Genomic DNA, 72,089 nt, shown 5'->3' on the forward strand with positions numbered 1-72,089 from the left:
GACAGCAAGTGGGAAAATTGAAAGCATATGTTGTGACCTGTGAAGAAGTGGGACTGAATTAACGGTGCCTGCCTCCCGGCTCGGTCTTAACAATATGAACATATGAACAGCAGGAGTAGGCTATTCGGCCCCTTGAGCCTGCTCCACCATTCTATAAGATCATGACTGATCTTTTTAAGACAGAGATTAGGAGATTTTTTTTCTCAGATGGTTGTGAGTCTGTGGAACTCTCTTCCCCAGAAAGCGGCAGAGGTAGACAGATTCTTGACAAACAAGGGAGCCAAAGGGACAAAAACAAGAAATGCTGGAATCACTCAGCAGGTCTGGCAGCATCTGTGGAAAGAGAAGCAGAGTTAACGTTTCGGGTCAGCGACCCTTCTTCGGAACTGACAAATATTAGAAAAGTCACAGATTATAAACAAGTGAGGTGGGGGTGGGGCAAGAGATAACAAAGAAGGTGCAGATTGGACCAGGCCACATAGCTGACCAAAAGGTCACGGAGCAAAGGCAAACAATATGTTAATGGTGTGTTGAAAGACAAAGCATTAGTACAGATTAGGTGTGAATATACTGAATATTGAACAGCAGCAAGTGCAAACCTGAAGAAAAACAACCTGAAAAAAACAGTGGGTAAGCAAACTGAACAAACTAAGATGAAATGAAATAAATGCAAAAAAAGATTGTAAAAAATGTAAAAAGGAATGTAAAAAAAAGGAAGAAAAAATAACTAAAAATGACTAAAAATGAAAGTAAAGTGGGGGGCTGTCATGCTCTGAAATTATTGAACTCAATGTTCAGTCCGGCAGGCTGTAGTGTGCCTAATCGGTAGATGAGATGCTGTTCCTCGAGCTTGCGTTCATGTTCACTGGAACACTGCAGCAATCCCAGGACAGAGATGTGAGCATGAGAGCAGGGGGGAGTGTTGAAATGTTGAAGGGAGCCAAAGGGTATCGGTGAAAGGCAAGAAAGTGGAGTTGAGTTCACAAACAGGAGACCCCCCCCCCCATATTTTTAAACTGTGCTCCCTAGTTTTTGTCTCTCCCACAAGGGGAAACATCCTTTTAACATCCACCCTGTCAAGTCCCCTCAGGATCTTCCATGTTTCAATAAGATCACCCCTCATCCTCCTAAACTCCAATGAAAATAGACTCAACCTGTCCAATCTTTCCTCAAAAGGTAACCCTCTCATCCCTCATCACCTGCAACTCAACTCCAGTTACCTGCCTTTGCTCCCATATCCCTTGCCGTCCTTTCCCAACAAAAATCCATCCATCTCAGTCTGAAAAGCTGCAAATGACCCCCAGAATCTACACCCTTTAGGGGAAGTGAATTCTAGATTTCTGCTACCTGCTATGTGAAAAAGTGCTTCCTGACTTCATTCATGAATGATCGGGCTCGAATTTTAAAATCATGTCCTTGCGTCCTTGATGCCCCCATCAGAAGAAATGGTTTCTCTGCATCTATGCTATCGAATCCCTTGAACATTTTAAACACCCCGATTACATCATCATCGATCATCCAGTCGAGGGATTACAAACCAAACTGATGCAAACTAATCATAATTTCACCCATCCAAGCCCCCTGAATTATTCAGTCACTGAAAGCTTGTTTTCCCCGGCTGGGGCATTTAAAACACAGGTCACAGTCTCAGGATAAGGGGCCGCTCCATTTAGGACTGAAATGAGGGGAAATTTCTTAACTCAGAGGGTTGTGAATCTTTGGAATTCTCGACCCCAGAGAGCTGTTTCATCATGGAATATATTCAAGGCTGAAATCAATAGATTTTTGATCTCTCGGGGAATCAAAGGATATGGGGAGCAGGCGGGAAGATATTGAGTGGCGGAGCAGGTTTGAGGGGCCGAATGGTCTACTCTTGCTCCTATTTCTTAAGCTTAAACCCTGGTATCTTATGATATATCAGATTGATGTATCATATATTTGAACCATTTATGGTATGAACCATACTATGTTAGGTTATGACATATTACCTATATTTGATGGCCTTTGAAGGTTTGACTCATTCACCTGTGTTTCTGGGAGTCACATTACCCCGCCCCTTACATGGGTGGTTATTACATGGATTCTGTTCAAGCAACCAGGAATTGAAACTGAAAATGTCCTGAGCAGGAAGTGAGTTTCGTTCGAGCTGAATGTTGTTAAGGAGAGCTGCAGGTGACGGGAGTGCTCTGTGCTGCCTGCCACAGAGTAGAGAAAGATCTTGATCTCCCTGAGCTGTGCTCACAGTTTCTGCCGGTGCTGTACTAGAACTTACCCAGTGCAGGAAGACAGGAGAGAAAGCTGAGCACCGGCTCTGCAGAATGAAATCGATCTCCAGGACTGCCAAGTCCCTGGATGGACAGAACAGCCGGCTCAAAAGCAGCTCTCTCCGGGAATGCCAGGAACACCACCGGGAACTGAAACTTTACTGTAAAACCCACAAGCAGCCGCTCTGCCTGCTTTGTTCAAAAAGGCACAAGAAACACCAGATGGTCCCAGTTGCAGAAGCTGCTGAAGAATTTAAGGTGAGGGCAGGGCTGGGCTGGGAGGATAAACCTGGACATATCCGGTAAGCTGAGTAGTTTTACTTGCCACATCTTTCCGGCTGCAGGTCGTTGGGAACTTGCTCCTTTGCACCGAGTTTGACATTGATGTTTGTACTGTGTGGATTGTTACATGAGCTCAGCTCAGGTTATCAGGGTTACTCTTGATTCCCAGAGGAGACCCTCACAGACAGCCGGGTGAGAAGACAGAGGCTGGTGAAAGTTGCCGAGTGTTTTCCAGCCTTTTCTGTTTTCCCCTGAGATAGCTGCAAGTCCCCCCCCCCCCCCCCCCATTTCTGAGACATTTGGCTCGTGTAGTACTTATATCCTGCTGATAGAGAGCTTTGCAGCCCATTGGTGAGCCTGAGGGAGGCGGTAGTGAACATGTAAACCAGCTCAGTGTGTGTGCCCTGAATTAACACTCTTGTAGCATTAGCCAGGACTCTTAAAACCCCCTATGTATGAACCAGCATGTACTCAGTGAATTTAGGCCATGCTAATAATATAAAGCTAAAAGCAGGGGAATGGGGTGAATTCAATAGCTCTTTGAACGCGCCAGCACAGGCACAATGAGCCCCATGGCCACCTTTTATGTTGTATCATTCCATCATTGAACTGTATGGCATCAAACTCCAGTTTCCAGGTACAAATGTATTCCTATTAAATCGACCACCTTCTCAAGGGCAATTAGGGATGGGCAATAAATGCTGGCCAAGCCAGCGACGCCCACATCCCATGAATGAATTTTTAAAAAACTGAGGTGACCTCCATAGAGCAGCACCAGGAAATTAAATCTGAATGGTTTGCAGATCCTTTATACAGCAATATGCATTTATATAGCGCAGTTAATATAGTAAGACGTCGTAAGTCGCTTTATCGTTGAAATGGAAATAAAAACTCAGCGAGCACAGGGTGATAGGTGAACGGGATTTGGTGCAAGTTAGGACACGGACAGCAGAGTTTTGGATGGTCTCATGCTTATGAAGGGTAGAATGTGGGAAACTGGCCAGGAGTGTGTTGGAATCACCAAGTCTAAGGTAACAAAAGCATAAATGAGAGTTTCATCATCAAATGAGCTGAGGCAGGGACAGAGTCAGACGATATTATGGAGTTGGAAATAGGAGCAGGAGTAGACCATAAGGCCCATCGCGCCTGCTCCGCCATTCAATATGATCATGGCTGTTCCTGGGTTTCCATTCCACTTTCCTGCCCACTCCCCATATGCCTTGATTCCCTGCGAGACCAAAAATCTATTTAAATATATTCAATAATGGAGCATCCACAACCCTCTGGGGTAGAGCATTCCAAAGATTCACAACCCTTTGAGTGAAGTAATTTCTCCTCATCTCAGTCCTGAATGATTGACCCCCTTATCCTCAGACTGTGACCCCGTGTTCTAGATTCCCTGACCAGTGGGAACAATCTCTCAGCTTCTATCTTATCAAACCCTTTCAGAATCTTGTATGTCTCAATTAGATCACCTCACATTCTTCCAAACTCCAGAGAATATCGGCCCAGTTTACTCAGCCTCTCATCATAGGACAATCCCCTCATCCCAGGGACCAATTCAGTAAATCTTCACTACATTGTCTCCAGTGCAAGTAAATCCTTTCTTAAATGTGGAAACCAAAACTGCTCACAGTATTCCAGGTGCGGTCTCACCACAGCCCTGTACAATTTTAGTAAGACTTCTTTACTCCTGTACTTCAATCCCCTTGCAATAAAGGCCAACATCCCATTTGCCTTCCTAATAGCCTGCTGCACCTGCATGTTAACTTTGTGCGTTCCTTGTACTAGTATCCCCAAGTCTCTCTGAACATCTACACTTAGCAGTTTCACACCTTTTAAAACATTTTCTGCCTTTCTATTTTTACCACCAAAGTGAACAACTTCACACTTCCCTACATTTTACTCCATTTGCCATTTTGTTGTCCACTCACTTAACCTGTCTATATCTCTTTGCAGCCTCTCTTTGTCCTCTCCACAGCTTACCTTTCCACCAAGCTTTGTATCATCTGCAAACTTAGATACATTACTCTCTGTCTCTTCATCCAAGTCATTAATATACAGTGTAAATAGCTGAGGCCCCAGCACTGATCCTTGCAGCACCCCACTATTAACTGTCTGCCAACTTGAAAATGCCCCATTTATGCCACTCTCTGCTTCTCGTCTGTTAACCAGTCCTCTATCCACGCTAAATAAATAAATATCCACAAAATATTCCAGAATATTCCAGGGGCGGCACAGTGGCGCAGTGGTTAGCACCGCAGCTTCACAGCTCCAGGGACCCGGGTTCGATTCTGGGTACTGCCTGTGTGGAGTTTGCAAGTTCTCCCTGTGCCTGTGTGGGTTTCCTCCGGGTGCTCCGGTTTCCTCCCACATGCCAAAGACTTGCAGGTTGATAGGTAAGTTGGCCATTATAAATTGCCCCTAGTATAGGTAGGTGGTAGGGAAATATAGGGACAGGTGGGGATGTGATAGGAATATGGGATTAGTGTAGGATTAGTATAAATGGGTGGTTGATGGTCGGCACAGACTCGGTGGGCCGAAGGGCCTGTTTCAGTGCTGTATCTCTTTAAAAAAAAAACTCACTGATTCCAGAGGATTGGAAAATCGCTGATGTGACGCCCCTGTTCAAGAAGGGAGGGAGACAAAAGGCAGGAAATTATAGGCCAGTCAGCCTAACATCGGTCGTTGGGAAAATGCTAAAGTCCATTATGAAGGAAGAAATAGCTGGACATTTAGGAAAGCTTAACGCAATCAAACAGAGTCAACATGGTTTGTAAAAGGGAAATCGTGTTTGACAAATTTGCTAGAGTTCCTTGATGATACTACAAGCAAAGTTAATAAAGGGGAACTGGTAGATGTAGTGTATTTGGATTTCCAGAAGGCATTCGATAAGGTGCCACATAAAAGATTATTGCACAAGATAACAGCTCCCGGTATTGGGGGTAATGTATTAGCATGGATTGAGGATTGGTTAACACACAGAAGACAGAGAGTTGGGTCTTTTTCAGGTTGGAAAGACGTAACTAGTGGAGTGTCACAAAGATCAGTCCTAGGGCCTCAATTATTTACTATCTATATGAATGACTTGGAGGAGGGTTCAGAGTGTAATATATCCAAATTGGCTGATGATACAAAAATAGGTGGGAGGGCATGTTGTGATGAGGACATAAGGAAGCTTCAAGGGGATATCAATAGGTTGAGTGAGTGGGTAAAAACTTGGCAGATGGAGTTTAATATAGGAAAGTGTGAGGTCATGCACTTTGGTAGAAAGAATCAAAAAGTAGACTTTTATTTAAATGGAGACAGACTCCAAAAAAGGGCAGTACAGAGGGATCTGGGTGTTCTTGTGCATGAAACACAAAAAGTTAGCATGCAGGTGCAGCAAGTAATTAAGAAGGCAAATGAAATTTTGGCCTTTATTGTGAGGGTGTTGGAGTTTAAAAATAGGGAAGTCTTGTTACAACTGTACAGGGTGTTGGTGAGGCCACACCTGGAGTACTGTGCACAATTTTGGTCCCCGTATTTAAGAAAGGATAAACTGGCGTTGGAGGCAGTTCAAAAGAGATTCGCCAGGCTGATTCCTGGGATGAAGTTGACTTATCCAGAACGGCTAAACAGATTAGGCCTTTATTCATTTGAGTTTAGAAGAATGAGGGGTGATCTTATTGAAATGTACAAGATTCTGAGGGGGCTTGACAGGGTAGATGTTGAGAAGATGATTCCACTAGTGGGGGAATCTCAAACTAAGGGACATAGTTACAGAATAAGGGAACAATCATTTAAAACTGAGATGTGAAGAAATTTCTTCTCTCAGAGGGTAATGAATGTCTGGAATTCTCTACCCCGGAGAGTTGTGGAGGCTAGATCACTGAAAGTATTTAAAGAGGAAGTAGATTAAATTTTGAAATATCGTGGAGTTGAGAGCTATGAGGAGCTGGCATGAAAGAGGAGTTGAGGTCTGGGGCAAATCAACCATGATCTTATTGAATAGTAGGGCAGGTTTAAGGGGCCAAATGGCCTACTCCTGCTCCTATTTCTTCTGTTCTTACTTTATGTTCTAATATATTACCCCCAACACCATGATCCCTTATCTTGCCTATTAATATTTTATGTGCCTGTCACTCCAGAATTGGCCTTTATAGCCACTCCAGGCGCTGCTTCACAAACCACTGACCACCTCCAGGCGCGTATCCATTGTCTCTCGAGATAAGGAGGCCCAAAAGAAAGAAAAAGAAAAAAGAATATTTTATGTGGCACTTTATCGAATGCCTTTTGAAAATCCAGGTATACTACATCTACTGGCTCCCCTTTATCTACCCTATTAGTTACATCCTCAAAAAACTCTAATAAATTTAGAGTCAAAGAGGATCTCCCTTTAGTAAAACCATGCTGACTTGTTCTAATCATGCTATGCTTTTCCAAGTTCAATGTTAGGACTTCTTTAATAACAGTTTCTAGCATCTTCTCAACGACTGCTGTCAGGTTAACTGGCCTGTTGTTCCCCGTTTTCTCTCTCTACCTCCTTTCTTGAAAAGTGGCATACCATTTGCCGACTTCCAATCTGATGGGACCATTCCTGAATCTAAGGAATTCTGGAAAATCATAGCCAGCGCATCCACTATCTCTGCAGCTATCTCTTTTAGAACCCTGGGATGTAGGCCATCTGGTCCCGAGGACTTGTCAGATTGTAGTCACTCATGTTTCTCCAATACTTTTTCTCAATTTATATCAATATCCTTAATTTCTTCACTCTTTTTAGCCCCTAGGATACTCCTATTTCTGGTAGGAACTTGTGTCTTCTACTGTGAAGACAGTCACAGTTCAATGCCTCTGCCATTTCCTCATTCCCCATGATGATTTCTCCTGTCTCTGCTTCTAAGGGACCAATGTTGTAGAACTGACCAGGGATCAAGCTATCTTAGATCTCATATTGTGTAATGAAGCAGGGTTAATAAGCAATGTCATAGTAAAATGTCAAATTCCATGGTATTATGATCACTGTTCCCCAGTGACACATTTCAATCACAAACAAGAATCTTAAATGTAAACAAAGCCAATTACGAAGGTATGAGGGGAGAACTGGCTACGGTTAATTGGGTAAATAGACTGGACGGTATGGGGTGAATGAACAGTGTTAGTTTAAAGCCCTGTCCACAGCCCTAGTTATGCGATTGGCCAGGACACTGGTTCCAGCCCAGTTCAAGTGAAGCTCATCTCTTCCCTGAGTATTGTTGCCAGTGCCCCAAGAATTGAAACCCCTTATTCCCACACCACTCTTTGAGCCACGCATTTAGTTTCTAATCTACTTGACCCTGTGCCAATTTGCATGTAGATTAGTTAACAATCCAGAGATGATTAACTTTGATGTTCTGCATTTTAGTTTGGACCCTAACTCCTAAAATTCTCCAAGTAGAACATCATTTCTGTCTTTATCTATGTCATTGGTACCCACATGGACCATGACAACTGGATCCTCCCCCTCCCACTCCAGGTTCCTCTCCAGCCATGAGGAAATGTCCTTAGCCCTGGCACCAGGCAGGCAACACAGCCGTTGGAGCTCCCGGTCACGGCTACAGAGAATAGTATCTATCCCCCTGACTATACTGTCTCCTATCACTACCACATTCCTCTTCAATCCCCCCACTGGAATGGCATCTTTCACCATGGTGCCATGGTCAGTCTGCTCATCCACCTTGCAGTCCTTCTCTTCGCCCACACAGGTAGTAAGGACCTGTTGGACAAGGTCAGGGACTGAGGCACCTCTATCACTACATGCTGATTCCCCCTACCTGCCTCACTCGTACTCACACCCTCCTGTCCCTGACCATTGGCCATCTCCAATGTTCTCCCTACTCTAAGGGGTGTGACTGCCTCCTGGAACAAAGTGTCCAGGTGACTCTCCCCCTCCCTGATGCTCCACAATGCCTGCAACTCAGTCTCCGGCTCGCCAATTCTGAGCTGAAGTCATGCAAGCTGCAGACACTTACTGCAGACATGGTTGTCAGGGATTGCAGTGCATTCTACAGATTCCCACATGCTGCAGTTGCAGCACACCACCAGCCCTGCCATCTCTGTACAATCCTTTTTAGTCAATTAGTAAATAATTCAAGCTGAAGTAATGGAGAGTTGCACTCACCTACCTTGGAGTCAGAGGAAGAAGACACACTAATTGGTGAAAGCTGAAAAAGATAGGAAAAGGAGCTCCTCTTTCCCTCTCTGCACCGAATTCCCACGTGCACCAAATTTTCAAATTCACCCTGGCAAATATTTTTCACTCAGACGACTGTCTCCTTTCACTGTGTCCCCTCACTGCGATCTGTTTGTGTCTCGAATTCCACACTCCCATCTACCCCTGATAACCTTAGATTCTTGTTAGGCAAGGGAATCAATCTACCTCTGCCTTAAAATTATTCATTGACCCACCTCCACCACCTTCTGAGGCTGAGAGTTCCAAAGTCGCACAACCCTCTGAGAGAAAAAAATTTCTCCTCATCTCTGTCCGAAACGGGCAACCCTTAATCTTAAAACAGTGCCCTCTACTTCTGGACTCACCCACAAGAGGAAACATCCTTTCCACATCCACCTTGTCAAGACCGTTCAGGATCTGATATACTTCAATCAAGTCTCCCCTCACTCTTCTAAACTCCAGTGAAAACAAGCCCAGTCAATCCAACCTTTCCTCATACCGCTCATTCCAGGTATCAAATCCAGTGTCTGCGTGGGTTTCCTCTGGGTGCTCCGGTTTCCTCCCACATGCCAAAGACTTGCAGGTTGATAGGTAAATTGGCCATTATAAATTGCCCTTAGTATAGGTAGGTGGTCGGGAAATATAGGGACATGTGAGGATGTGGTAGGAATATGGAATTAGTGTAGGATTAGTATAAATGGGTGGTTGATGGTCGGCACAGACTCGGTGGGCCGAAGGGCCTGTTTCAGTGCTGTATCTCTAAATTAAAAAAATAAACCTCCTTTGAACCGCCTTCAACTCATTCACATCCTTCTTTAAATAAGGAGACCAAAACTGCACACAATATTCAAGATGTGGGCTCACCAATGCCATGTATAACTGAAGCATAACATCCTTACTTTTATTTTAAATTCCTCTTGTAACAAAGGATAGCATTCCATTAGCCTTCTTTATTACTTGCTGTACCTGTATACTAACTTTTTGTGATTTATGCACTAGAACACCTAGAGCCCTCTGCACCTCGGAGTTCTGCAGTCATTCTCCGCTTTTTTATTCTTCCTGCCAACGTGAATAACTTCACATTCTCCCACATTACAGAACCATAGAAAAATTACAGCACAGAAGGGGGCCATTTAGCCTGTCATGTCCGTGCTGGCCGAAAAAACAAGCCGCCCAATCTAATTCCACCTTCAGGACCTGGTCTATAGCCTTGCCAGTTACAACACTTCAGCTGCATGTCCAGGTACCGTTTAAAAGAATTGACGGTTTCTTCCTCCACCACCATTCCTGGCAGTGAATTCCAGACACCCACCACCCTCTGGGTGAAAAGGTTTTTCCTCATGTCCCCTCTAATCCTTCTACCAATCACCTTAAATCTGTGCCCCCTGGTAATTGACTTCTCCGCTAGGGAAACAGGTCCTTCCTGTCTACTCTATCTAGGCCCCTCGTAATTGTGTACACCTCAATTAAGTTACCCCTCAGCCTCCTCTGTTCTAAGAAAAACAACCCGAGCCTAAACAATCTTTCTTTATAGCTGCAACTTTCAAGCCCTGGCAACTTTCTTGTAAATCTCCTCTGCACTCTCTCCAGAGTAATTATGTCCATCTTGTAAAGTAGTGACCAGAACTGTACACAATACTCCAGATGTGGCCTAACCAGTGTTTTATACAGTTCCAGCATTACATCCCTGCTTTTGCATTCTATACCTCGGCCAATAAAGGAAAGCATTCCATATGCCTTCTTCACCACTCTATCTACCTGTCCTGCTACCTTCAGGGACCTCTGGACATACACTCCAAGATCTCTCACTTCTTCTACCCTCTCTCAATATCCTCCCATTTATTGTGTATTCCCTCACTTTATTTGCCCTCCCCAAATGCATTACCTCACACTTCTCTGGATTGAATTCCATTTGCCACTTTCCGCCCACGCAACCAAACCATTGATGTCTTTCCATCCTCTTCACTATCAATTACATGGCCAATTTTTGTGTCATCAGCAAATTTCCCAATCATGCCTCCCACATTTAAGTCCAAATCATTATATCACAAACAGCAAGGGACCCGGCACTGAGCCCTGTGGAACGCCACTGGAAACAGCTTTCCATTCACAAAAACATCCATCGACTACTACGCTTTGTTTCCGTCCCTGAGCCAATTTCGGATCCAACCTGCCACATTCCCTGTATCCCATGGGCTTTAATTTTACTGACCAGTCTGCCATGCGGGACCTTGTCCAATGCCTTACTAAAATCCATGTAGACCACATCCACTGCACTTCCCTCATCAATCCTCCTTGTTACTTCCTCAAAAAACTCAATTAAGTTAGTACGACATGACCTTCCCTTAACAAATCCATGCTGACTATCCCTGATCGATCCCTGTCTTTCTAAGTGGCAATTTATCCTGTCCCTCAGAATTGATGCTAATAATTTACTCTCCTCTGTGGTCAGTCTGACAGGCCTATAGTTATTTGGCCTATCCCTTGCATCCTTTTTAAACAATGGTATAACATTCACAGACCTCCAATCCTCTGGCACCTCCCCATATCCAGTGAGGATTTGAAGATGATCCTCAGCATATCCATTATTTCCTCCCGAGCTTCCTTTAACAATCTGGGATGCAATCCATCCGGCCCTGGCGTTTTATCTACTTTTAAGGATGTCAGACTGTTGTGCCTAACACTTACTCTTAAATAATCCATGGATGCTGATTGGTGAAAGGTATATCAATATTTTATTCACACACTAAATCATCAAAGTACAAGCTCTCACTACTTGTACAGTATACTACCCATCAAGGCACAAGGTGATCAGTCTCGGACTTGCGGCTGCTCTTCTGTTCTCTGAGCCCTTGGCTCAGGGTATCTTCTCGAATGTTCTTCCCTGGGGTTCTCATGCCTTCACCGGTTTCAGTCAGGGGTTAAATCATGTTTCCAAGACCCTCCCCTCTTAATTATTCATCGGGGTCTGGTATAATGAAAAAATGATAATTTCTTATTTAGCTGAATGAGAACCTGGTTCATTTTTTTACAGTTTCCCATTGTCTACTGTGAGTCTAATCGTATCTTGTGTCCATAGCGACTCCTTTATCTGGTACGTGTAAGGACACTGAGTCTGCTAGCATCTTTGCTGTTCCCCTTTCTACCCAATTCCCCTATGTTTCGACACACTGTGAAATTATGTGTAACTAGCCCTTTGTTTCAACTATGTTCTTATATGTTTTTCCTGTATGTGTTTTTAGTGGGTCTACAGTTCCCCCTTTGATCCTGCAGGGCTATGCCCAAGGGATCACACTCTCATGTCTCTTAGGTAGTACATTTGTGCATATACAATTTCATTCGTGTAATGTTACAGAAAGCACAATTTAAACATCGCTATTACATAATCAATCACTCGTGTGAACATAATACAGTTGCAATTTCATTTTTAGAATACATTGATCATTCATTAATTCATTTTAAGTCTCTTCTTTGGCCTCCTTATCTCGAGAGACAATGGGTAAGCACCTGGAGGTGGTCAGTGGTTTGTGAAGCAGCGCCTGGAGTGGCTATAAAGGCCAATTCTAGAGTGACAGGCTCTTCCACAGGTGCTGCAGAGAAATTTGTTTGTCGGGGCTGTTACACAGTTGGCTCTCCCCTTGCGCCTCTGTCTTTTTTCCTGCCAACTACTAAGTCTCTTCGACTCGCCACACTTTAGCCCTGTCTTTATGGCTGCCCGCCAGCTCTGGCGAACGCTGGCAACTGACTCCCACGACTTGTGATCAATGTCACAGGATTTCATGTCGCGTTTGCAGACGTCTTTAAAGTGGAGACATGGACAGCCGGTGGGTCTGATACCAGTGGCGAGCTCACTGTACAATGTGTCTTTGGGGATCCTGCCATCTTCCATGTGGCTCACATGGCCAAGCCATCTCAAGCGCCGCTGACTCAGTAGTGTGTATAAGCTGGGGATGTTGGCCGCCTCGAGGACTTCTGTGTTGGAGATACGGTCCTGCCACCTGATGCCAAGTATTCTCCGGAGGCAGCGAAGATGGAATGAATTGAGACATCGCTCTTGGCTGACATACGTTGTCCAGGCCTCGCTGCCATAGGGCAAGGTACTGAGGACACAGGCCTGATACACTCGGACTTTTGTGTTCCGTGTCAGTGCGCCATTTTCCCACACTCTCTTGGCCAGTCTGGACGTAGCAGTGGAAGCCTTTCCCATGCGCCTGTTGATTTCTGCATCTAGAGACAGGTTACTGGTGATAGTTGAGCCTAGGTAGGTGAACTCTTGAACCACTTCCAGAGCGTGGTCGCCAATATTGATGGATGGAGCATTTCTGATGTCCTGCCCCATGATGTTCGTTTTCTTGAGGCTGTTGGTTAGGCTATACGAATAGGTTATACAATTACCCTCGTGTTACATAATTAATTGTCTATCTTTTTATAGGACATGGTTGAATACTGATTGCCATTCGGATAGCTGTCCAACCTGCATTCATACATCCTCTCACATTGCTTAATTAATTTCTTAAGTTTCCAAATTAAGTATGTCACATATAACACGATGATAACCAAATCCACTATCAGGTCATGGGAGATCATTCTAAACCAGGGGTGTATCTGTACATTTGACCCCCAGTTCCATAAGTCCTCCCACCAAGTAGAATCGTTCATCTCGTCAATTTCATCTTGTAGCTTCTTCAACTGTTGTTCCAGATTGTAGTACACTACACCAATGGCTTTTAGCTGCTGTCTCTCTTTACCCAAGTGTGTGGGCAATGACTGAACAGTATATTTGTATTCCCAGAGATAATTTATCAAGTCCTCCTTAATACTTTCTGTCACAGTTATCGTTTCTGTCTTCATTTATGTATGTTTACCAACTCCATCTTTCCTACTCTGGTTGGTATTTGTGGGTTGAAACAGAACGTACTGTTGCTCACGGGACAAGTCCAGTTATGTCCATACTGGTATTCCTTCGCCGTGGTGGTTAAGCAATATTTCCCCTTTCCCATATAGGCCACATGGGTTATCCCTGACAATGCTTTCCTAGTCTCCATGGTGCAATTTACAGTGGTATTAAAGCCACATTTTTACTCTGCTGTTTTATATATAGGATGAGGACATATGACCACCTGGTTTTCCAGACTACAGTCAGACAATGTTGTTTTCCAATTTGTACAACATAGGGTGATATATCATACCATGGACGGGTTACACCTGGGCAGGACCGCGACTGATATCCGAAGGGGAGTATTTGCTAGAGTGGTTAGGGAGGGTTTAAATTAAAATGGCAGGGGGATGGGAACCTTTGCAAGGAGTCAGAGGAGGGTGGCGGGGGGGTGGTTCAAAGACAAGAACAAAAGGCAGTAAGGGGAATAAGAAAAGTGATAGGCATAGAAATCAAGGGCTAGAATCAAAACAGGGCCACAGTGACAAATAGTGGGAAGGGGACAAGTAATGTTAAACAGACCAACCTTAAGGCTTTGTGCCTTAACGCGTGGAGCATTTGCAATAAAGTGATGAATTAATCGCGCAAATAGATGTAAACAGGTATGATATAGACGGGATTACGGAGACATGGCTGCAGGGTGACCAGGGATGGGAAATGAACATCCAGGGGTTTTCAGTATTTAGGAAGGACAGACAAAAAGCAAAAGGCGGTGGCGTTGCATTGCTGGTAAAAGAGGAAATTAATGCAATAGTGAGGAAGGATATTAGCTCTGCAATGTGGAATCTGTATGGCTAGTGCTGAGAAACACTGAGGGCAAAAAATGTTAGTCAGAGTTGTATATAGATCCCCAAACTGTAATGGTGATGTTGGGAATGGCATTAAACAGGAAATTAGGGACACATGCGATAAAGGAACATCTGTAATTGTGGGTGATTTTAATCTGCATATAGATTGGGCAAATCAAATTAGTCACAATACCGTAGAGGAGGAATTCATGGAGTGTATACGAGATGGTTTTCTGGACCAATACGTTGAGGAACCAACTAGAGAACAAGCCATCCGAGACTGGGTATTGTGTAATGAGAGAGGAATAACTGGCAATCTAGTTGTGCGAGAACCCTTGGGGATGAGCGACCATAATACGATAGAATTCTTCATCAAGATGGAGAGTGACGTAGTTGATTCTGAGACTAGGGTCCTAAATCTTAATAAAGGAAACTATGAAGGTTTGAGGCATGAGTTGGCTATGATGGATTGGGAAATGTTACTTAAAGGGATGACGGTGGATAGGCAATGGCAAACATTCAAAGAGCGCTTGGATGAATTACAACAATTGTTCATTCCTGTGTGGCGCAAAAGTGAACCGGGCAAGGTAGCCAAACCATGGCTTACAAGGGAAATTAGAGATAGCATTAGACCCAAGGAAGAGGCATACAAATTCGCCAGAAAAAACAACAGACCTGAGGATTGGGAGCAGTTTAGAATTCATCAACGGAGGCCCAAGGGATTGATTAAGAAGGGGGAAATAGAGTATGAGAGTAAGCTTGCAGGGAACATAAAAACTGACTGTAAAAGTTTCTATAGGTATGTGAAGAGAAAAATATTGGTGAAGACAAATGTAGGTCCCTTACAGTCAGAAACAGGGGAATTTATTGTGGGGAACAAAGAAATGGCTGACCAACTAAATGCATACTTTGGTTCTGTCTTCACAAAGGAGGACACAAATATCATACAAGAAATGTTGGGGAACACAGGGCTTAGTGAGAGAGAGGAACTGAAGGAAATCAGTATTAGTAGAGAAATGGTGTTGGGAAATTGATGGGACTGAAGGCCGATAAATCCCTAGGACCTGATAATCTACATCCCAGAGTACTTAAGGAACTGGCCCTCGAAATAGTGGATGCATTGGTGGTCATCTTCCAAGATTCTATAAGCCTCTGGAACAGTTCCATCAGATTGGAGGGTAGCTAATGTAACCCCACTATTTAAAAAGGGAGGTAGAGAGAAAACAGGGAATTATAGACCAGTCAGCCTGATGTCAGTAGTGGGGGAAATTCTAGAGTCCATTATAAAAGATTTTAAAGCAGACTACTTGGAGAACAGTGGTAGAATCGGACAGAGTCAGCATGGATTTACGAAAGGGAAATCATGCTTGACAAATTTACTAGAATTCTTCGAGGAATAAACTAGTACAGTTGATGAGGGGGAGCCAGTGGATGTGGTTTATTTGGACTTTCAGAAGGCTTTCGACAAAGTCCCACATAAGAGATTAGCATGTAAAATTAAAGTACATGGGATTGGGGGTACTGTTTTGCGATGAATAGAAAATTGATTGGCAGACAGGAAACCAAGAGTAGGAATAAACGGGTCTTTTTCCAAATGGTAGGCAGTGACTAGTGGGGTACCGCAGGGATCGGTGCTAGGACTCATCATATATATTAATGATTTAGATGAGGGAACTAAATGTAATATCTCCAAATTTGCAGATGACACAAAACTGGGTGGGAGGGTGAGTTGTGAGGAGGATGCAGAGAGGCTTCAGGGTGATTTGGACAAGTTAAGTGAGTGGGTAAATGCATGGCAGATGCAGTATAATTGGATAAATGTGAGGTTATCCACTTTGGTAGCAAAAACAGGAAGGCAAATTATTATCTGAACGGCTATAAAATGAGAGAGGGGTATATGCAACAAGACCTGGGTGTTCTCGTACAACAGTCGCTGAAGGTAAGCCTGCAGGTGCAACAGGCGGTAAAAAGGGCAAATGGTATGTTGGTCTTCATAGCGAGAGGATGTCTTGCAGCAATTATAGAGGGCCTTGGTGAGGCCACACCTGGAATATTGTGTGCAGTTTTGGTCTCCTTATCTGAGGAAGGATGTTCTTGCTATAGAGGGAGTGCAGCGAAGTTTTACCAGACTGATTCCTGGGATGGCGGGACTGACGTCTGAGGAGAGATTGAGTCGGTTATGAATATAATGGGCGGCATAGTGGCGCAGTGGTTAGCACCGTAGCCTCACAGCTCCAGGGACCTGGGCTCAATTCTGGGTACTGCCTGTGCGGAGTTTGCAAGTTCTCCCTGTGACCGCGTGGGTTTTCGCCGGGTGCTCCAGTTTCCTCCCACCACCAAAGACTTGCAGGTGATAGGTAAATTGGCCATGGCAAATTGCCCCTAGTGTAGGTAGGTGGTAGGGAATATGGGATTACTGTAGGGTTAGTATAAAATGGGTGGTTCTTGGTCGGCACAGACTCGGTGGGCCGAAGGGCCTGTTTCAGTGCTGTATCTCTAAATAAATAAATAAAATAAAATAAATAAATATATTCGCTGGTGTTCAGAAGAGTGAGGGGGGGATCTCAGAGAAACCTATAAAATTCTAACAGGATTTGACAGGGTAGATGCAGGAAGGATGTTCCTGAAGGTGGGGGAATCCAGAACCACGGGTCATAGTCTAAGGATACAGGGTAAACCTTTCAGGACTGAGATGAGGAGAAATTACTTCACCCAAAGAGTGGTGAGCCTATGGAATTCGCTACCACGGAAAGCAGTTGAGGCCAAAACATTGTACATTTTCAAGAAGGAGTTAGACATAGCTCTTGAAGCGAAAGGGATCAAAGGATATGGGGGAAAAGCGAGAACAGGTTACTGAGTTGGATGATCAGCCATGATCATGATGAATGGCAGAGCAGGCTCGAAGGGCCGAATGGCCTACTCCTGCTCCTATTTTCTATGTTTCTGTGTATTTTATGTAATCTTTTTCCCTTATCACCCCTATATTTTCTACTTCATATAATTACATCCCTAACTTATCTCTCAGACTTACAGGTATTCCCAATACTACTCCAATACTCATAGATCTTGTATTTACACACTCCTGACCTTTCCAAACCTTGACAAGTTTTCTGAGTTGGCACCTGGTAATTTTATCATTAGTGTGACTAGCTAAGTACTCCAACTGGGTGTCATTTATCCAAACTGGCACCTGTCCCGCATCAATTTGCCTCAAATTTTCTCTCATTTGTTCTAACATCCATGAACTGTATTCATTACTTTCATTATTTGAAATGTCATGGACCTTCTTTACCATTTCTATTATATCATTAATAGTATGAGCATGACCTTCCAGTACTCTCACCAGTCCTGTCACTGTTTTCGTCAGATCCTGTCCTACTTTAGCTACACCACTCTGTGCCTTTTGTTCCTTTTTCAAAATATCCCTTACTAGCTGGCTGAGAGTGCTAACCTTCTGATTCACATTTTCCAAATCTATAGTTGGACAATTGAAGTTCCCGTATTAAAGACTGTGGCTGCATCATTCACTAAACTACGTTTACGTTTCTTTCCCTTTATTACTCCCTCATCACCATATTCTTGTCTCAGCAATTGTTGTAGTAGTACCTTGTACAACTCTTGGGTCTTCTCAGGGCACCAGTCAAGTAGCTGGATAGCTGAGACATTCAATATCACCAAGTACCAACTCATTCTGTATATTATCATATACAATTTTATTAGTTTTTGTTATCGCAAGTCCATTTTCTGGTCCTGCAGGGAGATAAGGTAGGGCAAGGGAGATCAGTCACTTGTGGCTGTTGGGTTGTAACCCTACTCGTTGGTACTTCGGATGTGGGGGTAACCGTAGGGGTTGGTGCTTCATGCCCGTTTAATCTCATGACCTGGAATAGGAACGGTCCTTTTATTTTTCCCAACACAATAGAGTCAGCAGCCCCTATCATTGTGTGGTTTCAAACATATTGATCAGTTTCTACAGTCTTTATCATCGCACTGCCATACAGGGAACTCGGGGCCCCCTAGTGGGTCCATTAAGGTGGTCCTTTTTGGGCATTTGGCACATACCCACAGTCCGATAGTAACATTTACAAGAAAGACCCACCGCAAATCGGTCCTGCGTCTGGGGCTTCCATCTTCCTGTACGTATAATCCACACCCTGTCTGCCTATTCCAGTCGTCTCCTGTAGAGGAACTGTCAACAAAAATTTTGATTGCCTTTGATTGCTGGCTGCTTCCCTTGTTCACCTCCCAATGATTTTGACACAAAAGGTCCCTTGAGGGCCTTTGCTGTGCTCACGGGATTTGTCCTGGTAGATTAAATTGTCCGCCAGGCACATAGTAGTTCTTTTTTAGGAGATCATATAAAGGGGCTGCCTTTAAGGCAAATCCATCAATATGGTTCCTGCAATACCCAACGAGGCCCCAAAATGATCTCAGAGCCTGAATATCTTGCGGTAGGGGGAGTCTGAGGATTGTCTGTACTCGCATCTGCTCTATCTCATGCTTTCCGTGTGTTATCACTATTCCCAAATAGGAAACCTTTTCCTTCATTATCTGTGCCTTTTTAGGGTTAACTTTCACTCCGACCTTCCAGAGGAGTCGAAGGAGCTCCTCCTTACTCTGTGCCAACCGCTCATGGAATATCGATGGACTATTATGAAATCCCTGGGGGAGACACGTCCTGGTGTACTGCTGTCTGTGGAACGTAAAAGCAAATTTATATTGGCACTCTTGTGCCAGCGGTATGGACCAGAACCCATTGCTAATGTCCAACACAGTAAACCACTTAGGCTGCTTGTGTTGTTTTGTTTTTTTTGTTTTCTAAAACTTTCCTCTTAAATGTCAGATAAATTTCCCTTTGAGTGCTTTAATAACCACTCATATCAATTACATTTTGTTTACTGATTCCCATTTCTTATGCCCAGGCTTGGTGGTATTGCATTTTTTTTTACATTAAAGACAGAAGTGCTTGCAACTATCTCTCCTTCTCAAGCATTTTGTCCCATTGATAAAGACGCTGTGGCACGTGTTGTCTGCAGTTAAGTTCTTAAATTCTTCAAGCTGCTGGATCTCTTGCTGTGGCCTCAGTTCTCATGTGACCTTGGAACCTACTGCCACCTGCTTAAAAAACACACAAAGAATCCACTGTGGCTCTGCCCCTGAGCCCAATGGGTTAATTTGTCCAATTATATCTGTCAATTTAAAATTTAATAATGTCCTATATATATAAATTTTACTCTCAGCAATGCAAAAATTGTGTGGTGGATTGAATGGAAAAACAATAGCTGCAGCAGAGTTAATTTCTTTGTTTGTCTCCAAGGGGGCGGAGCAAAGCCTTCTCAGCTGCGTCACTTTACGTAACCTTTTTTTTCTGATCGAAAAGAACTACACTCTATTTTAAACTGTTTTTGTTATCCTTAGGGGTTGAAAACAACAAAATTATTAGTAACATTATCAACTTCAAAGGAAAGCATCTCCATCAGGAAAGGCAGCATTTTAGGTTAAACTCCAATTGTTTCCAAACTTTAGCATCTTTTGTGAGAGGTTTCTAATCCAAGGATTTTTTTTTTATACAACAAAGATGATTCCAAATTCCAATTCATGGCAATAAACATTTAAAAATCGAAAAACAATGTTATATGAGCGAGCCTAATGTCCGGAGTTAAAGACTCCCCCAAAACTTGACATATTAAACTTGAAAGTTCATTGTGGTCACAAATGAAATTTACAGTTTTTTCAACTTATCAGGTCAGTTAACCTTAATAGTATAAACTTAACTCAGACTTATTAACTACACAGAACAGAACAGCACATGCTTTTTTTAAAGATAGTTAAGTTTCTTGTTCTTCCTTCAGATGCCTTTTCAAATGACTGTAATAAAACCAAAAACTAAAGAAAAAGTTATTTAACATTCTTAAAACAAAAGATTTAACACCAGCTTGTTAAACAAACTTTAAACAGACAGAATCTTCCCCATATCTCCTTTGTTTATCCTTCTCTCCCTTAAACCAATATTCAATCCCTGACATTTGCTACTTAAAACAGTCAGTGAACCATGTCTTTAATTTAAACTGCAAAAAAAAAGCAGATTTTAAACTGGAACTGCAATTAAAACAGTGTTCTGAGCTTCAAATTGGATTTCTGCCAGACATCTTCAGAAGCTTATCTCTGAGAAAACTGTTCATTGCCTTTCCACAGTTGCAAAACCAACTTTTTAAATAAAAATAAAGCTTTAACTTAAAATATAATTCAATTTTATACCCCACATCTGTGTGCACAATCTTAAATTGAACTAAACACTCAACAATCACTTTTCACACTCATTCAATTCCAAACAACTTAGAAAATTGATTCCTGTAATGGGTTATGAATTCAAAGTACCCAAATCTGTATCAAATTCCCTGGCCCGATGCCAAGGAACATACACAGGTTCAACTAGTTCACAACCCAAACATAACTCAAGATTCCCACAAAATATACACGTGTAAAATGAAATCGAACAGTTAACAGACTCATGCTTTCATCATTAAGCCCAGACAACAAAGAGTTAGCGACTGTCAGTTCTACAGAACACAAGCTGCACATCCCAAGGACATTCATTTCATTTGTGGAAGCTCCCAAAATTCACACATTCAAATCAAAAAACACAGTTAACTTGTTTTTACTCACTTGAAATTTCACTATAACAAAGTCTTTTTATGTCACTCTGCTATAAACTTAGTCATGAAACCCTCTGCCCCCCCCCACAGTTATTAATGGGCCATAGGTAAGGCCAGGGTGGGGGCTGAAGGCTCGATTGGGGGTTCGGGGGTGATCATCCCAAGGACTGTAACCATCACCATGGTACTTACTGGGCCTATCCGCCAAGTCGGCCCGATTAAAGTCGTCATTGTCATCATCCTCCCTATCCGCAAACGCGCATATTATACCCCTTTGCTCCAAGAGTTGAGACTGTAGTTTACGTATCTCCTGCTGACATTGTGTATGATCTGCCGACTAGTACACCCGCTCCTTCTGTGAGCGGTGCAGAACCGTCAATGCGGTCTGTCAGTCAGAGCATTTCTGTTCCGCTCTTGTGAGCTGTTCCTTCTCCTTGTCCACTTCCCTCTCAGCCTTATTACAACTGTACTCAGCCTTTTCAGCCTGAGACTGGAATTGACTTAAATGCACCACCTGTGCTGCACTAACTGTTTTTGCCTTCAGGGCCCTATCACGCCACTCATTCTTTTCTTTTTCTAACTTCTGCAACTCCTGCTTCAGTCTTTCATTCTCCCTTTCCTTTTCATCTAATTCCCTCATACAAGACGCTATAGCAGTGGCTTTCACTAACTGAGGTGCCTGTTTAGCTTGGTGAGTAAGTGCATCCTCCCAATACTGTACCCCAACGGACCCCGTGTACTGTTTAACTGCAAACTCTATCCACAAGGGCCACTTGCCCTTCAAATATTTCCGGAGTTCCAACTCCCACTCTGGCCTGGCCAGGGCCACAATTACTCAACCGTTGTCCTGTTTTGTCTACTCAATTATTCAACCGTTCACCAATCTGATCCTTCAAAACCCATAACTTTGTTTTTTCAATTAGTTCGAACTCGGTGAGACTATTCAAAATAACTTGAAATAGCACTACAACCGAGTCCCTGTTCGGGCACCAATTATGTTGTGCCCAATCTGCACTTACTCTTAAATAATCCACGGAAGCTGATTGGTGAAAGGTATATCAATATTTTATTCACACACTAAATCATCAAAGTACAAGCTCTCACTACTTGTACAGTATACTACCCATCAAGGCACAAGGTGATCAGTCTCGGACTTGCGGCTGCTCTTCTGTCCTCTGAACCCTTGCCTCAGGGTATCTTCTCGAATGTTCTTCCCTGGGGTTCTCATGCCTTCCCCAGTTTCAGTCAGGGGTTAAATCATGTTTCCAAGACCCTCCCCACTTACTTATTCAGAGGTGTCTGGTATAATGACAAAATGATAATTCCTTATTTGGCTCAGTGAGAACCTGGTTCATTTCTTTACCGTTTCCCATTGTCTACTGTGAGTCTAATCGTATCTTGTGTTCCTAGCGACTCCTTTATCTGGTACGTGCAAGGACACTGAGTCTGCCAGCATCTTTGCTGTTCCCCTTTCTACCCAATCCCCCTATGTTTTGACACACTGTAATTATGTGTAACTAGCCCTTTGTTTCAACTAAGTTCAACTATGTTTTTACTGTATGTGTTTTTACTGGGTATACAAGACCCTCTAGTACTACCTCTCTCATTATGCTAATCATATTACATTCTATCTGCCAGGTTTTTGCCCCCTCACTCAACCTATCTATATCGGTCTGCAAGCTCCTTATGTCCTCGTTACAACATACTTTCCTACCTATCTTTGTGTCATCTGCAAATTTAGCTACCATGCCATCGCTCCCATGGTCTAAGTCATTGATATAAATTGTAAAAAGTTGAGGCCCCAGCACAGACCCCTGTGGGACTCCACTCGTCACATCCTGCCAATCAGAAAAGGACCCATTTATACATACTCTCTGTTTTCTGCCAGCCAGCCAATCTCCTATCCATGCTAATATGTTACCTCCTACACCATGAACTCCTACTTTGCGCAATAACCTTTTACGCGGCACCTTATCAAATGCCTTCTGGAAATCCAAGGTCCAAGTGTTACTGATTAAAGTCCTGCTCGAGTCTGCAATTGAAACCCGACCCGAGCCTGACAGAACCACATCCGACCCGACCACCAGAATGAAGTTAATTATGTTAAAGAGGCTGTGCTCTACCTTGGATGGAATCGCTCTCTGCAGACTAGTGCGGAGTCCGGATGCATGTTTCCCGCCTTGACGTCCTGGCTATCACTGTGTCCGACCCGGCCTGACCCAACCCAAGCCTGAATGCCAGACCTGGAAGAGCGACCCGACCCGACCCGAACCCGACACATGTCGTTGGGTCGGGTCGGGGTCGGGTCGGGGTCAGGGTCGCGTCGGGTAGCCATGCTCTATTACTGTTGGTGTGGATATGTGGTTGGAAGCTAATTTCAGGGTCAACTGTGACACCAAGGTTGTGAACAGCCTGGTTCAACTTAGATAGTTCGCAGGGAGAGGGATGGAGTTGATGGCTAGGGTTTCTGTCGGGGACTGAAGATGATGACTTCGCAATATTCCCAATCTTCTTCCCAATATTTCACTGGATGAGATGATACTAGATGTCGGACAAGCAATCTAATAATTTAGAGACAGTAGAGGGATTGAGAGAGGTAGAGCTGGGTGTCATCAGTGTGCATGTGAAAACTGATGCTTTGTTTTCGTATGTTGTTGCTGAGGGGCAGCATGTAGTTGAGAAGTAAGAGTGGCCAAGGATAGATCCTTTGGGGACACCAGAGGTAATGGTGTGGGAGTGGGCAGAGAAGCCATAGCAGGTGATTCGCTGGCTAAAATTAGATAGCTAAGAATGGAACCAGGTGAGTGGTTCATCCATCTAGCTAGATGACAGTGTGAAGCATTGGAGGAGGACGGTGTGGTCAATTAGTGTCAAAGGCTGCAGACAGGCTGAGAAGGAAAAGGCGGGATAGTTTACAATTGTCACAGTGACATTGCATGTCATTTGCAACTTTGATAAATGGTAGGAGCGGAAACCTGACTGGAGGAACTCAAAGATGGAGTTCTGGGAAAGGGAGGCATGAATTTGGGAGGAGAAAACACATCCAAGGACTTTGGAGAGAAAAAGGAGGTTGGAGATGGGGCAGTGCTTTGCAAGAAAAGAAGAGTCTAGGCTTGGGGTTTTGGAGAAAAGGAGTGACGTTGGCAGATTTGAAAGAGAGGGGAGCAATATCAGTTAACATGAGAGCTAGGAAGAGAAGTTGGGTGGTCAGCAGTTTCATAAGAATAGGGTCGAGGGAGCAGGAGGTGGATCTCATGGATTAGGTGAACTCGGAGAGGGCATGAGGGGAGATAGGAGAGAAACTGGGAAACTGCAAGAAGTTGAGAAGAAATTCTTTCGCGGAGAAAGCAGAGAAAAGATTTTCTCTGATCACTGTGTATTGGTGACATCCTTGAGTACAATTGGGCCCACTTTAATGGGACCAGTAGGGATTGACACTGGGAACTCCAGGGTTACTGGACCTACGTTTCCCATTTTAGGACGGTACCACTAATAACACAATCTGGCCCAAGGCCCAATCAAACTGAAAGAAAAGTAATGTAAAACTAAATCACTATTCCGTTATTGTGGTCAATTATACAGTTACTGTTCTGCAGATTTCCTCGTATCTCTTCGTATTAGATTTCCCAAGTGGGTCATTTGTAGCAAGAGTCATTTTCTAAAAGAGATAGAGACCAAAAACTAAGTTGTCGTTATGCTGACAAGATGAGTAACACATAGCAAACAGACCAAATCTGTTCCAGAGAATGTGGTGACTATTATAATGGCTGCTTTTGATCCTATACAATATCCAACATACTCAGCTCCTGACCTCATTACAGCCTGGGTTCAAACATGGACAAAAGAGCTGAACTCCAGAGGTGAGGAGAGATTGACTGCCCTTGACATCAAGGCAGCATTTGACCAAATATGGCAGAAAGGAGCCCGAGCAAAACTGGAGTCAATGGGAATCAGGGGAAAAACTCTCCGCTGGTTGGAGTCATACCCAGCGCAAAGGAAGATGGTTGTGGTTGTTGGAGGTCAATCATCTCAGCTCCAGGACATCACTGCAGGAGTTCCTCAGGGTAGTGTCCTAGGCCCAACCATCTTCAGCTGCTTCATTAATGACCTTCCTTCAATCATAAGGTCAGAAGTGGGGATGTTTGCTGATGATTGCACAATGTTCAGCACCATTTGCAACTCCTCAGATACTGAAGCAGCCCGTGTAGAAATGCAGCAAGACTTGGACAATATCCAGGCTCGGGCTGATAAGTGGCAAGGAAAATGCGCGCCACACAAGTGCCATATAAATATACGAATGAGGAGCCACTCGGCCCTTCAAGCCTGCTCCGCCATTCAATAAGCTCATGGCTGAACTGATTACTCCCCATTTCCACCTACCCCCGATAACTTTTCACCGCCTTGCTTAATGATCAATAATTAATGAACACATTCTCTGTAGGAACTGCTGAAAACTTTACTGAAACCCTTCCAGAACAAGAAGGAGGAATGCAGAACCTCAAAAAGGAACTACGAAAGAACGTTAACCCGCATTCAGGTACGTTTTAATATTATTTATTGAATATTCTTTACATATCAGGCTTTAAATTCTTGTTAAAATATCTAGCCCCCTTTAACAAAGCCAAACCTTAGCAAAAACAAACTGAGCCTGAGCTACTTATGTCAAAGGGTCATAAATATGAAATAGTCACTAATATATTCAGTAGGGAATTCAGAAGAAATTTCTTTTCTCAGAGAGTGATGAGAATGTGGAAACCACTCACACTGGGAGAAGTTGAAGTGAATAGTACTGATAAGCATGAGGGAGAAAGGAATAGAAAGTTATGTTGACAAAGTGACATAAAATAGAGTGGGAGGACTGTCGTGTGGAGTATAAGTACTGGCATGGAGCTGTTGGGCTTCACAGGAAGCAGCTGCTTAAGACTGCCTGAGACTCTACCCAGGCTAAACATTTACCATTGCTCAGTAGGTAACACCCACCTCACAGTCAGAAGGTCATGGGAACAATTCCCACTCCACAGACCTGAGCACAAAATCTAGTTCCCAGTGAGGGAGTCCCCAGTGAGGGAGTTCTGCACTGTCAGAGGTGCTGTCTTTCAGATGAGAAGTTAATTTGAGGTCTTACCTGTCTGCTCTGGTGCTTGTAAAAGATCCCATGGCATTATTTCGAAGCAGAGCAGGAGAGTTATCCCCGGTGTCCAAGAAATACTTATCCTTCAATCAGCATCAGAAAAACAGATCATCCGGGTCATTATCACAATGCTGTTTGTGGGAGCTTGCTGTGCACAAATTGGCAGTCGTGTTTCTTATATCATAACATTAACTGCACTTTAAAAATACTTTATACTTTTGGGATGTCCTGAAGCCATGAAAGGTCTAGTATAAATGCAAGCTCTTTAACTGAAGTGCAGATAGGTTTGAAAGAGTGCCCAGTAAGCCTCAGAGAGTCCCTCCCTTACTGAGAACTTGTAACGTCTGGTTTAAGGCTCCACCTGTTGCAATATCAAAGACAATGGCTCGAGACTGGTCCCTTTATTGGAGTCTCTCTGCACGAATCTCTGGCCGGAGACCATTCCCTGATTCCAGATGGTTTTGCAGCTTTAAGGTCAGAAACTGCTTGCCAGTGATGCTGAAGATGCAGTCTGAGTGCGCTTTTATATTTCATTCCAATAATTTATTCTACATTTAGGAAAACATTATCCTCAGACATACTTACTTCATGAACTGGGACTTGAAACTCGGGTAAAAATTCTCTGAGAACATTACAAATTATTAATCTTGTCATTTGAATCTTGCCCCTCCCACAGGTACGAACGAACAAGGCGGAGCAGAAAGTTAAGGAAAAATTTGAGGAACTTCACCAGTTTCTCCGCAAGGAAGAGAAAATTGCTTTGCAAAAACTGAAACAAGAAACGAAGAGAAAGAGTCAGGTGATGAAGGGAAAAATCGAGAAGATAACTGAAGAAATGGCATCACTTTCAGCCACCATTCAGGAGATTCAGCAACAACTGAGTGAAGAGGATGATATCCTATTTCTCCGGGTAGGTACTTACCCAATTAGTGGTTTCCTTTCCTGCTTTTTCCCATTCTCATTAAGTATCCCTTGAATTAGTAAAAACAACAGAACCTGCATGTGTCAACTGTGGCTCAGTCAACAGCACTCATGTCTCTGGATCAGAAGATCACAGATTTAAGTCCCACTCCAGAAACCTGAGCACGTAATCCAGGTTCATACTCCAGTAAAGTACTCAAGGAGTGCTGCACTGTTAAAGGTGCTACCTTTCAGGTGAGACATCAAAGCAAGCCCCACTCAGGTGGATGTAAGAGATCCCTCGGCCCTATTTGAGGAAGTGCTAGCAGGGCAAACTAGGCATGTGACAGTGTGCACATCAGGACTGGCTGCTCTGTGGTTGTGCCACCCCACAGTTGACTAAGCAGCTGATGTCCCCTCTTTTGGCTTAGACGTGATGAATGGTCACCAGGCTGAGATTACCAGAGGGTTCCTGACTGTCTGTGGAACTGTGTCCCAGTGAGGAATCAATGACTTTGGGAGGAAAGAAGTGAAAATTAGTAAGGAAAGATCTGTTACTATTTCCATGGAAATAAGGAACACACACTGTCCATCTTAAACAGATTATTTTACAGGGAATATCTGAAAGTATAAAGAAATGCCAATAGATTTTTTTACATTTGGATATTTTATACTGGATTGTTAGCCATTGAGCTGCATTACAAAATAACACCATCCTTTTTCAGTAGTATTGAATCACAATAAATGCACACTCAGGATCAAGGAGTGGTTTTGCTGTCCAAAATCAGAAAATACTGCTTTTGTCTGAAATTTACTCGAGAGCAATTGCATTTTGTTTGGTGCTGAAAGTTCTGAAAAACAAGGAGAGTAATTACTGTGTTTTCCTTCTTTCAGAAATTTCCAGAAATGGAGAAGAGTTACAGGTTAAACTCCAGGTCAGTCTTTTTTCTTTTGTAATTTGTTCATAATTCCAGCAAAAACTGGTATCATCTGCCACTGATCTCTTCTTACAGAGCTAAAAGGACCTTCCCAGCTGCAGTGAGGGCTTGTCCTATTGTAAATGTAGAGAAATGCATTGGATCTCTCCAGTACACAGTCTGGAAGAAGATGTTGACGGTGATTAACACGGGTGAGTGACACGGGTTCTGTGTTTTATTCCTGGCATCATCCGTTGGACTGATCTCTCCAGGAACAGAAGACAATATTCCAATTGTGCAATTCACCAATTCTCTTCCAAAAGTATAATTGTGTCTCTTTAACTAGGTTCCCTGGAAGAATCTATCAGCCTCAAATATGTTCTGATGTGGAATGCAGTTCAGGTGGTGAAAGCAGATTCAGTAGTAGCTTTCAAAAGGGAATTAGATATATACTTGAGAAGGAAAAGGTGTAGGGCTATGGTGAAGAGCGGGCGAGTGGGACTAATTGATAGCTTTCAGAGAGCCAGCACAGGCACAATGGGTCAAATGGCCTCCTTCTGTTCTGTATCATTGTATGATTCTAAAACACTTGTTGGCCACAACAAATAGAACCATAGTATAAAAGAAAAATACTGCGGATGCTGGAAATATGAAATAAAAACAAGAAATGCTGGAAATACTCAGCCGGTCTGGCAGCATCTGTGGAGAGAGAAGCAGAGTTAACGTTTCGGGTCAGTGACCCTTCTTCGGTCCCGAAACGTTAACTCTGCTTCTCTCTCCACAGATGCTGCCAGACCTGCTGAGTATTTCCAGCATTTCTTGTTTTTATTATAAATGGAACCATGGAACAGTTTCAGCTCAGAAGGAGGCCGTTCATCCCATCATGTCCCTGCTAGCTCTCTGCAAGAGCAACTCAACTCGTCCCACTCCCCTGCCTTTTCCCACAGGCCCTGCAATTTTTTTCTCTTCAGATAATTATCCAACTCTCCAACTGAATCATCAAACAAAGCCATGTGGATGGAGCTCAGAAATAAAAAAAGGGTCAGCCAAACTACTGGGAGTGTGCTATAGATCACCAAATAGTGAGAGGGAGATAGAAGAACAAATATGTAGGCAAATTTCTGAGCACAAAAACTATAGGGCAATAATAGTTGGGGATTTCAACTACCCCTATATCAAGTGGGATACAAACAGTGTGAAGGGCACAGAGGGGACAAATTCTTGAACTGTGTTCAAGAGAACTTTTTTAACCAGCACGTAACAAGCCCAATGAGAGGGGGCACAATTCTAGATTTAGTCTTCGGTCATGAATCTGGGCAAGTGGATGAAGTAACAGTGGGAGACCATTTTGGAGTTAGTGACCATAATACAGTTAGTTTTAGCATAATCGTGGAAAACGACAAAGATAAAACAGGAGTAAAGGCTCTAAATTGGGGGAAGACAAATTTTACGAAACTGAGAGGCGATCTGGCAAATGTGGACTGGTTACAGCTACTTGAAGGAAAATCAGTGGCAAAGCTGTGGGAGGCATGTCCCCACAAAGATAAAGGGTGGTACTGCCAAATCTAGAGCCCCCTGGTTATCTAGAAGCCTACAGGGTAAGTTAAAGCAGAAAAAGAAAACTTATGACGATCACACAAATCTTAATACTTTAGAAAGCCTGGAGGAATATAGAAAGTGCAGGAGTAAAGTAAAAAAGGAAATTAGAAAAGCAAAGAGAGGGCATGAAAAATTATTGGCGGGTAAAATCAAGGAAAACGCGAAGATGTTTTACCAGTACATTAACAGCAAGAGGATAACTAAGGAAAGGGTAGGGCCTATCAGAGACGTACAAGGGTTCTTAGGAGAGGGTTGATGCAGACATTGTAGTTAAAGAGGAAGAGTGTGAAATATTAGCTACGATAAACATAATGAGAGAGAAAGTACTAGAGGGTCTGGCATCCTTGAGAGTGGATAAATGGCCAGGGCCAGATGGATTGCATCCCAGATTGTTAAAGGAAACCAGGGAGGAAATAGCAGAGGTTCATCTTCAAATCTTCACTAGATACAGGAGGTACCTGACGATTGGAGGTCTGCGAATGTTGTACCATTGTTTAAAAAGGGTGCGAGGGATAGGCCAAATAATTATAGGCCTGTCTGACCTCAGTGATGGGTAAATTGTTAGAATCAATTCTGAGGGACAGGATAAACCGCCACTGAGAAATCAGGGATAGTCAGTATGGATTTGTTAAGGGAAGGTCATGTCTTACTAACTTAATTGAGCTTTTTGAGGAAGTAACGAGGAGATTGATGATAATAGTGCAGTGGATGTGGTCTACATGGATTTCAGTAAGGCATTTGACAGGAACAAGCATGGCAGACTGGTCAGTAAAATGAAAGCCCATGGGATACGGGGGAATGTGGCAGGATGAATCCAGAATTGGCTCAGGGACAGGAAACAAGGGGTAGTAGTCGATGGATGTTTTTGCGAATGGAAAGGCGTTCCACAGAGCTCAGTGCTGGATCCCTTTTTGTTTGTGATGTATTTTAATGATTTGGACTTAAATTTGCTGATGACACAAAAATAGATGTCGTTGAGAGTGAAGAGGATTGCTGTTGACTCCAGAAAGACATCAATGGTTTGGTTGAATAGGCGGAAAAGTGGCAAATGGAATTCAATCCAGAGAAGTGTGAGGTAATGCATTTGGGGAGGGAAAATAAAGCGAGGGAATACACATTAAATAGGAGGATATTGAGAAGAAGAAGAAGTGAGAGACCTTGGAGTGCATGTCCACAGGTCTATAGAATACAAAAGCAGGGATGTAATGCTGGAACTGTATAAAACGCTGGTTAGGTCACAGCTGGAGTATTGCGTACAGTTCTGGTCACCGCATTGCAGGAAGGACATAATTACTCTGGAGAAAGTACAGAGGAGATTTACAAGAATGTTACCGGGGCTCAAAAGTTGCAGCTATGAGGAAAGATTGGGTAGGCTCGGGTTGTTTTCCCTAGAACAGAGGAGGTTGAGGGGTGACTTAATTGAGGTGTACAAGATTATGAGAGGCCTAGATAGAGCAGACAGGAAGGACCTGTTTCCCTTAGCGGAGAGGTCAATTACCGGGGGCACAGATTTAAGGTGATTAGTACAAGAATTAGAAGGGACATGAGGAAAAACCTTTTCACCCAGAGGGTGGTGGGTGTCTGGAATTCACTGCCAGGAATGCTGGTGGAGGCAGAAACCCTTAATTCTTTTAAAAGGTACCTGGACATGCACCTGAAATTCTGTAACCGGCAAGGCTATGGATCAGGTGCTGGAAGGTGGGATTAGATAGCGGCTAGTTTGTTCGGCCGGCATGGATATGACGGGCTGAATGGCCTCCTTCTTTGCCGTCATTTTTCTATGGTTCTATGGCTCTTTTGAAGGCCACAATTGAATCTGCCTCCACCACAATCTCAGGCAGTGCATTCCCGGTCCAAACCCCTCGCTGCATAAAAAGGTTTTTTTCATCTCACCATTGCTTCTTTAGCCAACCACCCTAAATCTGTATCCTCTGCTTCTTGACCATTCTGCCAATGGAAATAGTTTCTCCCTTTCTACGCTGTCCAGACCCCTCATGATTTTGAACACCTCCGTCAAATCTCCTCTTAATCTTCTTTCCCATGGAGAACAGTCCCAGCTTTACCAAACTATCCACGTCACTGAAGTTCCTCATCCCTGGAACCATTCTCGTGAATCTTTTCTGCACCCACTCTAAAATCTTCACATCCTTCCTGAAGTGTGGTGCCCAGAACTGGACGCAATACTCCAACTGAGGCCAAACCAGTGTTTTATAAAGGTTCATCATAACTTCCTTGCTTTTGTACTCTATTCCCCAAATTATAAAGCCCAGGATCGCCTATACTTTATTAACCGCTTTCTCAGCCTTTCCCGCCACCTTCAATAATTTGTGCGCATATACCCCTCGGTTCCTCAGCTCCTGCAACCCCCTTTCATAATTGTATCCTTTATTTTACATTGCTTCTCCTCATTCTTCCAACCAAAATGAATCACTTCACAATTGTCTGCATTAAATTTCATTCGCCCATTCCACCACTCTATGTCCTTTTTAAAGTTTATCATTATCCTCCTCACTATTCACAATATTTACAAGTTTTTGTCATCTGCAAATTTTGAAATTGTGCCCTGCACACCCAGACCTAGGTCATTAATATGGATCGAGAGAATTAGTGGCCCTAATACTGACTCCTGGGGAGCCCCACTATGTACCTTCCTCCAGTCTGAAAAAGAACTGTTTGCAACTACTCTTTGTTTTCTGCCACTCAGCCAACTTCATATCCATCCGCTATTGTCCCTTTTATTCCATTGGCTTTAACTTTGCTGATAAGCCTGTTATGTGGCACTTTATCAAATGTCTTGTGGAAGTCCATTTACGGCACATCAACGACTCTCTCTGTCACCTCATCAAAACACTGAATAGGAGCATAGGAGCAGGAGTAGGCCATTCAGCCCATTGAGCCTGCTCTGCCATTCAGTACAATCATGGCTGATCATCCACTTCAATGCCTTTTTCCCACACTATCCCCATATTCCTTTGTGTCCTTGGTATTTAGAAATATGTCAATCACTAGTTTAAACATACTCGATGACTGAGCTTCCACAGCCCTCTGCGGTAGAGAATTCCAAAGATTCACAACCCTCAGAGTCAAGAAATCTTTCCTCATCTCGGTCCTAAGTGGCTTCCCCCTTATTTTGAAATTGCATCCCCTGATTCTAGACTCTCTATCCAGGGGAAACATCTTAGCTGCATCTACCCTGTCTATCCCTTTAAATATTTTGAAGGTTTCAATGAAATCACCTTTCATTCTTTGAATACAAGCCCAGTTTCCCCAATCTCTCATCATGGGCTAGTCCCACCATCCCGGGAACAGGTCTGGTGAACCTTCGTTGTTCTCATTCTATGGCAATAATGTCTTTCCGAAGGTAAGGGGACCAAAACTGCACACAGTACTCCAGGTGCGGCCTAACCAAGGTTCTATACAATTGAAGTGAGACTTCACTACTCCTGTACTCAAATCCTCTTGCAATAAAGACTAATATACCATTAGCCTTACTAATTGCTTGCTGCAGCTGCATGCTAGCTTTCAGTGACTTATTGACGAGATCACCTGGGTCCCTTTGTACATCTACACTTTCTAATTTCGTACCATTTAAGAAATACTCTGCACATCTATTCCTCCTACCAAAATGGATAACCTCACATTTTTCTACATTATATTCCATCTGCCACATTCTTGCCCACTCACTAAGTCTGTCCAAATCCCCTTGAAGCTGCTTTGGATCTTGCTCACAATACACATTCTCACCTAGTTTTGTGTCATCTGTGAACTTGGAAATATTACATTTGGTCCCCACATCCAAATCATTGATATATATTGTGAACAACTGGGGCCCAAGTACTGATCCTTGCGGCACCCCACTAGTCACAGCCTGCCAACTCGAGAATGACCCGTTTATTCCCACTCTGTTTTCTGCCTGTTAACCAATCCTTAATCCATGCCAGTATATTCCCTCCTATGAAGTTAGTCAAACATGATTTGCCCTTAGTTAATCCACCTTTATTCAAGAAACTGTTAATTTTGTCCTGAATTATCGGGCTGAATTTTACAGATCCCCAGACATCGGGGGTCATAGTGGGAGGGGCCGGAAAATGCCTCCGGGAGGGGACAGCCATGCACCCAGACACCGAGAGGGACTGGCGTGATATTGCCAGTGGTCGTGAGGCCTCGTAGTGACCGCACCCCCGCCCCCCCACCGCTCAGTGATGGGACCCCCGTTTAACATGTTTAAATAAATTTAAACTAATGAATTAACAATACTTACATTCCCGCTGTCTGTCCTAGTCCGATCTTCCTGCTACTGGCCAGCACCCCCGCGCTTTTGGAACTCGTCTGAGGAACCGAGGCAGAACACTGGTGGGGAGGGGGCAGGGGGTAAGGTTCTTAGTGCGGGGGGCTGGGGAACGGGGGGGTAGTGGGGTTAAAATAATAAGGGTTGTGGTTTAAAGTTTATGTACTTTGGGTGGGGTGGGGGGGGGGGGGGGGGAAGGTGAGGTGGACAAGGTAAGTGTTTTGAAGGGGGGAGAGGACAAGTAATTGATTTGATGACAGCCGCCATTGTTTTTGCCCACCGCCGATTTTGGTGGCTGGAGTATAAATTTCAGTCCATTGTTTCTAAAAGCTTTCCAACCACTGAGGTTAAATTGATCGGCCTGCAGTTGCTGAGCTTATCTTTATACCCTTTTTTTGAACAAGGGTGCAACATTTGCAATTCTCCAGTCCCCTGGCACCAGCCCTGTATCTAAGGAGGTTTGAAGATTATGGCCAGTACCTCCGCAATTTCCATTCTAGCAGCTTAAAACTGGGCAGCATTAGGCGCTGTGGACCATCAGCAGCAGCAGAATTGTATTCCACTACAATCTGTAACCTCATGGCCCGGCATATCCCTCACTCTACCATTACCATCAAGCCGGGACAAACCCTCGTTCAAAGAGCGTTAAGGGAGCATGCCAGGAGCAGCACCTGGCATACCTAAAAATGAAGTGGCCAACCTGGTGAAGCTACAACACAGGACTACATGCATGCTAAACAGCATGCAACAGAGAGAGTAAAGTGATCCCACAACCAATGGATAAGATCAAAGCACTGCGGTTCTGCCACATCCAGTCATTAATGGCTCCACAAACACTCTCATCCTCATTGATGGGGGAGCCTAGCATGTCAATGCAACAGACAAGGCTGAAACATTTGCAACCATCTTCAGTCAGAGGTTCCGAGTGGATTATCTATCTCTGCTTCCTCATGAGATTCCCATCATCATAGATGCCAGTCTTCAGCCAATTCAATTCACTCCACATGATATCAAGAAATGGCTGAAGGCATTGGGTACAGCAAAGGCTATGGGCCTTGAAAACATCCCAGCTGTGGTACTGAAGACATGCTTTAAAACTAGCCGACCCTAGCCAAGCTTTTCTAGTACAGCTAAAATACTTGCATATATCCGACAATGTGGAAAATTGCCCAGGTATGTCCTGTTCACAAAAAGCAGGACAAATTCAATCCAGCCAATTACCGCCTACTGTCGACCAACAGAAAAGTGATAGAAGTGCCAACAAGAGGCACATACACAGCAAGAACCTGCTCACTGATGCTCAGTTTGGGTTCTGCCAGGGCCACTCGGCTCATGACCTCTTTACAGCCTTGGTCCAAACATGGACTAAAGATCTGAATTCAAGGGGTGAGGTGAGAGTGACCACTCTTGACATCAAAGCAGCATTTGACCAAGTGTGGCATCAGAGAGCCCTAGCAAAATTGAAGTCAATGTGAATCTGGGGAAAACTCTCCACTGGTTGAAGTTGTACCGAGCACAAGGGAAGATTGTTGTGCTTGTTGGAGGCCAATCATATTAGTTCCTCAGGGCCTCAGGCCCTATCTTCAACTGCTTCATCAATGACCTTTCCTCCATCATAAGGTCAGAAATGGGGATGTTTGCTGATGATTGTACAACATTCAGTACCATTTGCAATTCCTCAGATACTGAAGCAGTCTGTGTCCACATGCAGGAAGATCTGAACAACATTCAGGCTTGGGCTGATAAGTGGCAAGTAACATTCGCACCACACAAGTGTCACGTAATGACCATCTCCAACATGAATGTATCTAGCCATCTCCCCTTGGCATTCAATGGCATTACTATCGCTGAAGCCCCCACCAACAACATCCTGATCAACCATTGATCAGAAACTTAACTAGACCATCCATATAAATACTGGTCAGAGGCTGGGAATTTTGCGGCAAGTAGCTCACTCCTGAGTCCTCAAAGCCTGTCCATCACCTACAAGGCACAAGTCAGGAGTGTGATGGAATACTCTCCACTTGCCTGGATGGGTGCAGCTCCGACAACACTCAAGAAGCTTGACGCCATCCAGGAAAAAGTAATCCACTTGATAGGCACCCCATCAACCAACTGAAACATCCACTCCCTCCACCACTGACGCACAGTGGCAGCAGTGTGTACCATCTACAATTGCACTGCAGCAACTTGCCAAGCCTCCTTCAACAGCACCTTCCAAACTTTCGACCTTTACCACCTGGAAGGACAAGGGCAGCAGATGCATGGGAACACCACCACCTGCAAGTTCCCATCACAAGTCACACACCATCCTGACTTGGAATTATATTGCCGCTCCTTCACTGTCACAGGGTCAAAATCCTAAAACTCCCTTCCGAACAACACTGTGAGTTACCTACACCACATGGACTGCAATGGTTCACAAATGCGCTCACCATCATCCTCTCAAGGGTAATTAGAGATGGGCAACAAATATTGGCCCTGCCAGTGCTGCTCACATCCCTTGAATGAATAAAAAAAAGACAGAAGGGGAATCACAGGCTAATCACAGAAGGTCAGTGAAATCCAGTGAAGGTGATGATAACATTGCCTTGTTTCTGTCCATAATCCCATCATTAATATTAATACTATTTTTAACAATAGGTGAGCCAAGTGTTCATGTTGCCACTGTAAGTGTTGATGAATTATTTACAGACATTCTGTTTAAATCTATTTCCCAGCTCCAGTGACCTTGGACCCTTGTACAGCTCACCCTTATCTGCTGCTGTCTGAGGAGCTCACCAGCGTGAGTCACACCATGAAAAGGCAACAGCCGCTCTTGGACTTCCCAGAAAGATTCAATCCTTGTCTTTGTGTCCTGGGGCGGGAGGGATTCACATCCGGGAAACACTACTGGGAGGTGGTGGTGGGGGAGAAGACTGAGTGGGACGTGGGTCTGGCCAGAGAGTCTATCAACAGGAAAGAGGTCATTGACCTGAATCCAAATAATGGATGCTGGCTAATAGCACTGAGAAATGGAAATCAGTACAGAGCTGCTACCGAGAACTGGAAATACTTAGATCTCAGGGAGAAGCCAAGAAAGATTCGAATCTGCCTGGATTATGAGGAAGGGAAGGTGTCCTTTTATAATTCAGATAACATGTCCCATATCTTCACTTTCACTGATAGATTTCATGAGAAGCTTTATCCTTACTTCAGTCCAGGTCACAATGATGGGGGCAAAAATGCTGAACCACTGAAAATCTGTTCTCGGAAAGTCACAATTCAAGAGGACTAGAATTTTTTTAATCAAAAGGGAAATACTGCAGATGCTGGAAGTCTGAAATAAAAGTAGTTAATGCTGGAAATATTCAGCAGGTCAGGCAGCATCTGTGGAGAGAGAGAGAGAAACAGAATTAACATTTGACACATTACAGCCATTAAAGTTGTTTGACAACTTTAGACTTTTAACCCCTGCTCTTATTTTCTCTTGGACAGCAGATGCCTGTAATGGATGATGACTACACCAGAGCCACCAGGAGTTGTGGCGGGGAAGGGAGAAGGTGGGTTGGTGCTTGGGCTGGCGATCCCTATTGCTACACAGCCGGTGGGAGCATCCATACACCTGGGCTCCATCTACCTTTCTCTGCCATATTCGCAGGGAACCTACTCTTTGCCAGATTTTCCATGCTTCTCTCCCACTCTACTATCCTGCCATAACCGTGTACACTCCTCTGGACCCATTCTTTGCTTCTATAGTTGGCCCATTCTCACCTCATTTTGCCATGCCCCATCTGTTTTGTATCATTTAATCTCTCCTGCCTCCTCCTCTGTTACATCTCTGACATTTTCCAGTTCTGATGAAAGGTCATCAGCCTGAAACATGAACTGTTTCTGTCTCCACAGATGCTCCCTGATCCTGTTTAGCCTTTCCAGTATTTGATTTTATTTCAGGATTTTTTTGATCTGTGTGTTGACTGTAGTGTGCACTTTTTAGACAATGAATAGAAATGAACTGGATGAAGGGACAGCTCTGGGCACTGTTTGGTAATTTTAATGCTGATTCCATTCCCCCTCCTCTAAATAACCAATTTGCGGCAAAGTTCCAATGTCTTTCTGCAAATATCCCAGCAAAGCTCAACACCATCCAGAACAAGGAGCCCGCTTGATAGGCACCCCAAACACCACCTCAAACATTCACTGCCTCCATCACTGGTGCACACAGTGGCAGCATTATGTATTAAATACAAAATGGACTGCAGCAACTCGCCTCATTCGACAGCACCTTCCAAACCCACGACCTCTACACCTAGAAGAACAGGAGCAGCAGACACATGGGAACACCACCACCTGTAAGTTCCCCTCCAAGTCACACATCATCCTGACTTGGAACTATATTGCTATTCCCTCACTGTCGCTGGGTCACAAACCTGGAACTCCCTTCCTGACAGCACTGAATGTACCGACACCAGATGGACTGCAGCAGTTCAAGAAGGCAGCTCTCCACCACCTTCCCGAGGGCTTTTTGGGATGGGCAATAAATGCTGGCTTTGCTAGCAACACGCACATCCAATGAAAGAATTATTTTAAAAACTCCAAATGATTTTGGGTTGAACACAAAATCAATATTTTTTCAATTTTACTGGGTGAATATTGTGTAAAATAATATGGACTGCTAACACCATTCTAGCTGCATTATGTCAATATTTGGCAGGGTTATTGGCTATCAAAGAATAATACAGCACAGAGGGAAATTATTCTGACCATCGTGTCTGTGCCATTTCTTTGAAAGAGCTATCCAGTTTGTCTCACTCCCCTGGCTCTTTCCTGTATAGTCTTGCAAATTTTCCCCCTTCAAATATATATCCAATTCCCTTATGATTTTTTGAAAATTATGTATTATGCGTTGTGGGGGGGTAGTTTATTTTAACATTGTTTCCTGTACCATTTGATTTGTGTGTGGTTCCAGCCAACATTAGTTTGCTACGTTGTATCACATGAATGCTGACGAGGTCAGCAGACGTGGTCTCTTCAGACTATTAGAAAAGATCGGATGTCCAGCAAAGCTACTAATTGTCATCACCTCATTCCATGACAATATGAAAGGCACAATTCAGCATAGCGGTGCCTCATCAGACCCCTTTCCTATCCTGAGTGGCGTGAAACAGGGCTGTGTTCTTGCACCTACACTGTTTGGGATCTTCTTCTCCTTGCTGCTCTCAACATGCGTTCAAGTCTTCAGAAGAAGGAATTTTCCTCCACACAAGATCAGGTGGCAGGTTGTTCAACTTTGCCCGTCTTAGAGCGAAGACCAAAGTACAGAAAGTCCTCATCTAGGAACTCCTCTTTGCTGATGATGCTGCATTAACATCCCACACAGGAGAGTGTCTGCAGAGACTCATCGGCAGGACTGCGGCTGCCTGCAACGAATTTGGCTGAAACATCAGCCTCAAGAAGAGGAACATCGTGGGACAGGACATCAGAAATGCTCCATCCATCAATATCGGCGACCACGCTCTGGAAGTGGTTCAAGAGTTCAGCTACCTAGGCTCAGTTATCACCAGTAACCTGTCTCTCGATGCAGAAATCAACAAGCGCATGGGAAAGGCGTCCACTGCTATGTCCAGACTGGCCAAGAGGGTGTGGGAAAATGGTGCACTGACATGGAACACAAAAGTCCAAGTGTTTCAAGTCCTCAGTACCTTGCTCTATGGCAGCGAGGCCTGGACAACGTATGTCAGCCAAAAGCGACGTCTCAACTCATTCCATCTTCGTTGTCTCCGGAGAATCCTTGGCACCAGGTGGCAGGACCGTATCTCCAATGGGCCAACATCCCCAGCATATGCACCCTACTGAGCCAGCGGAGCTTGACATGGCTTGGCCATGTGAGCCCCATAGAAGATGGCAGGATCTCCAAGGACACATTGTACAGCGAGCTCGTCACTGGCATCAGACCCACCGGCCGTCCATGTCTCCACTTTAAAGACATCTGCAAATGCGACATGAAGTCCTGTGACATTGACCACAAGTTGTGGGAGTCAGTTGCCAGTGATCGCCAGAGCTGGCAGACAGCCATTAAGGCGGGGCTGAAGAGTGGCGAGTCGAAGAGACTTAGCAGTTGGCAAGAAAAAAGACAGACGTGCAAAGAGAGAGTCAACTGTGCAACAGCCCCGACAACCAATTTTATCTGCAGCGCCTGTGGAAGAGTCGGTCACTCTAGAATTGGCCTTTATAGCCACTCCAGGCGCTGCTTCACAAACCACTGACCACGTCTAGGCACTTACCCATTGTCTCTCAAGACAAGGAGGCTCAAAGAAGATCACATGAATAATGTCACCACGATGTGGGTTCCACACATTTTAAGAGCTTCTTCCTTGTTTGCTGATCCAATGTGAGATATTGGTAATTCGCATCATCTCCAAATGACCTGAGTATGATTTTCAGGAACCTAGCAGTTCATTCTCGAAAGGGATAAAAGAGAAAGCAGTTACTTATAGTCCATAACAGTGCAGACTGAGACTCCAGAGAATCTAAGTCCTTGATTAAGATGATATCAGAGCAGAAAACATCAGTTGCCTGCACGTCTCCAGTACTGAATTTCCCAACCAACCTTGCCAATAATCCAGAAATTGCAACAATGCAAAGTCACAAGCATTTGAGCAATGGGAGTAATTCTAATCAAACTCCCCAGGTGGGAATCCCACAGGATTGGCTAGAATGCTGGTTTATACCGACTTCTATGGTGAGTAAAGTTGGAAGGAGTGAAAAACTATTATTTTCCACCAACTATGGACAATCCTTCAAACAGTTCAGAAGGATACAATAAAAGGGTTTGAAAATAATGAGTGAAAGTTAACTGTATTCCTGTCACTGGGAAGCTGAGTAATTATTGTGACTTTTATTGTTAACCAAATGAAATAAAGGAAACTACTCAGCAGAAGATGGAATATTTGCTTCAATCACCTCTCCACATCATACACTGGTTGCAATTCAGTCTGCAGACATATTAAGATATTTCTATATCCTGATGGTTAGCTGATTCTTAAGCTTAGTGGCAAATATTCTGTTAAAATTCATTTTGTATAATTCCTTCAAGCTGAGTGTCACCAGCATTTCTTGTAGCATGCTGCCTGTCTAGGGAAGGACTGTCTACACTGTGACGTTCTCTATGGTGCAATATGTTCGACACTGCTGACAGGACTGACGTGGGTCTCCGACAGCTCCCAGGTTTGGTGCAACAGCTCAGCTGCATGAAATTCTCTCCAAGCTTCAACGAGAATTTGTTGCAAAACATTTTTGTTTATATTCAGAGAGCTTAGTGGCGATCTCAGGACTGTAATGAATGAATGTTAATCTCATTGACGGATTTTGAAGTTTTCCATTTGGAGAAAGCAGCGGGTTCCATGGTAACCTGTTCCATCATCCCACACTCACTCCCCACAACTGATATGCAGCACCGATTATCGCCATGCTGTCAACTGGCAAGCTGATAGTTGATTAATTTGATAGAATGGGATAAACTGATAATAATGATAGTTCTTGAATGTTCGAGACAGTCACTGACAGTGGGTGGATTGGGCAGCGCTGAATAATATCATTGCCAGTTATCGGCTGGGCTCATGGACATGGTGACAATAGAAACAGGGTCTCTCAGCTTTCAAACTCACAAAATTCTGAAGGGCTTCTGCAAAACAACATAATTCCCTGTCATTTAAAAGCGGACAAGGAGACATTTTTGGAAACTTGAGACCAGTTCATTGAACAGTAAAGTTGCTCAAATTATTTTGAGATATGTGGTGAACATTCACCTGGAAAAGCATGACTGGTTAAGAGATGGTCTGTATAGATCCAGGAAATGGAGATCAGAATTATTAAACTGATGGAGTATCTGTAAATGTTTACTAATTTGGCAGACGGGCTGCCATGTATTTGGAATTTCAGAACATGAGAAATGGGACCAGTAGGCGATATGGTCCTGGAGTCTGCTATGCCATTCAATCAGGGGCAAGTTTTTTTTTTTTAAAAACCTCCAGTGATGAGGTGAGTGGTACTACTTAAATTAGAGTAATTTATTAAGGACTTTAGATTGTGGTGGGTAGTGTTTGGAGTAGAAGAAGACCCCTGGTGTATTTTTTAAAGGGAGTAACTAAATTATTTTAAAGGTAAGTCACGGCAGGAGAGCTCTGCCCCTTGATATGCTCCTCCTGCGCTATGTGGGAAATCGGGGCCGCTTCCTGACGACCATGTGTGCAGGAAGTGTATCCACCTGCTGCTACTGGCTACCCGCATTACGGAGCTAGAGCTAAGGGTGGATTCACTGTGGAGCATCTGCGATGCTGAGGATATCATGGATAGCACGTTTAGTGAGGTGGTCACACCGCAGGTAATGGCTGCACAGGCAGAAAAGGGATGGGTGACCACCAGACGTAGTAGCAGGCGCAGGTAGGTAGTGCAGGAGTCCCCTGTGGCCATCCCGCTCTCAAACAGATATACCCCTTTGGATACTGTTGGGAGGGGATGACCTCCCAGGGGAAAGCAGCAACAGCCAGGTCTGTGGCACCACTGAGGGCTCTGCTGCACAGCAGCGGAGGAAAAGGGTTGGAAGAGCTATAGTGATAGGGGATTCTATCGTAAGGGGTGCAGAGAGGCGTTTCTGCGGCCACAAACAAGACTCCAGGATGGTATGTTGCCTCCCTGATGCTAGGGTCAAGGATGTCTTGGAGCGGCTGCAGGACATTCTGAAAGGGGGAGGGTGAGCAGCCAGAGGTCGTGGTTCATATTGGTACTAACGACATAGGCAGGAAGAGAGATGAGGTCCTGCAAAGTGAATATAGGGAGTTAGGCAGAAGTTTAAAAAGCAGGACCTCTCGGGTTGTAATCTCAGGATTATTCCTGTGCCACGTGCTAGTGAGGGTAGGAATAGGAGGATAAGGCAAATGAATGTGTGGCTGAAGAGCTGGTGAAGGCGGGAGGGCTTCAGCTACTTGGATTATTGGGATCTCTTCTGGTCCAGAGGGACGGGTTGCACCTGAACTGGAAGGGGACCAATTTCCTTGCAGGGAGGTTTGCTAGTAATACTTGGGAGTGTTTAAACTAGTCTTGCAGAGGGGTGGGACCCAAAGTAGTCGTCTCTCCGATGAGATAGTTGAGGCAAATCACAGATAGGTGTAGGAATTATAGGGTTGTAATAGTAGGTGATTTTACCTTCCCTAATATTGACTGGGACTGCCTTAGTGCTAAGGGATCAGATGGGGAAGAATTTGTTAAGTGTGTCCAGGATAGTTTTCTGAAGCAGTATATGGATGGCCCTACTAGAGAAGGGGCTACATTCGACCTCTTAGGAAATGAGGATGGGCAGGTCGTTGATGTGTCAGTGGGGGAGCATTTTGGGACCAGTGATCATAACTCTATTAGCTTCAAGATAGTTATGGAAAAGGATAGGACTGGTCCTCAGGTTGAAGTCCTAAATTGGGGGAAGGCTAATTTCGATGGCATCAGACAGGAACTCTCAAAAGTTGAATGGGAGAGGCTGTTTACAGGTAAAGGAACGTCGAGCAAGTGGGAGGCTTTTAAAAGTGAGATAGGTAGAGTTCAGGGCCGGCATGTTCCTGTTAGATGGAAGGGCAAGGCTGGCAAGTTTAGGGAACCTTGGTTGACGAGGGATATTGAGGGTCTGATCAGGACAAAGAAGGAGGCATATGTCAGGTATAGGCAGCTGGGATCAAGCGAGTCCCTCGAGGAGTATAGGGATGTAGGAGTACACTTAAGAAGGAAATTAGGAGGGTGAAAAGGGGCCATGAGATTTCCCTGACAGATAAGATAAAGGAGATTCCTAAAGGATTCTGTAAGTATATTAAGAGCAAAAGGGTAGCTAGGGAGAGAGTAAGTCCCCTTAAGGATCAGTGTGGTAATCTATGTGTGGAGCCAAGGGAAATGGGCGAGGTCTTAAATGAATACTTCTCATCTGTATTTACTGTGGAGATGGTCATGGAGGCTAGTGAGTTCAAGGGAGGGAACGCCAATATCCTGGAGCATATCAACATTACAAAGGAGGAGGTGTTGGAGGTTTTGAAGAACATTAAGGTGGATAAATCCCCAAGGCCTGACCAGGTGTATCCTAGGATGCTATGGGAAGCAAGGGAGGAGATTGCTGGGGCCCTGGCAGAGATTTTTGTATCATCGTTAGCCACGGGTGAGGTACCGGAAGACTGGAGGATAGCTAATGTTATGCCTTTATTTAAGAAGGCAGCAGGGAAAAGCAAGGGAACTACAGGCCGGTGAGCCTTACATCAGTGGTGGGAAAGTTATTGGAAGGGATTCTGAGAGACAGGATTTATATGCATTTGGAAAGGCAAGGTCTGATTAGGGATAATAAAAACAAGAAATGCTGGAAATACTCAGCAGGTCTGGCAGCATCTGTGGAGAGAGAAGCAGAGTTAACGTTTCAGGTCAGTGACCCTTCTTCAGAACTCAGTCTGATTAGGGATAGTCAGCATGGCTTTGTGCGTGGGAAATCATGTCTCACGAATTTGATTGAGTTTTTTGAGGAGGTGACCAAGAGGATTGACGAGGGCAGGACAATGGGTGTTGTCTACATGGACTTTAGCAAGGCCTTTGACAAGGTCCCACATGGTAGGCTGGTCCAGAAGGTTCGAACACATGGGATCCAGGGTGGGCTAGCCAATTGGATACAAAATTGACTTGGTGATAGGAGGCAGAGGGTGGTAGTGGAGGGTTGTTTTTCAGATTGGAGGCCGGTGACCAGTGGTGTGCCGCAGGAATCGGTGCTGGGCCCTCTGTTGTTTGTCATACATATTAATGACTTGGACGTGAATGTAGGGGGCATGATTAGTAAGTTTGCAGATGACACCAAAATTGGTGGTGTATTGGAGAATGAAGAAGGTTGTCTAAGGTGTCAACAGGATATAGATCAACTGGGAAAGTGGGCAAGGGATTGGCAAATGGAATTTAACGCAGACAAATGCATTTTGGGAAGTTAAACCAGGGCAGGACATAGACTGTGAATGGCAGGGCCCTGGGGAGTGTTGTTGAGCAGAGAGACTTTGGGGTGCAAGTATATAGTTCCCTGAAAGTGGCAACACTGGTAGACAAGTTTCGGGAAGCTTGGATAACACGGGATATTGTGAGCCTAGTCAAAAAGAAAAAGGAAGCATTTGTAAGGGCTGGAAGGCTAGCAACCGATGAAGCACTTGAGAAATATAAAGACAGTAGGAAGGAACTTAAGCAAGGAGTTAGGAGGGCTAAAAGGGGTCATGAAAAGTCATTGGCAAACAGGATTAAGGAAAATCCCAAGGCTTTTTATACATATATAAAGAGCAAAAGGGTAACCAGTTAAAGGGTTGGCCCACTCAAGGGCAGAGATGGGAATCTATGCGTGGAGCCAGAGGTAATGGGTGAGGTGCTAAATGAGTACTTTGCATCAGTATTCACCAAGGAGAAGGACTTGGTGGATGATGAGCCGAGGAAAGGGAGTGCAGATAGTCTCAGTCATCTCATTATCAAAAAGGAGGAGGTGTTGGGTGTCTTGCAAAGCATTAAGGTAGATAAGTCCCCAGGGCCTGATGGGATCTACCCTAGAATACTGAGGGAGGCAAGGGAGGAAATTGCTGGGACCTTGACAGAAATCTTTGCATCCTCATTGGCTACAGGTGAGGTCCCAGAGGACTGGAGAATAGACAATGTTGTTCCTTTGTTTAAGAAGGGTGGTAAGGATAATCCAGGAAATTATAGGCCGGTGAGCCTTACGTCAGTGGTACAGAAACTATTAGAGAGGATTCTTCGGGACAGGATTTACTCCCATTTGGAAACAAACAAACTTATTAGCGAGAGACAGCATGGTTTTGTGAAGGGGAGGTCGTGTCTTACTAATTTGATTGAGTTTTTTGAGGAAGTGACGAAGATGATTGATGAGGGAAGGGTGGTGGATGTTGTCTATATGGACTTTAGTAAAGCCTTTGACAAGGTCCCGCATGGCAGACTGGTGCAAAAGGTGAAGTCACACGGGATCAGAGGTGAGCTGGCAAGATGGATACAGAACTGGCTCAGTCACAGAAGACAGAGGGTAACAGTGGATGGGTGTTTTTCTGAATGGAGGGATGTAACTAGTGGTGTTCCGCAGGGATCAGTGCTGGGACCTTTGCTGTTTGTAGTATATATAAATGATTTGGAGGAAAATGTAGCTGGTCTGACTAGTAAGTTTGCAGACGACACAAAGGTTGGTGGAGTTGCGGATAATGATGAGGATTGTCAGAGGATACAGCAGGATATAGATCGGTTGGAGACTTGGGCAGAGAAATGGCAGATGGAGTTTAATCCGGACAAATGTGAGGTAATACATTTTGGAAGGTCTAATGCAGGTGGTAGGTAGACAGTAAATGGCAGAACCTTTAGGAGTATTGACAGGCAGAGAGATCTGGGCGTACAGGTCCACAGGTCACTGAAAGTGGCAATGCAGGTAGATAAGGTAGTCAAGAAGGCATACGGCATGCTTGCCTTCATCGGTCGGGGCATAGAGTATAAAAATTGGCAAGTCATGTTGCAGCTGTACAGAACCATAGTTAGGCCACACTTAGAATATTGCGTGCAATTCTGGTCGCCACACCACCAGAAGGACGTGGAGGCTTTGGAGAGGGTACAGAGGAGGTTTACCAGGATGTTGCCTGGTCTGGAGGGCATTAGCTATGAGGAGAGGTTGGATAAACTCGGATTGTTTTCACTGGAACGACGGAGGTGGAGGGGTGACATGATAGAGGTTTACAAAGTTATGAGCGGCATGGACAGAGTGGATAGTCAGAAGCTTTTTCCCAGAGTGGAAGAGTCAGTTACTAGGGGACATAGGTTTAAGGTGCAAGGGGCATAGTTTAGAGGGGATGTGCGAAGCAAGTTTTTTACACAGAGGGTGGTGAGTGCCTGGAACTTGCTGCCGGGGGAGGTGGTAGAAGCAAGTAAGATAGCGACGTTTAAGAGACATCTTGACAAATATATGAATAGGAAGGGAATAGAGGGATATGGGCCCTAAGTGCAGAAGGTGTTAGTTTCGGCAGGCATCAAGATCGGCGCAGGCTTGGAGGGCCGAATGGCCTGTTCCTGTGCTGTACTGTTCTTTTGTTCTTTGACAGGGTGGTGAAGAAGGCGTATGGCATGCTTGCCTTCAGTGGCCGACCGGAGAGCAGGGTGTCGCGAGTGGGGAGCAATCGGCCAGGGAAGTGTGGAGAGCAGAGAGATCTAGAGCTAACAGCTGAGGCGGTGGGGGGGAAGCAGTCAGTGGGGAGGAGGGGGAGAAAGCGAGTTGCTGAGGGGGGAGAGCGGCCAGTGGGGCAGGAGCTAGTAGCTGTGTTCGGGTGAAATCAGTCCTGGTCAGTCATATAAACAAATCACATAACGAATTGGCAGCACATTTTATACTCTGCCCGATTTTCTTTTCCATCGATCGGGGTGCCAATTCACTATCTTCCAATGGAAATTCAATCATAAAATTCCTTTTGTATTTAATAGGATTACTGGAATATTAAATGGATCAGAGGATTTCAGTTAGTATCCTATAACTACATAGTAGCATATTACTGGGCTTCCACACAACTGAATGTAAGGTTAGTTTGCTAGCACGATCTAGCCATTAGCATTTCCTGTGATAAATTGAGCAGTGCCGTCTTTAATCCTGGCAGCTGCCTGGATGTCGCAGACACTGTCATTCCAGCTGAAGAGCCTGCATTTGTGCATGTGCAAGCACTGCGCCACCTAGTGGTTGCATGTCTTTAAGAAATTAATTTGGCTTAAAGCTTCTTTAGAATTTTGAGAGAGTAAAATAAATAGGGTTTAAATAGACTGAGAGAGAGAGCTCTCCTATTTCCTTCATGTGCCAGAACAGTCTGTTAACTGTGTGCCTCTGCAAAACCAGCTTCAAAGTCAAAATGGACCCATTTGAAGTCCTGTCCTTCTTCTCTGTATGGTTATTGCCAGGTACACAGAATGCACTTTGGCTTACAGTACCTGGAACTTGTTGCCTTAAAGCAGTACTGATCTTTTTACAGACTTAAAGGCGTACCGCAATATTTTCCGAGGAGAAAAAAAACAGGATCATGACAATAGTTAGATCCAAAACCATGGTTAGACCACACCTGGAGTGCTGAGTTCTGTTCTGGTCAACATACATTAGAGCAGGGTTGCCCAACAAATGGCCCGCAGGCCAAGATGTGGCCCGCCAAAGGTTTCCATCTGGTCCGCGGATGTAAACTGTACCCAGGCCGTTCCTTTTCCTCCCTCACAGGGCTCCGTGACTGGAGATAAGAAATTTCCCTTTGTCTTCTTCTTGCAGACCGGCTTTTTAAAAAAATTGCAAATCTGTTTCACAGCTGACAGTTGCTGAAATCAGGAAGAGCCATTTCCCAACTTTGGACAGATTTGGGGGTTTTTAAAAGCCTGCTGGAAAACACGGATCTGTCTGAAGTTCAGAAACCGCTGTTCCTGCATCCAAGCACCTGGTCAGCTGTGAAACTGACTAATGAGATTTTTTTTTTATAAACTGACCAACCCTGCTGAGCATTCCTGCTCTTTGCAACTGTCAGAGAGAGAGAGAGAGGATGGGGGGGGGGGGGTGAGGGCAGGGGCGGGGACAGAGCGAGAGAGAGAAGAGGGAACAGAGAGAGAGGAGGCAGAGAGAGAGAAAGAGGGACAGAGAGAGAACGGGGGTTAGAGAAAGGGGGGGGACAGACAGAGAGAAAGAGGGAACAGAGAGAGGAGGCAGAGAGAGAAAAATGGGGAAGAGAGAGAGGGGGACAGAGAGAGATAGAGAAGGAAGGGGGCAAGGGGGACAGAGAGAGGGGAACAGAGAGAGAGCAGGGAGACAGCAAGAGAGAAGGGGGACAGAGAGAGAGAGGGGACAGAGTGAGAGGGAGAGAGAGTAATCAAGATCACTCCTGACAGAATGACATCTATCTGGAATACTCGACATCGCTACAAGTGTGCGGGCAACATTGACTACCTGTGCAAGCAAAATAAATGCCAGGTATCTCACTGAATAGTGAAGAGAAAGTAAGTCAATAAATTAATCGCCTCATCTAAAGCTTCTTCACAAAAATGTACATTTTTTCTGTTTTGATTAATAGTAAGATCATTTTTAATGCCTTTCTCTTTCCGAAATTGTCTCACTGGTCCGTTATGTAAGGCAAAAATTGTAACGTGGTCCCCCATGCAAAAAGGTTGGACAACCCTGCCTTAGAATGGTATATTGACCTTGTAGGGAGTGCAGAACCAATTTACTAGAATGATAACAAGAAATGTTGGAAATACTCAGCAGGTCTGGCAGCATCTGTGGAGAGAGAAGCCGAGTTAACATTTCAGGTCAGTGACCCTTCATCAGAACTGGTATAGGTTAGAAATGTAATAGGTTTTAAGCAAATAAAGCGGGGGTGGGGCCGGAGATAACAAAAGAGAAGGTGTTGATAAGACAGGGTCACAGAGAATAACTGACCAGGTCATGGAGCAGATTTAACAAACGGGATGTTAATGGTGTGTTGAAAGACAAAGCATTAGTGCAGAGAAGGTGTTAATGGACAGAAAAATGAATGGCCCTGGCCCAAAGCACAAACATGAAAAAAAACACTGGGCAGGCACATGGTAAGAAAAATGAATGATGAAACAAACTAAAATAAAATAAAAAGAAAAAAGAAAAAAAATTAAAAATAAAAAGGCAGGCCCGTCATGCTGTGAAATTGTTGAACTCAGTGTTCAGTCCAGCAGGCTGTAGTGTGCCTAATCAGTAAATGAGATGCTGTTCCTTGAGCTTGCGTTGATGTTCACTGGAACACTGTAGCAATCCCAGGACAGATATGTGGGCATGAGAGCAGGGGGGGGAGTGTTGAAATGGCAAGCAACCGGAAGCTCAGGGTCATGCTTCTGGACTGAGCGGAGGTGTTCTGCAAAGTGGTCACCCAATCTGCGTTTGGTCTCCCCAATGTAGAGGCGACCACATTGTGAGCAGTGAATACAGTATATTACATTGAAATAAGTACAAGTAAATCGCTGTTTCACCTGAAAGGAGTGTTTGGGGCCTGGGATAGTGAGGAGAGAGGAGGTAAAAGGGCAGGTATTTCACCTCCTGCGATTGCAGGGGAAGGTGCCGAGATGAGGTGCTGGGGGTAATGGAGGAGTGGACCAGTGTCACAGAGGGAACGATCCCTTCGGAAAGCTGACAGGGGAAGGGAGGGGAAGATGCGTTTGGTAGTGGCATCACGCTGGATGTGGCAGAAATTTCCGTTGTGATGCCACTGACCCTTTCCTATCAACATCTTCACTTTTGCTATCCCTGCTTTATTTGCTTCGAACCTATTACATTTTTAGCCTTTGCCAGTTCTGATGAAAGGTCACTGACCTGAAACGTTAACTCTGCTTCTCTCTCCACAGATGCTGCCAGACCTGCTGAGTATTTCCAGCATTTCTTGTTTTTATTTCAGATTTCCAGCATCTGCAGTATTTTGCTTTTATTTACTAGAATGATACATAGATTCCAAGGGTTATGTTACAAAGAGAGATTACACAAACTAGTGTTGCATTTCCTAGATTAAGGTGCGATTTGATCAAAGTTTTCAAGGTATTTAGGGTAACTGATAAAGTTGACAGAAAAAAGCTATTTCCTTTGACTGGGGAATCTAGGACTAGGGGACACAGCCTAAGAATTAACGCTAGGTCTTTCCAGGTGAATTTAGGAAACATTTCTACATGCAAAAGGCAGCAGAACTCACTTCCACAAACAAGGTTGATGGTAGGTCAGTTGTTAGTTTTAAATCTGGGATTACTAGATTTTTGATAACTAAAGATATTAATGGTGTATGGGGCATGGTGGTTTATAGAGTTAGGTCACATATTAGCCATGATCTCACTTAAAGGTAGAACTTAAAGAAGAATTGAAGGGCTAAATGGCCTTCTCCTGCTCTTATGTTCCTCTATATGAGTGAGTACCTTCAGGTGAGGAAGAGGGACAACTTGAGAAAATACTGTTTATTTTTATTAAAAGACACTTTAATGATGGCATGTACAGCAACTTAATTGGAATATTTTGTTATGAGTCAGAACCAAACACTCAATTCCAGGTCACAGAAGGTTTACATACAGTAATCACCAATAGGATTAGTTCACCATCCATAGCCACGTGACTCCTGTCATCTGTTCTCACTCCAGTTCTTGCTGCTTTGTGAACTCATTATTTTTTAAAGTGTTATTTCAATAGCAGGTAAACCCATCATGGCTCCTCTTCGAATACTCTTGGAGTCATTGGCCTCGATGTTCTGCCGCTCCAGCACTCCTGGAGTATGTGCACATTGGGAAATTGCACAACCCACAGCCCACGGTTTTCTGACAATTACAAAGTATAAAATTTGCAGTTCTGCCTCTAGTGTGTGTCGGGGTTCTGAAGCAGAGAATCACTGTCACACCGTTTTTTTTTGCTGAGGACTAAAGTGACTTTTGGAGGGTCACTCTTGGTCATGTTTGAGTATTCTACAATGTAGTGCAACAGAATGTCTGCATTACCCCACACTGCGGGAAACGTCTGGTCTCCAGATATCCTTCTGAAAGGACTTGTCTATCATGGGGCTGGAATTACTGTCTGGAGCAAAACTTCATGTACCCATAGATATCGCTACAAGTAGCAAGTAGAGAATTCTTGCCCATAAGTTGAGCTTTTAATGTGCCATTGTGGGCAGCTGCAGACTGTGAGCCAAAAGGCGCTATCTCAGAAAGCAAATAGTTACAAGCCAAATAGTTCCACAAAAGGCTACAGTTCCCAGACTTTCAATCCACCCACCTCATTTTCCACCAATGCCACAAATGTACAATTCTTATCTTTATGTTCTTATCTTTTCATGGCTTCCTCCTCCCTCCTCCAGCCCTGCAACCCTCCAAGATGCCTGTATTCCTCCAACTCTGGACTCTTGTGCATCCCTGACGTCCTGTGCCCAACCATTGGTGGCCATGCCTTTAGCCATCTCGGCCCTAATCTCTGGAAGTCCTTCACCAATCTTTTGGTTACCTATCCTAATATCTGCTTGTTTGGCTGAGTATCGAATGTCTATCTGATTATGCTGCTGTAAAGCACTTTTGGATCATTTTACTGTGTTAAAGGCACCCTATAAATGCAAGTGGTTGATGAGATTGGAATGGGTGCACCACCTTGTGACGTTCACTGGACAGAAGCAGTACTAAACCCCAGCTTTGGGAATGTCCCACATCCCAGCTGGCAATGAATTGAGGCCAGAGATACATGCAAATCTGATGAGGATGACAGTGAAGAGGGAGTGGACCACAATAACACCTCAGCCTAGGCCAGTGGTCAGCAAGCTTTTTTACCTGAGGAGCCTTTTTAAAAGAATTTTCCAAAAATAAAAACTATTGGTAAGTACAAGATGAAATTTCCATATTTCTAAAGCAAATATGGTAGAATGCATATTCTGCATACATGATAAACAAAATAGATGTCTTGAATCTATGTATCAACAGAAAAAAATGAAATTAAAATAGTTCTAACTCTGAATTATCACATTTTTTGACTTTTGTTTACTTTAATTTTGTCAGTAAAGTCATCTTTAAAATAAACTGTAACTTAAGATACGTAAAATTAAGACTTTTTTGGCTAATGATTCTCGTGATAACAAAGGCATTATCTATCACCATGGTGTAGCTACACCACACCAACAGGTTTACTTAGAGCACCATGATATTTTTCATTAAAATAATCATTTGAAACCATAAAATGCAGCATAATGAATAGCTTTTTATCCCCATGATTAAAAAAAAACATGGCTCTTATTTTACTTGACTTAATATTTTTTCAGGTTTTCTCATGTTAACGTGATCCAACTGGAAAAGGTTGGGAGCTGCAAATGAGATGATAAAATGCTGCATGTATCTCTAGAGCCAAAGGTTGCAGACCTCTGCCGTAGGCTGTCTGACCAGTATAACCATTATAGACTAAGATTTGTAATGTAATTTACCGAAGGGACAATGCAAAAAATCAATTGCTTTTGCTAATTGCCCACAATCCACAACTTCTTTAGCTGGCCAGTTCCTGCAACATAACACAAGTTTTCCCAATTATTTCAGCAATCAGATTTTTATCAGGCATTAATCGTGGAAGTTGTAAGTAATTTTAACTTAACTCCGTCCGTCCACACACATATTGGAGCAGTAGATGGGATTGTTACAAACCAGTGCTTCATCACGTAATAGTGACAGTCTAGATAGAGTACATTATCCCAGCTGGCGTATACTAGTGACAAACCACAACTTGTATGCCACGTTATCATGTCTCAGAAACATGTTCATATACAAGCAGATTACTTTGCACACAGCAAGATAACACAAACAGCAGTGAAATGAATGGCAGTTAATCTGCTTGTGGTGTATAATATGATGAAAGATTGCAACAGGGTCGAACAGAAACACATCCTGTAGTTGTGGAGTTTCCAACAGGGACTGTGGAAACAAAGATTAAACATAAGAGATTATAGATAAATCGACTGGCACCAAGTCCTCTTCCCCTATCACCCCTTTGCTCGCTAAATTCTGGCCTCTTGAGCATCTCCAATTTGAATTGGTGGCTGTTCCCTCAGTTGTCTAGGCCCCAAGCTCTGGAATATCCTCTATACACCTCTCTACCTTGCTTTCCTCCTTTAAGATACTTCTTAAAGCTTAAGCTTTTGGTCATCTGACCTAATATCTCCTTATCTGACTCGTTTTATATTGCTCCTGTGAAGCGCTTTGGGACGTTTTATGACATTAGACAGAGAGTTGTGAGGCTGGGGTGATTCATTTCTGGGGTTAATAGTTGAGGCGGAAACTATGTCGCCATTGAAGTTGAGCTTGGGTAGGTGTGTGTGGGGTAAATGTGAGGAGAGGTATTTGCTGAGATGGACAGTCAATGCTGGCATGGACTGATTGCATCGAATGGCTTGTTCCTCTGTTGTAACTTCATATGCACTTTACTTGCCTCCAGCCTGGCCTGCTTGCTCTGCCCAGTAGAGAGCTCTGTACATCCTTGGTTCACATATGCATAAACTTCTCGCCTAGCAGTTAAAAAAAATATAGGGACAAATTTCCGTCTTTACCAGCTGGACTTTGAGTATCTGCTAGTCGGCCGAAGCGCAGAAAGGGAAATCTGGCGGACAGGATAGCACGCTGGTGACAAAACCGTCCGGCAATAAATGGGGGGAAATGAGTTCTTTTCCCAAGCTGCAGCCCTCCCCGACAGATTTCTCTTTCTATGTCCCGACCAAGGCAGTAAAGAGGAAAATCTGTCCGGTAAAGTTTGGAGACTGTCGCGGTGAGAGCTGCTGGTCTCAAAATCTTCAGCTTAATATCAGGTACTTATCAAAATAGTGCCACGGGGATTAAACAGACTTCCCTGAGGACTTTGTAAAGCAGGCTTGACGCATCACTGGAGTTGCACACTATTTGTCTCCTTTAGGGGGAGTCTCACTCCAGACGCGGGTCAGATTCTGACTCCGGATTCACACTGCAAGCGTAGCTTTGCTCCGAAGCATGCTCAGTGTAACACTGGGAACCTCCTGTGTTGTCCCTCCGATTCCGGTTGAGATCCCACAGGCTAAATGGCCACTGTGTGACTCAATCCACAGAGATTTGTTTGTTAAAATTTATGAAGCCAAAGTGGGTACGTGGAGTTAGGGTAGAGATCAGCCAGGATTTCATTGAATGGCGGAACGGAGACTCGAATGGCCTAGACCAGCTCCTATGTTGCACAGAAAGACTTGGCCTATTAATTAAATTGCTGAACATTATCTGCCCTGAGTGTACCAAATCGGAAAGACATCATGTTGCCTTCACTTACAAGCCCGTAGCTTGGGATCAATTAACTCTGCTAAGACTCCAACACCTGTAGTGTTGGCTAGAAACACTCCCGGTTAAGTAACGTTTTTTCACCAAGTTGTTTGAGCTGTATCAAATCTCTGAAATGCATCAATAGGAGTGTATACATTTTTTGGAAATTATGAAGCTTAACCCAAATTATAAAATTGGGCTTTTTTTAAACAGTGTATGACTGTAAGGTTAAAAGGATAGTAATACAATTATAGGTTTACAATTGAGGATTCCTCAACTTTCCACACTCTTGCCTCCAATACTGTTCAGGCAGGGGATATCCCAATTCCTGTGCCATTTCTCTAGACATAATGACTCTGACTATAGTTTGCTTGACCAGGGGTGTAATGTGCTGGAGAAGTTCTCTGTGTTTTCCATGTGTAACAGGAGCTCCACAGAAGGCCACTGCCAGCAATGAAGAGTACAGCAGCCGCCATGCCAATATACAAACACGGCCCCAACTCTTTCTTGACGCCATCGGGAGTGAACTCGCTGTAGAAATCTCGGATGATGTTGCTGGCCGTCCACGCCACTGGGATGAGCTGCAGAACGCCGGTCACCGTGAAGATGAACCCGGCGGCGGAGATGAGCCGGGCCTTGCAGGACACGCCGTTGATGAGCTTGGTCCAGCTGGCTCCGGCGATGGTCAGCAGGATGCCGAGGGCCGCCAGCACGGCCGCCGTGGTGGTCAGAGCCCTGGCCACTTGCAGGTCCTCGCTCAGAATCAGCATGGAGTCGAAGGTGTTGCAGACCAGCTCGCCGGTGCTCTGCCACACGCAATCCATCCATAGCCCCTCCCAGGTCTGCAGAGCCGTCACGATGTTGGCCCCTTGGAAGGCTGGCACCTTCCACAGGGGCAACGAGCAAGTCAGGATAACACAGAGCAACCCATTGACAAAGAGGAAGAGGGCAATAATCTCGAGAATGGCAGATCCCATTTTCCCCTTCTCTTGTGGCTGTGTGTGTGCAACAATCAAAAACACCAAACCTCGCCTTAAAATGTCCTTTTTGCAACCACTTATCACCCAACTGCAGAAAGACAAAAGCCCGATTCTCAACACTTCTTTTTAAAAAGAGAAAATATTCACTGATTCTTCAAAACAAAATGCAATTTGATATAACCTCCCAGAAACGAGTCTATTAGTTTCGAACGAGCATTCCTGCAGAGCTGGTTGTAATAATTATTCCAAGACTTCCACCAAAGTCTATTCAGATTCAGTTTCTCAAAAAAAAATAAGTAAAAACGTTTAATTTCGGGCACAGTTTTTGCTCAAGGTGGGCGTTAAGAGTTAATGCTCGGGACACGTTGTCCCGTCCGTGTCTATGTTACACGAACCGTTCACTCTTCACTGTAGTCGATGTTAGTCAGGGTAACAGGTCATAGACTGCCTCCTCACTCATTAGGCGATTGATTGCTCCATTTCATTGTGAAGATATGTCTGCAGCAATGAATGAATGACGTGTGTTTTTTATTTACTCACAGTTTCCCCAAATTTAATCCAAAAATCTCCGATTCTTTAGTCTCCTGAAGTCTTGGGAGGATGGGGAAATTGCAGAATCTTCTTCTCACTATGAAGTCTTCACGCCTTGTTTTTTAGATCAAAAATCTGTCTCAATCTCCCAGTCTTCATCAATGACCCCGCAGTGATGTTATTCCAACTTGTTTCCCATCGAATTGTGGTCTTCGGGTGCCGAAGGAACGGTTTAATGTATTTGCAATGCGTTCCTCTGAATCCAGTGTTGTATTTTTGGGAGAGGTCCCACTTAGACTTTTTTTTTGTCTCTCCCTTTCGCCCCTCAAAAGGTCTGCAAGCCCTTTTACTCAAACCTTGACATAACTCATTGCATGCTGGTGACGCGACATTTCTGCGTGATCCGCCTCGTTGCCTTGTTTTTTGTGCTCCAAGATAAAGGGATATTAAGAAATGAATGAGCAAGGTTCACAATCCTGGCGTTTCCAGACTCCCCCAGCTCCAATCTTTTCTGAAAGCCAAGATCGGAGTGATTGGTGTAAGCGCTCCCTCACACATTTACGTCAGTTGTGTACTTCAAAAGAGAATCTGACATCTCAGTCAACCGCACTTCCACCCCATGTGGGACGAATAACCTTTTTTAATTAAAAAAAGGGATTGCCGCATCACAAATCATCGTGCCTTGGCTTTCATTCTCCTACGCACTCAGTGAAAGTCCAGAGTTAGGCAAGGTTCCTTCAATTTCCATTGCTACCCATCCAAGTGTACATGTTCTGAAGCCTGTGACTGTCACTAATCAGATTCCCCCAATTGCCAATTGCTATCTCTCATGGAGCTTAAATGCCAAGACCCAGTGTCCAACACTAAAGCATGTGAACATAGCCAGAGTCCACTGCCATACTTATAGGGGCATCTGTTGGGCGAGGGGCGTTTGCTGCTTCCCAAGTTTGCACATATACAGCCAACTGAAGAAGGAAGGGTGAAGGGAAAGGTTTCGGTATCGAAAACCAAGTCTGCTAAATGTTGGAAAATTTAGTCCAAGGTCCCACAGGCTAGAAACCTGCCATGAAGTGCAGTGTCACGTGGTTTGAAGCCAACAGAGTGTGAAGAGATGAAAAGCTTTGTTCCGCAAAAGTTAATCAGCAACCGTTGACAAATGAGCAGCATTGGAGAGACAATGCATGTGACCATCATGTAACTATAGCCATAATCATTCGTCTAGCGTGCCCCACCACAAATACCACTGACTATAACTCCTATGATTGTGTTATCAATAATGCCACAAATGAAGCATTGTTCTTATGTGTAGTCAGCACACTTAAGAAGAAAGTACAAATATAGCTGAGATGAGCCAGACGATGGTCACAAGCATAATCTCACACTATAAGCAATTGACTCCGGACCCCATGAAGTCTCATGGCATCAGGTCAAACATGGGCACGGAAACCTCCTGCTGATTACCACCTATTGCCTGCACCACCCCCACCATCCCCGCCTCCCCCCCCCCCCCCCCCCAGCTGATGAATCTGTACTCCTCCACATTGAACACCACTTGGAAGAAGCACCGAGAGTGGCAAGGGCACAGAATGTACTCTGGGGACTTCAATGTCCATCACCAAGAATTGCTCAGTCGCACCACTACCGACAGAGCTGGCCGAGTCCTAAAGGACATAGTTGCTAGACTGGATCTGCAGCAGCTGATGAGGGAGCCAACAAGAGGGAAAAATCTACTTGACCTCGTCCTCACCAATCCATCTGTCACAGATGCATCTGCCCATGACATTATCGGGAGGAGTAGCCACTGCACAGTCTATGTGGAGACAGACTTCTGCCTTCATATTGTGGATATCCTCCATCATGTTGTGTGGCATGACTGCTGATCTAAATTGGATAGATTTTTAACAGATCTGGGAAACTCAAAACTGGACATCCATGGGGCACTGTGGACCATCAGCAGCAGAATTGTATTCAACCACAATTTGTAACCTCATGGCCTGGCATATTCCCTACTGTACCATTACCATCAAGCCAGGGGGTCAACCCAGGTTCAATGAAGAATGCAGGAGGGCATGCCAGGAGCAGCACCTGGCACACCGAAAATGAGGTGTCAACCTGGTGATGCTACAACCAAGGACTACTTGCGTGCCAAACAGCAGAAGCAGCATGCGATAGACAGAGCTAAGCAATCCCACAACTAATGGGTCACATCTGAGTGCTGCAGTCCTCCCACATCCAGTCAAGAATGGTGATGGACAATTAAACAACTAACAGGAGAAGGAGGCTCCACAAATATCGCCTCCTCAATGATGGAGGTGCTCAGCACATCAGTGCAAAGACAAGGTTGAAGCATTTGCAACCGTCTTCAACCAGAAGTGCTGAGTGGATGATCCATCTCAGCCTCTTCTTGAGGTTCCCAGCATCACAGATGCCAGTCTTCAGCCAATTTGGTTCACTCCACATGATATCAAGAAACAGCTGAAGGCACTGGATACTGCAATGGCTATGTACCTTGACAATATTCAGAAAATCAGGAGCGGAACCCCGAAGGTGGTCATGTGTCACCTTTGGCATGTTTCCGGCAGTTCCTGCAGCCATACCGGTGCCAAACATCGTGCTCTGCACTCCTTTGGACCCCACCAGAAAGGCCGAGAGGGGAGTTTTGGCACTTGGACAACTCACAACCTCCATACATCCGCCCAGGCATGTGCCATGGAGAGGTCACTCCATAGTAGCCTCACAGCGACCAAAACAGTAAATAATATAAATAATAAATAATAAATAAAACAACACAGAAGGCAGCAGTTACGGGTTTCTGGTCCAGCTCAATTGGCATACAGATTGGGGGCCACGGGTTGCCTATTTTGGTGAGAGAGGTCATCCCATCTCACTGGACAGCTACCGCCCACCTCAAACCGGGCAGTCCCCGGTCAGTAAGGTTCTGTCCCGCCACAGTCCACCTGCTTCAATGGGTGCTTGGAGCTCAGGGTCATTGCCCGACAAATGGACTGTAACACCGCACCAAACAGCACGACAAAAAAAGGAAAGAAGGTACCAGCCCTTTGTTTTGCAAGCTAGAACATCAGAACTATGTGCCTGTCGGAAGACCTTACACAAATCAACGACTCTCGGAAGACCGCCATCATTAACAACGAGCTCAGTAGACTCAATGTGAACATAGCAGCACTTCAGGAGACACGCCTCCCTGCGAGCGGATCTCTAAGAGAGCAAGACTACACCTTCTTCTTGCAGGGTAGGGATCCTGAAGAACCAAGACAGCATGGAGTGGGCTTCGCCATCAGAAACTCTTTGCTCAGCATGATAGAGCCACCCTCAAATGGCTCGGAACGCATACTGTCCATCTGACTGTTCACCGCCTCTGGTCCAGTACACCTACTCAGCATCTATGCTCCAACACTCTGCTCCCCACCTGAAGCTAAAGACCAGTTCCACAAGGAACTCCATAATATCATTATGTAGCATCCCTTATACCGAACACCTGTTCCTGCTGGGGGATCTTAATGCCAGGGTTGGGGCCGACCATGACTCATGGCCCTCCTGCCTTGGGTGCTATGGCATAGGAAGGATGAATGAGAATGGACAGAGACTGCTGGAGTTGTGTACCTATCATAACCTCTGCATCACCAACTCGTTCCTTCATACTAAACCCTGTCACCAGGTTTCATGGAGGCACCCAAGATCACGTCATTGGCACCAGCTGGACCTCATCATCACAAGGTGAGCCCTATAAACAGCGTCCAAATCACACGCAGCTTCCACAGTGCGGACTGTGACACCGACCACTCCCTGGTGTGCAGCAAGGTTAGACTCAAAGCAAAGAAGCTGCATCACTCCAAGCAGAAGGGCCGCCCACGCATCAACACTAACAGAATTTCTTATCCACAGCTGTTACATAGGTTTCTAAATTCACTTGAAAAAGCCCTTCAAAACACTCCTACAGGGGATGCACAGACCAAGTGGGACCACATCTGAGACGCCATCTGTGACTCAGCAATGACCACCTACATGTGAAGCGGAATGTAGACTGGTTTCAATCTCACTTTGAAGAGCTGGAACCTGTCATAGTCGTTAAGCGCATTGCACTGCTGGACTACAAGAAAGCCCCCAGCGAGTTAACATCCATAGCACTTAAAGCAGCCAGAAGTGCTGCACAAAGAACAGCCAGGCACTGCGCAAATGACTACTGGCAGCACCTATGCAGTCATATTCAGCTGGCCTCCTACACCGGAAACATCAGAGGAATGTAAGATGGCATTAAGAGAACTTTTGGGCCAACCATCAAGAAGATCGCCCCCCTCAAATCTAAATCAGGGGACAAAATCACTGACCAACGCAAACAGATGGACCGCTGGGTGGAAACCTACCTAGAACTGTACTCCAGGGAAAATGTTGTCACTGATACCGCCTTCAGTGCAGCCCAGTCTTTGCCAGTCTTGGATGAGCTGGACGTACAGCCAACAAAATCGGAACTCAGTGATGCCATTGATTCTCTAGCCAGTGGAAAAGCCCCTGGGAAGGACGGCATTACCCCTGAAATAATCAAGAGTGCCAAGCCTGCTATACTTTCAGCATTTTACAAACTGCTTTGCCTGTGCTGGACAAGGGAGCAGTACCACAGGACATGCGCGACGCCAATATCATTACCCTCTATAAGAACAAGGGTGACCGTGGTGACTGCAACAACATACCGTGGAATCTCCCTGCTCAGCATAGTGGGGAAAGTTTTCGCTCGATTCGCTTTAAACAGGCCTCAGAAGCTGGCTGAGCATGTCTACCCTGAGGCACAGTGTGGCTTTCGAGCAGAGAGATCTACCATTGACATGCTGTTCTCCCTTCGCCAGCTACAGGAGAAATGCCGTGAACAACAGATGCCCCTCTAGATTGCTTTCATTGATCGCACCAAAGCCTTTGACCTCGTCAGCAGATGTGGTCTCTTCAGACTACTAGAAAAGATCGGATGTCCACCAAAGCTACTAAGTATCATCACCTCATTCCATGACAATATGAAAGGCACAATTCAGCATAGCAGCACCTCATCAGACCCCTTTCCTATCCTGAGTGGCATGAAACAGGGCTGTGTTCTCGCACCTACACTGTTTGGGATCTTTTTCTCCCTGCTCCCCTCACATGCGTTCAAGTCTTCAGAAGAAAGAATTTTCCTCCACACAAGATCGGGTGGCACGTTGTTCAACTTTGCCCGTCTAAGAGCGAAGACCAAAGTACGGAAAGTCCTCATCAGGGAACTCCTCTTTGCTGACGATGCTGCATTAACATCTCACACTGAAGAGTGTCTGCATGAGACTCATCGACAGGATTGCAGCTGCCTGCAACGAATGTGGCCTAACCATCAGCCTCAAGAAAACGAACATCATGGGACAGGACATCAGAAATGCTCCATCCATCAATATTGGCGACCACGCTCTGGAAGTGGTTCAAGAGTTCACCTACCTAGGCTCAACTATCACCAGTAACCTGTCTCTCGATGCAAAAATCAACAAGCGCATGGGAAAGGCTTCCACTGCTATGTCCAGACTGGCCAAGAGAGTGTGGGAAAATGGCGCACTGACACGGAACACAAAAGTCCGAGTGTATCAAGCCTGTGTCCTCAGTAACTTGCTCTACGGCAGCGAGGCCTGGACAACGTCTGTCAGCCAAGAGCGAAGTCTCAATTCATTCCATCTTTGCTGCCTCCGGAGAATCCTTGGCATCAGGTGGCAGGACCGTATCTCCAACACAGAAGTCCTCGAGGTGGCCAACATCCCCAGCATATACACCCTACTGAGCCAGCAGCGCTTGAGATGGCTTGGCCATGTGAGCTGCATGGAAGATGGCAGCATTCCCAAGGATGCATTATACAGAAAGCTCGTCATTGGTATCAGACCCACCGGCTGTCCATGTCTCCACTTTAAAGACGTCTGCAAACGCGACATGAAGTCCTGTGACATTGACACTAGTCGTGGGAGTCAGTTGCCAGCGATCGCCAGAGCTGGCGGGTAGCCATAAAGGCGGGGCTAAAGTGTGACGAATCAAAGAGACTTAGCAGTTGGCAGGATAAAAGACAGAAGTGCAAGGGGAGAGCCAACTCTGTAACAGCCCCGACAACCAATTTTATCTGTAGCACCTGTGGAAGAGTCTGTCACTCTAGAATTGGCCTTTATAGCCACTCCAGGCGCTGCTTCACAAACCACCGACCACCGCCAGGCGCTTACCCATTGTCTCCCGAGACAAGGAGGCCAAAGAAGAAGAAGATGTACTGAAGACTTGTCCTCCAGAACTGGCCAAGCCCCTAGTATTCCAGTATAGCTACAACACTGGCATCTATCCTACAATGTGGAAAATTGCCCAGGTATGTCCCATACACAAAAAACAGGACAAATCCAATCTGGCTAATTACTGCCCCATCAATCTACTCTCAATCATCAGCAAAGTGATGGAAGGTGTCGTCGACAGTGCCATCAAGCGGCACTTACTCAGCAACAACTTGCTCAGTGACGCTCAGTTTGGGTTCCACCAGGGTAACTCAGCTCCTGAACCAGGGCCTTGGTTCAAACATGGACAAATGAGTTGAACTCAAGAGGTGAGGTGAGAGTGACTGCCCTTGACATTCAGGTAGCATTTGACCAAGTGTGGCATCAAGGAGCCCTAGCAAAACTGAGGTCAATGGGAATCAGGGGGAAAACTCTCCAGTGGTTGGAGTCATACCTAGCACAAAGACAGATGTTGTAGTTGTTGGAGGTCAATTGTTTCAGTCCCAGGATATCATTGCAGGAGTTCCTCAGGGCAGTGTCCTAGGCCCAACCATCTTCAGCTGCTTCATCAATGACCTTCCCTCCATCACAAGGTCAGAAGTGGGGATGTTCGCTGATGATTGCACAATGTTCAGCACCATTCACAACTCCTCAGAGTAATCCATTTCCATATGCAGCAAGACATTCAGGCTTGGGCTGATAAGTGGCAAGTTACCTTTGCGCCACACAAATGCCAGGCAGTGACCATCTCCAACTAGAGAGAATCCAATGTTGACATTCATTGGCAGTACCATTGCTGAATCCCCCACTATCAACATCTTTGGGGTTACCATTGACCAGAAACTGAACTGGACCAGCCATATAGGTACTGTGGCTACAAGAACAGGTTAGAGACTCGGAATTCTATGGCGAATAACTCACCTCCTGCCTTCCCAAAGCCTGTCTACGAGGGAGACCATCTACAAGGCACAAGTCAGAAGTGTGCTGGAATATTCTCCACCTGCCTGGATGAATGCAGCTCCAACAACACTCAAGAAGCTCAACAGCATCCAGGGCAAAGCAGCCCATCGTTTGGTACCCCATCCACCACCTTCAACATTCACCCCCACCACCACTGAAGCACAGTGGCAGCACTGTGTACTATCTACAAGATGCAATGCAGCAGTTCACCAAGGCTCCTTCAACAGCACCTTCCAAACCTGCAACCTCTATCACCTGCAAGGACAAGGGAGTACCACCACCTGCAAGTTCCCCACCAAGCCACACACCATCCCAACTTGGAACTAAATCATCGTTCCTTCATTGTCACTGGGTCAAAACCCTGGAACTCCATTCCTAACAGCAGTGTGAGTGTACCTACACCACATGGACTGAAGCAGTACAAGATGGTGGTGCACCACCAGCTTCTCAAGGGCAATTTGGTATGGGCAATAAATGCTGGCCTCGCCAGCGATGCCCATATCCCGTAAAATAATTTTTAGAAGTTGAATTATGAAGAAAGTGCCAGGAAAATAATATTAACCTTATATTTTTTAATATTCTCCCTTCCTCAGGTGATGGTAGGGAATAATATAGGTTCTGTAGATGCCAATTGTCCTCTGATCCATTGCTCCTCAGCATAAGCCGAGTAAATAATCATAGGTTATTCAATCATAAGACCATCATACCCTAGCAATTGTGCCCTCTCTCCACACTACAGTGGGAAACCTGCTGGTTTGCTAGTTCCTCAATTAGCAACACCAAAACCAATTACACAATTCCTACCACCACCTTGTCTATGGTCATCTAACTCGCCAATAGACCAGTAATCAAACATGGGATCTTCCTGGGCACTGTGGCTCAGAACCACACGTGGACAGTATAAATTTGATAAATAAAGGAAATAGCAATACACGGGCTAAATAAAGTAGCAGCAGTGTGGTAACTTGTGCAAAATTAAGACAGAAGAAGCAATGGATGTGGTTATAAATTGGCAACCCACGGGCCTTTACCATGTTTGTTGTTGACTTTGGTAAAAGTATCATCCAGTATTGCAGTGACTCAGTTGAAGCTTTCAAGAGGAGATTTTGGGCATAAAGTACTTCGATGATTAACTGCTTGATAGCCTCATGCCTCTTCTCCTGAGCTCTTTATAAGATGATGTCAAATATCAGTGGCAAAGACTTAGTACCAAATATACATTCAATTTAAAATAAATAACTATTTATCCCTCCTGTACTTAAGATGCTGGGTCTTAAGAACATAAGAAGTAGGAGCATGAGTGGACCATATAATCCCCGGAGCCTGCTCCGTCATTCAAAATCATCGTAGCTGATCTTTTCCTCACCTCAATTTTCCCGTCTGTTGCCCATATCCCTCAATTCTCTGAGAGATCAAAAATCTGTCTATTCCAGCCTTGAATATATTCAGCGATGGAGCATTCAGAGCCCTCTATGGTAGAGAATTTCAAAATTTACAACCCTCTGAGTGAAGAAATTTCTCCTCATCTCAGTCCTAAATGATTGACCCCTTACCCTAACGTTGTGCCCCCGTCCTCTAGATTCCCAGCCAGGGGAAACAATCTCTCAGTGACTACCCTGCCAAGCCCCTTTAGAATCTTGTGTGTTTCAATGAGATCACCTCTGCCAAGAGCGTATAGGCTTAATTTACTCAGCCTCTCATCATTGAACAACCCTCTCATCCCAGGAGCCAATCTAGTGATCCTTCACTGTACTGCCTCCAATGCAAGTTGCCGACTGTCCCTCAATTCAAAGTTGGCGTCTACTCAGGTCACTAGTTTCTGCCACGGGTCTTCGTATGACTCAACATGCCAGTTCTCGACCCACAGATCTTTGGGCACATGGGGGCAGGACATCCCATGAGGTAGTGGGATCTGGAGTGCAGGATTTTCTTCCTTTTCTTTCCTTCTTTGCCGCCGCTCTGCCTCATCATCGTTTGGACACAAAACATAATGCAGCTTGATGGACAAGTTGTCGCCAGTTTAAACGATTGGTAGCAAGCTCCTCCCAGTCATTAATGTCAATGCTGCCATGCTTCAAGGAAAGATTCAGAGTGTCTTTGAAGTGTTTTCTTCGACCTTCCCTGGAACACCGGCCATGTGAGAGCTGAGAAAACAAGACCTGGCATGGGGGACAGTTTTCGGCCATCCGGACGCAGTGTCCAGTCCATTGAAGTTGATTTTGCAGCAGTTTTGCCTGAATGCTTATGGAGCTGGCTTCAAGAGGGAGACAAGCATTTGTTCGATGGTCCTCCCATTGAATCAAGGCGATGCAGCAGAGGCATTGCTGGTGAAATTTCTCTAACACTCTTATGTGTCGCTGATACACATTCCAGGTCTCACTGCAGTGCAGGATTGTGGTGACAACAACTGCTCTGTTAACTAGGACTTTTGTTGACTTGTTGACCTTGTTGTCAAACACTCGCTGCCGTAGTTTGTAGAAGGTTGAGCTGGATCGGCTGATCCAGTGTTGGATCTCCATATCAGTGGTAGCCTTTTGGGAGGAGTGGCTTCCACTGTGTGGGAAATGCTCACCATATTCCAGAGTCTCTCCTTCCTCATATATAGGAGATGGAAGATTTGGCTGTCTGGGTGTGGGTTGATATATGAGTTTTGTTTTGGCAACATTCAAGGACAAGCCAAATCTCTTGTCTGCGGAATCGAAGAGATTGAGAGTGGCTTGAAAATCTGGTGCAGAGTGGGCAACAACACTGCAGTCATCCGCAAACTGTAGATCATGTATGTCTTTGGTGGTCAGTTTAATTTTGGCAAGGAGGCAACTAAGGTTAAAGAGTTTTCCATCTAGGCAGTATTTAATACCCACACCAGAGGGCAGCTGATCTTTCATGAGGTGAATAGCCACTGTCATTTAGATTGAAAGTAGTATGAAGACTATCACACAGCCGTGCTTGACCCCGATCCGGATTTTGAAGGTGGCTGTTTCAGATCTCCCACTCAAGACAGTTGCAGCCCTATCATTGTGGAGCAATCAAAGGATTGTGATGAAGTTTCTTCGACATCAAAATCTTTGGAGCACAGTACACAGAGCCTCGCAATTTACTGAGTCAAACGCTTTGGTCAGGTCAATGAATGCAAGGAAGAGTTCTGGTGTTGTTCTCAGGTTCCTCTGGAAGGTCTAAAGCCATACTGTGTATCTGGGAGGACTTCCTCAGTCACAAGACATCGGCGATTCAGCAGCATGTGTGTGAGGATTTTCCCTGCTATGGACAAGGGGGAAATACCTCAATAGTTTTTCCAGCATGATTTATCTCCCTTCTTGAAGATAGGTACAATTTTTGCATTCCTGAAGTCAGGGGTGGGGGGAGGGGTGCTGGCAGTGTGGGAGGGGGGGGGAGATGGGAGGCGGGGAGAGTTCCTTTTCCTCCCAAATCTGCAGGATCAGTGCATGGAATCTTGGTGTGAGCAAAAGACCAGCAGCTTTGACAACCTCAGCTGGAATACCATCGGAGCTGCAGGTTTCTTGTTTCTCATCCATTTGATTGCTTGTTGCAGCTCTCCCATCGATGATAGTTCACCCATGGATTCTACCACAGGATACTGGGGGATTGCCTGGAGAGTATCAGCTGCCACTGTGAATTCACAGTTGAGGAGTTGTTGAAAATGTTCTTTCCAGCATTGATAGATGGCAGGAACCAATCTGGTGAACCTTTGTTGTACCACCTCCAATGCAAGTATATCCTCCCTTAAGCTCCTTGCTTAAGATACAGCTTCACAGGCCTCAGCACTCTTCCCATAGTTTTCCCAAGTGGGCTCTCCTTGTGTGTGAATCCTAACACTGGGTGCTAATAAACTATTGAGAGAATCACAGCCAAGTCTGACTCTATCCACAGACATCAACACAAACTTTCTAGCAAGTGATATTAGATATTAATCTGGATTTTCTTTTCCTGCTCCTTTTCCCTAGACACCGAGGCTAATCACAGTGCTCAGCTATAATCACAAAGTGCAGCACGGACCAAGGATTAATCCAAGGACATTCTGGACTCTATGATTTGGTTGTATAGCTGATGGTGCATTTACCCACTAGGTTACTGAGGTAGTGGGTTCCAGCTCTGAGTCAGAAGATGATGGAATCAAGCTCCACTGGTTTGTTGGCAGTGCCATCCTTCAAAAGAGTTATCAATTGAGGTCCTGTCTGGCTGTTCAGGTGAAGGTTAAGCATGGGTTATTTGAAAAAAATGGAGATCTCTGCCAATGTCCGGGCCAATATTCCTCCCTCAACAAATAATTAGTCATTGTTTGTTGGATCTTGATGTTTCCCAAAGAGTTGTTGTGTTTACCTATATAAAATAGAGTAATTGCACTTATCTAATGCATTGCATGCCAAGTACTTTGTGACATACCTGAGAGATTTGTTAAGACACTGTATAAATGCAAGTCTTACTCTATTTTAGTATTAAATTATTAAGGTGTTCTCTCGATCAGTTATTTTTGTGTTGAAACCAACAGGCATCTTTATATAGCTACCTGACTATATTTTTTCCCTGCTGTGACTTTCATCTCAAAGTTTTCTCCAATGACTTGGTGCGGAAGTCATAGTTGATTGTGAGAGACAGGAAGAGAGGAAACGAGTGCAATAAAGGAGAAAATTAACATGATCCTTATTGTCAAGGTAACAAACCCAAACAAAGAGTGTAAGCCATTCACCTATCTCTTCCAATTTATAGTTAGTCATTGAACAGCCTGTTCCTAACAGACACAATTAATCTTTCATCCACATCTTCTAATTTATAGCTGGTTACTGGACATCCTGTTCCCTGACGAAAAATTGTATTCAATCAGCCATTAACAGTGAAGAAGACATGAGACTTGGTAGGATTTAGATTCAAATCCAACTCAGACTGATGGGATGAAGGATTTCTCTATCTGTTTGCTGTCTGAAGCTGATACAAAATGATGCTGGGCAGTCTCCTCTAAGCTGCACAGTAAAACAACTGAAACATTTGTTATCAATTTACACATAGTTGGAATTCTCTACTCTGAAAGGCTATGGATGCTCAATCGATGAGTATATTCAAGACAGAGATGAATAGATTTTTGAGCACTAAGGGAATCAAGGGATATGGGGATAGGGTGGTAAAGTGGAGTTGATGTACAACTTCAGCCATGTTCCTAATGAATGGCGGAGCAGTTTTAATTCATCGAATAGCGTACTCCTGCTCCATTTCTTATGTTCTTCTGTTTAAACTATGATTTCACTACAGTTAATATCAGGGAAAACCTTTCTCAAGAGAGCTTGAAAGGCTGGCCAGTTTGGAAAATGTAAATGTTCATGCTGCTGAGGATCACAAAGTAGATACTGATGAAGAAGGGCCAAATGCCAAATGCAGATCATTCCTCCTGAAAGGCCCCACAGTCCTTCCATCGCAGCATCCATTGCTTCTTAAATGATTCCAAGGTTTTTGCCTCCACCACCCTACCCAGAAGTCTATTCCTTGTGATGATCAATTGTTGCATGAAGGAGCCTCTTCTCAAATAAAGTCCTGAATTTACCTTTTGTTCTGTGTCCCTTGTCCCAACGTCATGATTTAACTTCAGGTTCACATTGTATGCTACATAACATCATACAAACCTCGACAAGGACTCCTCTTGGTTGCCTCTTTTCAAGGCTACTGAGGCCAACTTTCTCCATTTTTTCTTCAATGATTCTAGGAATCAGGCTCCTGGCTTTTCTCTACAGTTAGAGTGTACTCTGATGTTTGCAGTTGTGAGTATACCCGAAGTCGGCTTTTTTGATGTTGACACCAGGTGCCTAGAATGGGGAAGAACCAACGCTGACATCCCTCATTTCATAGCACACACAAAAGATCAGCAAAAGCTGTAAATTTCACCAGTGGAGAAGTAATTGCAGAAAAACTATGATAGTCATTTTCCCCCTCCCTTTCAGCGATAGAGGAAATATAACCAAGAACAGGTAAGTTAATTCTCAGCTTCACTCCCTTCTCTATCAATGCCACCAAGCTCGTGCTGTCTCTCTGTCAGCCAATGTAGAAAAAGGCTGTAGGAAGAGTTTATATCCAAACAGTCTGTACTGCTAGAGCAGTAAGTTGAATGGACCAATTTCTTATTCTGAAGGAAAAAAAAACAAATCACTGCAGATGCTGAAAATCTGAAACAGAAACAGTAAATGGTGGAGACACTCAGCAGTTCAGGCTTTTGCTGAAGAATAAGATTAGTTGACACAACTATGATGCCATGTTTTGGTCCACTCTGATAGTATAGGACCAGACGGAAGCTGACATTACCTCTGCTGCTCTTGCTAAAATATGCCAATCGAGGGATATAACTGTTGCTAAGTGACTTATCAGTAGCTACGGATGATTTTCAAAATTAGTAAAATGGTTCACATAATGGATTGAAGGTCTCTTCTGTCTGCTGCCTGTACTGGTTCTTTCTGCAATGAGTTTGGGAAGTGTCAATCCTGTTTTAAGTGGCCAGTAGTCTACCGTGCAAAACTAGCTTCAATTCGGCTCTAATTGTCAGTCTCACGAAAGGAGGCCACAGGATGGTTGGTGTATGTAATGGAAAAATATGTCATATGGTGAGAGATTCTCTTCTGTTGGGTCTGGGTATGTTGAAATTGAGTCTTCTTTGGCCTCCTTGTCTCAAGAGACAATGGGTAAGTGCCTAGAGGTGGTCAGTGGTTTGTGGAGCAGCGCCTGGAGTGGCTATAAAGGCCAATTCTAGCGTGACAGACTCTTCCACAGGCGCTGCAGATAAAATTGGTTGTCGGGGCTGTTACACAGTCGGCTCTCTCCTTGCACTTTTTTCCTGCCAACTGCTAAGTCTCTTCGACTCGCCATGCTTTAGCCCCGCCTTTATGGCTGTCCGCCAGCTCTGGTGATCGCTGGCAACTGACTCCCACGACTTGTGGTCAATGTCACAGGACTTCATGTCGCGTTTGCAGACGTCTTTAAAGTGGAGACATGGACAGCCGGTGGGTCTGATACCACTGACGAGCTCGCTGTACAATGCGTCCTTGGGGATCCTGCCATCTTCCATGCGGCTCACATGGCCAAGCCATCTCAAATGCTGCTGGCTCAGTAGGGTGTATATGCTGGGGATGTTGGCCGCCTCAAGGACTTCTGTGTTGGAGATACGGTCCTGCCACCTGATGCCAAGGATTCTCCGGAGGCAGCAAAGATGGAATGAGTTGAGACGTCGCTCTTGGCTGGCATATGTTGTCCAGGCCTCGCTGCCGTAGAGCAAGGTACTGAGGACACAGGCCTGATACACTTGGACTTTTGTGTTCCGTGTCAGTGCGCCATTTTCCCACACCCTCTTGGCCAGTCTGGACATAGCAGCGGACGCCTTTCCCATGCGCTTGTTGATTTCTGCATCGAGAGACAGGTTACTAATGATAGTTGAGCCTAGGTAGGTGAACTCTTGAACCACTTCCAGAGCGTGGTCGCCGATATTGATGGATGGAGCATTTCTGACGTCCTGTCCCATGATGTTCATTTTCTTGAGGCTGATGGTTAGGTCAAATTTATTGCAGGCAGCCGCAAACCTGTCGAATGTCTGCAGACATTCTTCAGTGTGAGATGTTAATGCAGCATCGTCAGCAAAGAGGAGTTCCCTGATGAGGACTTTCCGTACTTTGGTCTTCGCTGTAAGGCAGGAAAGGTTGAACAACCTGCCATCTGATCTTGTGTGGAAGAAAATTCCTTCTTCTGAAGATTTGAACGCATGTGAGAGCAGCAGGGAGAAGAAGATCCCAAACAGTGTAGGTGCGAGAACACAGCCCTGTTTCACGCCACTCAGGATAGGAAAGGGGTCAGATGAGGCACCGCTGTGCTGAATTGTGCCTTTCATATTGTCATGGAATGAGGTGATGATACTTAGTAGCTTTGCTGGACATCCGATCTTTGCTAATACTCTGAAGAGACCACGTCTGCTGATGAGGTCAAAGGCTTTGGTGAGATCTATGAAAGCAACGTAGAGGGTTCCGAAGAAGGGTCACTGACCCGAAACGTTAACTCTGCTTCTCTTTCCACAGATGCTGCCAGACCTGCTGAGTGAATCCAGCATTTCTTGTCTTTGTTTGTGGTAGAGGGGCATCTGTTGTTCACGGCATTTCTCCTGTAGCTGGCGAAGGGAGAACAGCATGTCAATGGTGGATCTCTCTGCTCGAAAGCCGCACTCTGCCTCAGAGTAGACACACTCAGCCAGCTTCTGGAGTCTGTTTAAAATGACTCGAGCAAAGACTTTCCCCACTATGTGGGGAAACAACACGGTAGTTGTTGCAGTCACCACGGTCTCCCATGTTCTTATAGAGGGTGATGATATTGGCATCGCGCATGTCCTGTGATACTGCTCCCTCATCCCAGCACAGGCAAAGCAGTTCATGGAGTGCTGAGAGTATAGCAGGCTTGGCACTCTTGATTATTTCAGGGGTAATGCCGCCCTTCCCAGGGGCTTTTCCACTGGCTAGAAAATCAATGGCATTACTGAGTTCCGATTTTGTTGGCTGTTCGTCCAGCTCATCCAAGACTGGCAGAGACTGGACTGCAT

General features: G+C 44.7%; 2 protein-coding genes across 2 annotated transcripts; one reads left to right on the forward strand and one right to left on the reverse strand.

Annotated features, from left to right (window-relative positions):
• Positions 1-2,216: 2,216 nt before the first annotated feature.
• LOC137346124 (zinc-binding protein A33-like) lies at positions 2,217-37,446 on the forward strand. Its single transcript, XM_068009436.1, has 6 exons — positions 2,217-2,522; positions 25,558-25,653; positions 26,924-27,157; positions 28,042-28,082; positions 28,161-28,276; positions 36,672-37,446. Exons 1-6 carry the CDS (start codon positions 2,319-2,321, stop codon positions 37,226-37,228), a joined length of 1,248 nt encoding a protein of 415 aa, XP_067865537.1. The 5' UTR covers positions 2,217-2,318; the 3' UTR covers positions 37,229-37,446.
• Positions 37,447-50,950: 13,504 nt separating this feature from the next.
• LOC137346125 (claudin-4-like) lies at positions 50,951-56,801 on the reverse strand. Its single transcript, XM_068009437.1, has one exon. The coding sequence runs from the start codon at positions 55,755-55,757 to the stop codon at positions 55,122-55,124; it is 636 nt and encodes a 211-aa protein (XP_067865538.1). The 5' UTR covers positions 55,758-56,801; the 3' UTR covers positions 50,951-55,121.
• Between the last annotated feature and the right edge of the window lie 15,288 nt (positions 56,802-72,089).

The sequence above is a fragment of the Heterodontus francisci genome, chromosome 29 (genome assembly GCF_036365525.1).
Source record: "Heterodontus francisci isolate sHetFra1 chromosome 29, sHetFra1.hap1, whole genome shotgun sequence".
NCBI lineage: Eukaryota > Metazoa > Chordata > Chondrichthyes > Heterodontiformes > Heterodontidae > Heterodontus > Heterodontus francisci.

Excerpts from the sequence above, each read along its gene's own strand:
- LOC137346125 (XM_068009437.1), bottom strand. The coding sequence starts at position 55,757 with ATGGGATCTGCCATTCTCGAGATTATTGCCCTCTTCCTCTTTGTCAAT.
- LOC137346124 (XM_068009436.1), top strand. The coding sequence starts at position 2,319 with ATGAAATCGATCTCCAGGACTGCCAAGTCCCTGGATGGACAGAACAGC. Across the intron at positions 2,523-25,557 it reads AAGCTGCTGAAGAATTTAAG|GAACTGCTGAAAACTTTACT; the intron begins GTGAGGGCAGGG and ends CATTCTCTGTAG. Across the intron at positions 28,277-36,671 it reads GTTGACGGTGATTAACACGG|CTCCAGTGACCTTGGACCCT; the intron begins GTGAGTGACACG and ends TCTATTTCCCAG.